Source organism: Daucus carota, chromosome 6 (assembly GCF_001625215.2).
Source record: "Daucus carota subsp. sativus chromosome 6, DH1 v3.0, whole genome shotgun sequence".
NCBI classification, from domain to species: domain Eukaryota; kingdom Viridiplantae; phylum Streptophyta; class Magnoliopsida; order Apiales; family Apiaceae; genus Daucus; species Daucus carota.
In genome coordinates, this window is record NC_030386.2 from 25,211,675 (window position 1) to 25,283,208 (window position 71,534).

Sequence of the window (71,534 nt, forward strand, 5' to 3'; positions counted from 1 at the left end):
ATGGTTCATGATTTTAATTGGATGCTGATTAATGTGCGGGTTTTATTAATGATAATAATAATAAATAATGAAATTAATCAATAATTTTCAACTAAAATTTCACTTTTTTTTTGGACAACTACGTATTTGAAATCTTTGGCATTTAGCAAACCCAGCCGTAGGTTTACATAAAATATCACACACACTTTATATACTCGCTCTGTCATACGTTTTGGCCCGCTTTTTAATGTTCTTTTTAAGTATAATTTCACAATATTTTTTTAAATTTTTTTTTCTGAATAAAAATTTGATGTTTAAATTTTTATTTTAAATTTTTTTTTTGAAAAAACATTATATAACTATACTATATTGGAGTTTCGAAATGCATGCAAACAAAACAGTGAGCGTACGCGTACGTATACAACCCACCGGGACGGAGGGAGTAGCAAACCAGCAACCTCTATGAAACGAGCCAGCATGCGAGAACCTTCGATACCTGCCTAGCTATAGCCTATAAGTGGATTCTCTTCAAACAATTTTTGTATGGGAATGGGAGGAGAATCAAATCATTGGCTTGCGTTATAATATTGTTGACTTTGTGCAACATAAGTAAGACAAGGAAATTATGATTAGTTGAGTTAGAGGGCATTTTTAAGAAACATACGAGGAGTCGAGGACTGAAATACACCGGAAACTAAGACTCTGATAGATGGAGTTAGTCTTATGTTTATACCCACTTATTAAAGTTAGCACGGGAAGTTATCGATAGTTATCACAGGAATACTTTAAAATTTTACAATCTTGTTTAATTTTGTTCCTAACTTTCAACTCAATATGCGGTTTTTTAAGAATTTAATTAAAAATAATGTTGTTTATTACATGGAGAGCCTAGTATAAAAAAAGTGAATATCAGTATATCGTAAAAAGGCTAGGGAATCAGATTTAGTCAATAAAGATAAGTCTAGAGATCAAAAATCAATCGAAATTTATTTAATATTGTTTTCTATTATATATAGTTATTTTGCCATTTAGTACAGATTTATAATTTTATAAAGTTAGAATATCGTAAATTAATATATCATAAAAATCTATCATATATACAATAAATATCATTAGTAAACTAGTAATTATCACACAAAACACTACGACTTTTTATTAATTTTCATTTTAATTTATGTTAATTTAAATTTTAAAAATTTAACTTTTTTCAAATTTTATTTTCTATAAAACTAATGTTTTCAAAAAGTGACCTGCCTAACCCTCAAGCGAGACTAAACGCGTCTGAACAGCAGATGAAAATAGACATACGCCAGGTGATGTAGTTGTACCTTAATTTACATCCACATGTGACATGCATGCAGTAGTAACCAATGAATTACTTCTCCTATAAATACCACACCAGACTGTTGCGAAGTTCTTCATTGAGCACAGCTTAAGCACAAGTAGTAGCTTCTCGACTCAGAGTCTCTGTTCCTTCACTCTTCTTTCTCAAAAGAAAAGAAGACAAGTGAAGCAAAGGGTTGCAGAAATGGCTCTTTTCCACTTTGCCAATCCCGAGCTTTTTGCATTCGGCATCTTAGGTGATTCAAATTTTCTATGCTATACATATATTGCTCTCTTCTTTCTACTTTCTTTCTTATTCTTCATATCATTCAACTCATAAGTGTTTCGTTCAGGTAACTTGGTCTCCTTCTTGGTGTACCTTGCTCCTATGTAAGTTCCCATTTTGCTTATCTTGCATTCTTTGTACCGGTATGTTTCATTATTGTACATATAATTAGTAACGGTATGCATACCTACTTATTGCAGACCGACTTTTTATCGGATTGTCAAGAAAAAATCAACCGAAGGATTTCACTCGATCCCCTACGTGATTGCGCTATACAGTGCGACGCTTATGATCTATTACGCATTGAACAAAAACGACGCAACTCTCCTCATCACTATCAACTCATTCGGCATTGTTATCGAGACCATCTACCTCTCCCTCTTCATTGCTTATGCTCCAAAGAAAATAAGGGTACGTTTTTTTTGCTGTCGGACGGTTTTGTCTTGTTTTTTTAGATATCTTGAAATTTCTAAATTATATATTAACTTGGGCTTTGCTGCAGGTTTCGACTATAAAACTCGTGGTGCTCTTAAATATTGTGTCATATGTGATGATAGTTGCGGTTACATACTTCTTCATCCAACCACCGAAACGAGTACATATTCTGGGAGGGATCAATCTTCTGCTTTCCTTCATTGTATTTGTCGCACCTCTCAGTATCATCGTAAGTATATGCACATAGCTGATAGCCACAAGTTTACATGTTTGTGTAGTCAAATCCTAGTTCACACTTTGTGTGTTTATTTACAATTCTAACACGCATGCAGTATTTACCATAATAATTTACAATAATAATTTCTCAATTGCCAAATCATTTTCATCATGAAACCTTGACGTGATATACACAAATACATACAGTATAATTTACCACAAATATGTGTGAAGGCGGAACCAGGATTATAACGAGTACTTGCAACTAAATATAATTTTAAAATACTAAGCCCTTTGTTATTTAACTACTGATTAAAATTTAAATATTTTTTCTATTAATTTTAAGCCACATACTAATTATGCACATGATTTTGTATGTTGCAGAAAAAAGTTGTACAAACCAGGAGTGTGGAGTTCATGCCATTCTGGCTATCATTTTTCCTTTCATTGAGTGCCGTTATGTGGTTCTTTTACGGGTTACTCTCGAAAGATATATATGTTGCAGTAAGTGCTCCACCCCTTTTATTACCTATATATTAATTTATAGGAATATTTCTATAAATAATAGGAGCATTAATATATTCGATTTTTGTAAATTATAGCTCCCCAATATACTTGGATTTACGTTCGGAATAATCCAAATGGTGTTGTACGGCATTTACAAGAACTGCGAGAGCAAACCAGTGGAAGAGCTCAAACTTCCTGAAATTGTAAAGGGAACTCCGGAGATATATCCGGTGAGCAGCTTCCCTTCAAGTGAAAATGACGACGACGAGGAGAAAAAGAAAGACGAGAATATCAAAGACAAAAATATGGATGCTTCTGACCAAGTTTAGTTTAACTCGCTAACTCATGTTTACAAGTCTTGTATCAGCTCCGGGACATGAGAGTCCTCAGGTGGCTTTGATAATGTTATGTTTGTAATATGTGTGTTTTCTGTTTTTGTAAAGGTAATTTTCGGTAATTGTCAATATATGTTACTCTAGATTTGTATTAATAATGTTTTTAAACTTAAGAGTTAAGATACATATCATCACCGTCCATTACTCTAGCATCCAGCAAGCTCTAAGTTTACTATTCTAATGTTTACATAAAATTTAAAGTACCCTAAAAATAATTAACGTACCTATTCTAAGAAGTATATTTGAGTTACTTATTTTTATTTTTACGACTGAACTTGATAAAAAGTCTATTACATCTATTCTGAAGACAAATCGGACACTTTACTGTTATGTTTATCTTATTTTATTTTGGTCACGTACTGTTATGTTACTTAATTTTGTACATTTTGAGTTAGAAATCACTAAAAAAATAATATAAATCATTAGTAACTTAGAAATCAAAAATTAAGTTAATTATAAATCAATGATTCAGTAAATCTACTAAATATACTGAATGAGCTTGACTGGACCGGTAAACTTGGTTTCATTATTATTGAGTTCAGTTTGGGCCTTTCGTTTCTCAGGAAATTTCCTCCAAAGTGAAAGGATCCCTCAGTTTGCAAATTTGGGGGTGAATTTAACGTGGGCTTCTCCCCACATAGTATAGCCCAGGTACTATTATCAACCTGCAGCTCAAATGCTGAATAATCTAAATTCAACCTGAAATGTTATACCAAAATTATTATATATACTGACATGTTATTAATTAAAAATTATAACTTTCCAAGAGAATCTCAATTCTCGCTACAAAAATGGAAAAGCAAGGGTCACCATGTAATTTTTGTGTTCCATAGCCAACCCAAACCCACTACGATAGGGAAGGAAGAAAAGAAAGAATGACACACCATATATTTATATATTGGTATTTTAGAACGACAAACCTAAATGGGTGCGATAAATCCTTTATTATCTGTTTTCTTTTTATCTTCTTGTGCACTCAACAAAGATAAACCGCTCAACTTTTATATTTATTTATTATTTTCTTTGTTCTCTTCCTTCAAGAATCAAGCCGCCTTCACAATAATTTGTTTGAAAGGTGAACATATGTTTTGTTAAAAAAATTGTAAAAGAAAGTGTACATTTGCAGTGAAAAATTGTTAATCTTGTTCGGACTTTAAATTGTGGAAGGTTTTTTTTCATCCAACTATCTCGTGATGTTAAGCTCAGGTATCGCTTTGATGGACAAACAACCAAACTCTTGGAACATACTACAATCACGGTAAGAAATATGTGATTTATAGATGATTTCTAGTTTTCATAATCTAACATATCATATTTAATTATTATATACTAGCCTTTAACCCGTGCGAAACACGGACTGATATATATAGTTCGTAATTTATTATTTATAATTTAAATATTAACATCATTTTATTAATATTTTTTTTTTGACAATTTAGGCTTATATGCCTTACAAATGCGTATCTATTCTAATACTTCTCGGGATGAGCCAGAGTCGAACCTGGGTGTCCCGGGACAACAGAGGATAAGCCCACCACTGGGCTATCCAATCATGCTCTAATTTTATTGATATTTTAGTATTAATGGATTGAGTTTTAATTAAATTATATTATTCAACTGAATATATTTTCATATCAGGATTTTAGTACATTTAATCCGAATTTAGTACACGTAGATTTAAAAATAAAAAAAATCAGAAAATTCAAATCTTTTCCAAACAAAACCGATCGTGTAATACCTTTGAAAGATTCAGTAATCTAATCAATCGAATTTCAACGTAATTTTGTAATCCTGATTTTTTTTGACAACAATAACTTTTAAAATTAGAGTTAGAAAGGGTTATGTAATGGTTCGTATTTATCTTGAAATTGAACACGTTAAAATTAAAAAGAGTTATATGAAGGTTGTTGTTAAAAAAAGATATTCAAAATTGTATATTTATAATTTTATTTATAACATCATTATAATTTTTTTAATGAAATATTATATGATAATGTATTTTTATGAGTGTTTTTAGTATTTGAAACTGTTTAACAATGTAATACTAATAGACTCCACATTTGTAGACTTGTAGTACCAAAAGTAGAGTACCAAACCAAAAAATATAACTAAAACCTTGGACTACAAATTATACCCATGTTGGCTTAGTATAGTATAGATGCCCATTCATTCATTTATATAAAAGAACAAATAGAGAATCTAGATAATTACATATATTCCCTGATATAAACATACTAACATAGGATCGCTTGACAGAAATGCTTGGTAGAAATGGTTTGGACCAAGTTTATTGGAGAAGAAAATTAGTTTCCGAATTTGAATATATTGCTTTACACTAAAATGAAAATTAATTCGATTCAAATGATTGAGATATCTTATTCATATTATAATTTAAAGATTAACTTTGTGCCAATTTTTTTTTATTTTTAGAAGACACGAAAATAAAATAATGCAAATGTACTAAGAAATGATTTAAGATAGTGTTATCTGACATTGATTTTCATCGCTTTATTTTCATTATTACCTCGCAAAAATAAAAAACAGATTTAGCAAAAGAAAAAGCTGAACTTCAGTTTTATAAAGTAGTAGTACAATTCATCAAAATTACAATCATTTTGCCAAATGTGTTAATTCTACACCAATCTCTTTGGCAAGTAACTCACGACAATTAGAGACTATGCATTGCGCCGATTAAAAGTGTATCAGATATTTTGTCACCACGTCACGAAGACACCTGTACAGAAACAAAACTTTAGATGTACGTCCATGCTACTATTACGTTCATTCATATTATAATATCGCCAAATGATTGTTAGATGATTGGTGCCGGGGTAGACTTCGAAGTCACGATTATCAGTATTTTTGTTGGAAGAGAGTATCTAGATAAAGAGTACTTCCTCCGTCCCTTCATTTGTTTATATTGAAGGACGGTGCCTCGGCACGCATTCTAATTCTCTTGTAAAATGTAGTTCAATAAATTATTTTGAGCTTCTTTCCTTCTGAATAAGCATTTGATGTTTAAACTTTTATAAAAAAAAAATCTAAAAATAAGTTATAGAACTATATTTTATATGCGCGTTAAAATGCGTGTCGAGCAGCGTGAAAAAACTGTAAATAAATGAGAGAGGCAGAGAGAGTAACAGTATATTTTTTTCACACCAAATTAAGCGTTTTAGTCAAAACAATTCTTATTTTGAAGTCGAGGATATATTTACATATAAAAAGATATTTAACATAGCTCAGCACTAAAACTTTAGTCTTTTTCTCCTTTCTCTCCGGTCGCCTCCCTCTTTCTCATTCATACAGGGCTTCCACCGATTTTCCAGTGGAAAGCCCCAAATTCTTCCGTTTAATTGCTTGTTCTTTCGTTGTTCTTCCTTATTTCATTGATTTTCTTAATAAATCACCCTTTTTGGGCAAGTTTTCTTAGATTTATATCACCGAAACTTTCGATTTTTGTTCTTATTCCCTTCCAGAAGACTTTTTGAATCTGTGAGTGTATCGACAGATCTAATCAATTTAGTTTATAGTTGAATTTTCTCTTGTATGTTATTATTATAGTTTGATTTCCCTCCCTGGTGAGAGTGTATGATTTTTCTCTCATTCTTTTGTGAGAGATGGTTTGGATTTATCGATAAAAGCCTTCGGGAATTGCATTTGTGGTTGATAGCTCAAACGGATTTTTTGAAAAAGATGGTGAACATAGAGCAGGGATCCATAAATATATAATCGTCAATTTCAACATCGCTTATTTGTATCATCTTGGATATGAAGATAGTCATGTTAATTTATTCAATATTTGCTCGACTCGATCATTCTCGTAGATGCCGTACGGTTGTCATTTATTGAATTATTTCTTTCTCTTAAAAAAAAAAAGAGAAGATATTTAACATTTATAATACAAAAACAATATAACCTCGGTGAGATAACCTACTAACCGAGCCAATTTTCTCGCAAGTAAAACGTTTCAAATTGTTATTTTATTACGTAACAATTATGCACAAAACGACCGCTATATGTCACGGAGGACCCCGGCCGCGTGTAATGTGATAAGGCATTACTATATCTTCAGTTGCGAATTGCCTAAAATGTAGCTAGGCTTTTCGGGTTTAAAGAAAAAAGAAAGCTAGGCTTTCCTATCCGTAAGTTGGCGAGAAGCTCCATCAATTTATGCGCGTGACTGACTGGGATTAACTGAGCTTTCGAGTCGCAGGTAATTTATTTGTATAGTTTGTGTAACTGATTTTGAATCAAAATTGACTTATTACTCTGAATATAAAAAATTGAAAATCCTAATATTTTAAGTGACTTATTTTTATTTTTAAAATTTGATTTAACAAATAGGTGAAGAATCACCTTAAATAATAATTTATTATTTTTATATCCTGTAAGTTGTAACATCAAAAAACTTATCCAAACACATAAGATAAAAGTTATTTTTCACTTATAATTAACTTATCATTTATAAATAATAACTCTTTTTTTAAATTAGATCAAACGAGCTCAATGTTCAGAAGAATCCTTGTCATTTATTAATCTAAAATCTAGACCAGTTTAATTATATTTGACGGTGATGGAAGATTGGAAGTAGTATGTATTCATTCAACAATACAATTGAATTATGATGTTATTGTTAGGATTCCGTGCGTTTATAATGTTTATAATCGAATCATGATGTTGCGAAGCATTTTGATTATGTAAAATTAATTTTTTGTATGCTAATAGATTTTAGGAAATATTTACTCCCTCTGCCCCAATCATTTTTTAGTGTTTTTTTTAAATGTCTCATCTAATTATTTATATTTCAAAACTTACCAAAAAGTAATCAATGAATCTCACTGCTTGCCCACTTTTCTTCTATTTTCACGCTATTTTTATTCTCCTATCTCTCTTTTATACCACTTTACTCACTTTTTTTTCTCTTTTTCCGTGTTTTATACATATTTTTTAACCTTGTTACTCAAATCATATGTAAACAAAATAACTGTGACAGGAAATAAACCATATAGAGATAAAAGATCCTTGGTTTTCTCGAAGAATTTTGTGGTGTTTTGCATTCTTGACTTTGTTTGATTTTTATACTCTCTTTGCTAAAATATGATAATCGCTTGATTTTTTTCCACATATTTTTAAGAGTTTTGACCTTATACTTGTAAATATTACTTTTAATATTTTCTTTTTATAAATAAAAATATTCAAAATTGTTAAAAGTACATGAAAAAAATCAAAATGAATATTATATCCAAAGAGAGCGAGTATATTCAAATGTCCAAATGCTCAATCACATTCATGATTTTCTAACCGCTTTTAGAAATATCTCTGCAGAATTGACCGAATTTTTTGCTAATAATTATACGGAAAATGATGGAAGAAATTTTGATAATTTTCCATTGATAAAAAAGAAAGCCGCCCATTTTTTTGATGTTTCGAACGTTTAGTTTTTACATCAAATATATTTTAGCAGGAGCAGCTCTTAATATAATTTTAATGGACTGTTCTCCCGATATTTTGTTATCCAACAATATCCGTATAAATAATTTTGATACCAGATTTTGAACACTTTTAACCGGAATTTGTAATAAATCCTATCCTTTTGATATCCTGCTTGGACGGATGCCGAATGTCCACCATCAATTATCTAAACTTACCAACAAGACTGTCGAATTAAGCTAGTGTCACGTCCAATGCCGGCTCAAGGCATTTTGGGGCTTTAGACGAAAATGAAAATGAGGCCTTAATTTTTTATAAATTAAATTTTATATTAATAAAAATATTGGAAACATTACAAAATAAATTTAACTAATAAATACAAGTATATATAAAATGAAAATCAAATCATTATTTAATATATGATAGAACACGTCTTCTTTTCATATATTTTTTCTATTATAAAAATATAAATTATATGTATGGTTTAGTATAAAGATACTAATTATTTTCGGGTAAATAAAATATCTTTCAATAATAGATATTCTAAATTTAATATTAATAATTTACATGGTTTTAATCTATTCTTTATTACCAAATAATATATTATTATTTGAAAATTTTAATGTACAATAGTGTACTATTAATATTGACAATTAGAAATTAAATAATTATAAAAAAGAGTTAGAAATCAAATGAATTCAAATATAAATGAATTGATATAAAAATACATATAACGTTCAATATCTCATTTTATGATAACCGTGGCCTCTTCTTTTGACAATTACAACTTGTATTTAGATTACATTTTCAAAAACAATTATTGATGGACATTTATTAGGTTATAGATATAAGCAGAAGAAACGTTATGTGAGCACAAAAAATACATACAACTAACTATATTTATTTGTTTTTATAAAAACAAAACGATCATATATATAAACTATTATTTATATCACAATCTTTTACAGGAACTATATATTAATTTTCAATTTATATAAATAAGCATAGCATTATATATTTGGGGGCCTCAAAAGTTTGGGGGCTAGGTGAAACCATTACATGCATATGAATTATGATTGACACTCAAAATTCCTAATTAGTATGAACTCGTACTCAGGAGCTTGCATGGCATGGATAGAAGGTCAAGCAACTGCAAGCCAACGATCTTGCCTATCAGGCTATAAAAAAGAAAAAAATAATCTGGTAAGACAGTTAATATAGGTCAGTAAAAATAATTTTATATATATAGACAGTCAAATTTATTAATAAATTTATTGTTGCGCATCTTAAACCAATCATTTTGTTAATCCAGAAACCCTAATTAATTTATTGTGGTGAAGATTACGGTAAGCATCTTTTCAATCTACTGCATGAGTTAACGTTTCTTACTATAAGTAGGAATGAATAAAAGTCGGCCGTTCCCTTTTTTTTTTTTAGGCTAAGGCTCCTTCAAAATAAAGAAAATATCATAGATATGAAATTGAGTACAAAATAACACATGACATGTTTATTTATTTTTATTCTTTTTCAAAATAATATGACATGTTTATTCATTATAATCGTGATTATAATAAATTATGCACTCCTATATCACTCTTCCTAATCGAATCATTTCAAGCCACCGGTATCATGTCATTTTATAAAATGAAAATCCCACGTACCCAAAAAATATTACCAATTTTCTTTTCAAATCTAATTAACAAGGAGCTCTTCTCACAGTAATAATAATGTATATATACACATTAATTATTTAAAATTAATTATCTGTCTATCATGTCATTTAATTAAAAAAAAATTGGGAACAAAATTTGACATACGTCGTAACATTACTCTTTTATAAAAACAACACTACTCAACAAGGAAGTTCGCACTTTATATCCGAAAATCAGTAACTTAAATTAGTTGACCACCAAATTCGGTGCAGATTTTTGAATAAGTTTTCAGGTGTTACACTGCTCTCATATTATTATATAATCGGTAATTAATAGTTTAAGACATATATTTATAGTGAAAAATCTCTATTCAAACCAGAATTTTTTAATAAATACGTGTATTTTTGTAATATGTATAATTAGATTACAAAATATTTTACTGAAATCAAACATACATGAAAATTTTCAAAAGGAACTATGTTTTGTGAAATAAACAAAATCTCACAGTAACATGAATTTTTGATACTTTAGACAAAACGGGCTTACCAAAACTATATGGATAGACCATAGACATATGGGACGCACTCTATCTTTAGAAAAAGGCAGCACGTAGTGTATTCCTGCAATTCAATTAATAATTGGAAGAGCCATAAAGCTTGAAGGAGTATAATTTTTTGGAGTTAAACTTTTTAAAATAAAATAAGATACTTATATTACTGTGAAAGGCAAAAAAAAAAATCATAGCTCGATATTTGATATTAAGTAGGATAAAATAATTACTACTTATTTTAGACACGAAAATAACTGTATTGCACCTTACTTGAAATCGAAGATGATGAGTTGTTGAGCTTAAAAACATGCAATTGGATGAGTGGTGGACACGTCAAAAGAAGCGGGCAGAACTGAAAATAGAGCTAACGAGTTGTATAGGTATGCTTATATGGGATACAAAAACATCTAAATACGTACAAAAGCTTAATGGAGCATCGGCTGATTTGAGAAAGCTAAGTCTCTGGTGTGTATATCAAAAACTAAAGTAAAAGAGTATATCAAATTATTGTGTTTGTATAATTATTTGTTTTCGGAGTAGTATTAAATAAGTGTAACTCAAGCTGATCGATTGGACTTATATCTGGTTCATTCTATAACTCACTTCGAGAATTATTAAAACATGAACGGTGTCACATGCACAAGACCGAATATAAAATTTTATATAAATTAATTATTGAGATTAAATATTTTAATTAATAATATTTATATAAGTAGAAGAGATTATTTTAATCAAAACTTAACCCTACTTTATAAAAAGATTTGCACATTTTATACGTGAACTATTTTACTTGCAACATATATTCATTTATATGAGAAATATTTAAGTGTAAAAGTGTAAGTGCAAGGAATGTCGGAAAGATGTATCTTTGGCCATTAATCGGCACCTCCCTGCTCTTTATTAAAACCCATCACTCTTTCTCTCTCCTCCACATATCCATTTTATTTAAATAAATATTATTTCACTGAAAATGTTAAAGTGCGAACCCTTCCATCATATCCACCCCTATATAAAGGCCTAACTCCACCCTTTAACAAATGTGCTTGCCAGAGTGAAATACATATATAGCTCATAGCTCTTGATATCACTTAAAACACTGCGTATACATCTTTCTTTGTGAATTTTAGTGTGAGAGATAAAGAAAGCGAGATTCAAGTATAAAGTAGCTGCTAGCTAGCTAGTGTTAATCGATTGCAAGTGATATGGCTCCTTTATCCCCCCACTGGACTCTTGCATTTGGCCTTCTTGGTACGTGTTTCTCAATTCTTCTCATAATTATTTCTAATTTATCCTTTGCATGCAAATTATATTTATTTATGCAAAGCTTGTTGTCTTGTTGCATATATGATTCTCTAGCTGTTACCTAATGTATATCTATCTTTATTGGTGTTGCAGGTAATGTGGTCTCCTTCATGGTGTTTCTTGCACCGATGTAAGCATACTATATATTTTTAGTGCACTCCTACATATATAAAATAAATCATTATTTTTAATTTTATAATTGTTAACTGCAGCCCAACATTTTACAAAGTTTACAAGAAGAAATCAACCGAAGGGTTTCAATCAGTTCCCTACGTGGTTGGATTATTCAGTGCCATGCTCTGGATATACTATGCCTTGCTCAAGTCCAACGCCTTCCTTCTCATCACCATCAATTCCGTTGGCTGCGTCATTCAGACCGTTTACATCGTCATCTTCCTCTGCTACGCCCCCAAGACCGCCAAGGTATCGTGTAGTCGTACTCGTACAAGTTATGATATGAATATATTTCTATTATTCGTTTATGATCTTTTATTAATATTATTGAATTTAATTGATTAATGCAGCTTCAGACCATTAAACTACTTGTGGGGATGAATGTGATCGGATTCGGAATGATAATCGGACTGACTCAGTTTGTGGCGAAAGGAAACGCAAGCCGTGTCACTATTGTGGGATGGATTTGTCTTGTATTCTCCTTGTGTGTGTTCGTTGCGCCTTTGTGTGTCGTGGTAATTAATTACATCTCAATCTCATAAATTTCAGTTACATTTATAGTTGCGCGTATGCATGCTAATTGATCATATTGCATGTAACTGAATTTTACGTGCAGAGACAAGTTATTCGAACAAAGAGCGTTGAGTACATGCCGTTTCTCTTATCTCTGTTCCTCACCTTGAGTGCTGTTATGTGGTTTTTTTACGGCCTGCTTCTCAAAGATGTCAATATTGCTGTAAGTGTGTGTTTTTGCCCTCCTCTCAACATCTCGAGATTTGAGGAGAATTGTCGATTAATATATTTAATTTTCTTATTATAGGTTCCCAATGTACTGGGGTTCACCTTCGGTATAATTCAGATGGTACTCTACATGATGTACAAAAATGCAAAGAAAATCCCCACCGAATCTCAAAAACTTCCGGAATTCCAAGACCAAATCATCGTATTAGATGAACACAAGTTCCCGGAGCTGGCCGAACAGATCATTGACGTGATGAAGCTCAGTGCATTAGCTTGTTCAGAGATGAAGCCGATGACAACTCCGAGGGCAACCCCCACGCACCAGGAAAATCAAGTTCCGGTGGTGGTGCCTCCGCCAGTACTTCCAGTGCAGCCGGTGGCTGTGGCATGATTTGCTTCGAGTCCTAAAGTTCAATAATCAAGTGGGATTGTAGTTTTTACTGATTAGCCATGCATGCATATGTGTCATGCACAGTTAAGTATAGTGGCCCTTTGGTAATTTGTTCTGCTGAAGTTCCGAGGGTTTCACTATCATCTATCTCTCCTTTGTAGCTAGTAGTCATGTCTTTGATTTACCAAGTTCAATCATGGTTATCTAATTTTCTCCTGTAATTACGGCTTATGATAATGAATGAAATCTTCAACTTTTATGTAGTTTCTACAATTTCAATTTTATTAATGCGTTTTGGATATTCTTCATGTTCTTAAGCACGCAAACAAAATGTGCGTTATTTATTTAAGTAGCCTTCCTAATTACTTGTTAACTGTAAGTACTTAATTATATAATTGTTTCTCTAGATTAGCATGATCCAGATAATTAAAAAGGTGACCGCACTACTTATGTTTTGATGTAATCAAACATTCAATGTGAAAAGGGTTGAAAAAGTTTACAGAGTAATTTGTTTAAATATTTGTTTGTGTTGTTTGCAAGACAGCTTATAATATACTGTACCCGTTTGTCATGTCCTAGCATTTTCCTTACGTTATTTTTTGTCACGTATTTTAAAATTTTTAATTTTTTTAATGATATTTTTAATTTTTTTCGTCAATAAAAATTCGATATTTAAATTTTTATTGATAAAATATTTAAAAAATGTTATGAAACAAAGCATATAAACAATGAACGTAAACATGAGATGGAGGGTATCTATATCTTGACATACTTGCTTTCATTTACAAATATATTAGAATAAAAAAATAATTTATTGGATAAAAATAATTTAAGACGAACATACAGTGTCGTCTTAAACATACGTTGATCGGTCCTGTATTTTAAACACTCATGAAACTTTCTTGAAAAAGTTAATTATTTCAAAAGTTTTAAACCCTCGTGGACTGGCATAATGTCGCACAAGAGAAGTTTATGACTAAGCTGAACGTGACGCTGACTGGCCGGTTATTTCTGACGTACGTGTCCGATCAGATTTCGAAAGAATATCGATCGATCAATCAATCATTAGTATGACTCGGCCTCTTCTTGGATAAAGCTCAATAGAGTATCTAACTGTGAGATCAAAGCCCTAGCTAGCTAGCTTCCTAGACAATACATACTTGTCCCGTTCAAATTCCCCCGTCGTCAATAAGGAATCTAACATGTACTTGTAGGAAGCCATACATAGCCGTCTGAGATTTCTTCCCTTTGAAAAGAAAATCTGTAATAATATCCTCAACAATTTACTTAGTGGGGGTTTAGCGGTCACTTTTAAGTCGGGTTTCTCGATTTATAAATTAGAATCACTTATTTAATATCATTAATTCTCAAGATAAAATTATATAATATAATAAATATATATTATGTTCATGTGTATGGAGGGGTGGATTGCATCATATTGAAAAAAAATCGAAAAAGATTACTTATTTTGTAAAAAATATTCATGAATCTATCTTATAAGAAGTGACATGCATTGAGAGCAATAGGGGCATATCAAGAGAACAAGTTTAGGTATTATTTTGTGCGAAATGGAAGGAAAAGGTTACTCTCTTCATATCTGTAACACTTTCATTAACATCAGAAAAGACATGCGATAAAAAGATTACAAGCTAGCTTCTAGCTCGGGATGGTACGAAAAAGATAAAGGCCGACGAAAGTTGCCTTTAAACGGCAACAACACATCATATAATCGTGTAAATAACTTGTAAAACTCATATATATCCCATCGCTATTTATTAGCTGTTTGACATTTTCACGAAGAAGGGTCGAGTAAATATTGGTGATCAAGTGGATGTACCTATATATAAATTATATTTGTGATTGGGTTCAACTCGTGTAGCCCATTAGACAAACAAAACTTGCAAATTGTTAGTATCCTGGAGATATGTTGAGATTGTAAATATGGCCAGTGCATGTAAAGTGACAGAAACGATAAACATTCGAACACGGCCCCCACCATATCAGTGTCTTGCGAGTAGCGAGCTACTTGCGCAATACTGATATAATACTAGTACTATGCACACAATACATGACAAGAATTATTTCGCACTATCAAAAAAAATTTAAAATTTATTATCTGCAAATACATCACAAGTCCACTTCAGAGGAGTAACCCGATAAGAAACAGTAATGATTGTTAAAATCATAGTGAACAGCAGCCACACCTAGTCTAGTGCACAACAGCCACGCCTACAGCCACACCTAGTCCATAACAGCAGCCATGACTTTGTTGGCTCAACAGTAAATAGCCGCTCTTTACATTTATTAGCTTCGACTTTTACTACACCATTTCCGTATAAATATGTTCATGTCTTTATGTAATTCTGCAAGCTTCTTATTTGCAATACAAGAGTTTCTTTCTCTTACATTGTCTTTCAGCTTCATCAGTTATATGTACACATAAGTTTCATCATGGTATCAGAGCTTTAAGCTCCTTACCTCGGCTACATCTGCTAGTCCTCTTCCGTATTTCATTGTTTCTGATTTGTCAACTCTTTGAGTCATTTCCACGAACAGTTTGTCCGCAAACTTCTGAATAACACAAACACTCCTTTGAGGAGTTAGAAACACCAGCCAACTTAAATCTCTTGTGCTCCGCTTTAATCTTTAACACCTTCACATTCAATCCGCCCAGTGCGCTTACTCAGCCCACGACACGAGCGAATCCAGAATCAGCGCCGGCGGTCAACTTGACATCGGTGTAAAAACGAGGGCGGCACTGAGAGAACTGTGTGTATATGTGCATAATAGCAGCGACTCAAAGATATCAAGGCGATTGATTGTCTCTGGAGTCACCTTGAATCGCGCTATCTTGGTCCCTGGTGAAGTGGGTAACCTATTTTTACAACATGCATACATATTTGTTACACCTAGTACTGTTTTAAATAGGTTAACATATATCAGTTAGTTACGTTATTCGGTATCCTCACATTTATCGCCTCCAGTACTTTAAACCTTCACATTTTATATTTCGCATTTTAGTCCCTGCACTTATCTTATCTTGATATGGAGAAAGAAAATAGTTCACCAATTCAAACGATTTTGAATGGCTCGAATTATATAATTTGGTCTCAAGCTATGCGAAGTTTTCTCAAAGGAAAAAGACTTTGGCGATATGTGAACGGGGATTTCACTATTCCGACAAAGGAAAACGATGAAGCTGACTCTAAATTCAAGGACCGTATTGAAGAATGGGATGTCAAAAATCACCAAGCTATCACATTTTTTAGAAACTCTTCAGTTTCTAAAATTAATTTACAGTTTGGAAATTATGACACTGCAAAAGAAATTTGGGATTTATTGGCATCAAGATACACTACATCTGATCTTTCTCACCAATATCAGATCATGAGTTCACTAAGCAAGCAAAAACAGGAGCCTGGTCAACCAGTTGCAGATTTTCTCTCTCAGATACAATCACTTTGGGATCAACTAACATTATCTGAACCAAAGTGGTTACATACAGAAGATGTTACACTTTATCATACATATTGTGATCAACAACGACTCATCCAGTTTCATATGGCTCTTACTCAGGATTATGAACCAGTTAGAGCTGCTCTTCTTCATCGAGTTCCACTACCCTCATTAGAAAGTTCTGTTGCTGAACTTATTTCTGAGGAAACTCGACTTGGCCTTGGCAAACTCAAATCTGTGGTTGATAATGTCCTAGCAGTACCTCCAGTACCTACTTTTGACAAATCATTTTGCAGGTTTTGTCGTCAAAGTGGACATGTCACAAAGGATTGCATAACACTGCGTAATCATACATGCCAGCATTGTAATCAGAAAGGTCATTACTCGATACAATTCTGCAAGAGAAAGCCATCATTCCATTCAAACAAATTTACTCCGTCTTCCGCTGCCGCAACTTCTGAATGTCCAACCACATCCACTAGTGAGCTAGAATCCTTGCTCAAACAGGTTTTACTAAAAGCCAACTCTCCCTCCACTGCATTCTCTGTCACTTCAGGTAATTCTTGGTATTTTGATTCTGCATGTTGTAATCATATGACAAATGATTCATCCATATTGACCATGAAAACACAGAGTTCATACCTTCCAAATATTCAAACTGCCGATGGTTCTACCATGAAAGTGACACATATTGGAACCGTATCTACAGAAGATCTTAATCTTCCTGACACATACTTCGTTCCTAATCTTTCACTTAATCTTGTTTCCATCGGGCAATTATGTGATCTTGGTCTTGATATTATCTTTACTTCTTCTAGTTGTCATGTACAGGATCCTCAGACGGGACGAACTCTTGGGACAGGGCGTAGATGCGGAAGGTTGTTTGAGCTCACTTCCCTTCATCTAACGATGCCAAAATCATCATCCAGTCATCCAGTTGGGTCTTTTTCCACTACGACCAACATATGGCATTCTCGGTTAGGTCATCCATCACAATCTCGTTTACGTAGTCTTATTTCTAGTGGTCATCTAGGTAGTGTTAATGTAGACACAATTGACTGTGTTTCATGTAGACTGGCAAAACAACATGTTCTTCCTTTTCCTGTCCATTATGAAAAATCATCAGCAACTTTTGACCTTATTCATTCTGATATTTGGGGTCCCTCTTCTACTCCCACTATGGGAGGATCAAGATACTATGTGATATTTGTTGATGATTTTTCTCGTTACACTTGGATATATATTTTGAAAAGTCGATCAGAATTAGGAGAAACTTATAAAAATTTTGCCACTATGATTCACACTCAATTCAAAAAGAAAATCAAACTTTTTCGTGCCGATAATGCCAAAGAATATAAAGAATCAGAACTTAACAAATTTTTGGCATCTTATGGCACTCTTGCACAAAGCTCTTGTCCTTACACATCACAACAAAATGGTCGTGCTGAACGTAAACACAGACACATTCTTGATACAGTTCGAGCTCTTCTCATTTCCTCTTCTTGTCCAGAAGTATTTTGGGGGGAAGCTGCATTAACTGCTGTTTACACAATCAATATGATTCCTTCTCCTGTTATAAATAACTTGTCTCCTTATGAAAAATTATATGAAGAACCTCCGTCATATGATTCTCCTAAGGTTTTTGGTTCTGCATGTTTTGTCCTTCTTCCTTCACATGAAAGAACAAAATTAGAGCCACGTGCCCGTCTCTGTTGCTTTATTGGTTATGGTAGTGGTCAAAAAGGATATCGTTGTTGGGACCCTATCTCCCAACATCTACGAGTTTCTCGTAATGTGACATTTTGGGAACACAAAATGTTTTCATCCATGTCAGATTTTAAAATTGACACTTCCACTAGCATTTCTCACTTTACAGATCCTTTTGTTGATTTACATCCCACAGATGATCACATGGATTCTTCGACATCATCTAACACATTTTCAGGAGATCCTTCAATTGAGCTCACTCAACCATCTCCAGCTACAAATGTTCCCATGACAGAAGTTCAGTATGAGGATTCTAATATTGAGCCTTTCACTCAACCATCTCTTTCAGAGGAGCCTGTTCGCTCTACTCGAGTAAGAAAACCTTCTGTTCGACTTACTGATTATCATGTTTATTCTGCTATACAATCATTACATGAGCCTCAAACATATAGAGAGGCGAGTGTTAATCCTCTTTGGCAGAAAGCAATGAAAGAGGAACTTCATGCTTTAGACAAGGCTCACACTTGGGATTTGGTAACTTTGCCTCCTGGTAAAACTACAGTGAGTTGCCGATGGATCTACAAAATTAAAACAAAATCTGATGGCACTATTGACAGATATAAAGCTCGTCTAGTTGCTAGAGGCTTTACTCAAGAGTATGGCATTGATTACGAGGAAACTTTTGCACCAGTTGCTCGTCTCACATCTGTTCGAAGTTTATTAGCTGTTGGAGCATCAAAACACTGGAATATGTGGCAAATGGATGTCAAGAACGCTTTTCTTAATGGAGACCTACATGAGGAAGTTTATCTCAAACCACCTCCAGGCTTTTCCCACTCTCCAAGTCAAGTTTTTAAACTTAACAAGGCTCTTTACGGTCTTAAACAGGCACCTCGAGCTTGGTTCGAAAAATTCAGCACAATAATTCAACAAGTGGGATTTTCTTCTAGTCCATATGATCATGCTCTTTTCATTCGACGATCTGAACGAGGAATTGTTTTACTTCTTCTATATGTCGATGACATGATCATTACTGGAGATGATAGTGTGGGAATTTCTGAACTTAAACAATTTCTTAGTCAGCAATTTGAGATGAAGGATCTTGGTTCATTAAGCTACTTCTTGGGTCTTGAGGTTACATCAGTTCCTACTGGTTACTCTCTCTCACAAGTGAAGTATGCATCTGACCTTTTGTTAAAATCTGGAATCAGTGACACTAAGATTGTCTCTACACCTTTGGAATACGAGGTTAAACTTAACGCTGAAGATGGTGAATTACTTTCCAATCCTACGTTGTATCGCCAATTGGTTGGGAGTTTAATTTATCTCACTGTCACTCGTCCAGATATTGCTCATGCTGTGCATATTGTCAGTCAGTTCATGTCAGCTCCTCGCACTCCTCATTTCACAGCCGTCCTTCACATACTTCGTTATGTTAAAGGCACCATATTTCATGGATTACATTATTCATTTGACTCTCCACTTGAGTTACATGCTTACTCGGATGCTGATTGGTGCGGTGATCCTACTACCAGATGTTCCACTACTGGATTTTGTTTCTTTTTTGGTGACTCCCTTATCTCTTGGCGTAGTAAGAAACAATCTCTTGCTTCTCGATCAAGTGCCGAGTCAGAATATCGGGCTCTTGCCGACACCACCCAAGAACTAATTTGGCTACGATGGTTACTTGAAGATATGAGTGTAATTCATCCTCCGGCTACTTCTATCTATTGTGATAGCAAAAGTGCCATTGACATTGCTCACAATGATGTTTTTCATGAACGCACTAAACATATAGAGATCGACTGTCATTTCACCCGTCAACAAGTTGTCAAAGGCACGGTTCGTTTACATGGTGTCTCGAGTGCTGATAACATTGCAGATATATTCACAAAAGCTCAACCTCCTGGCAATTTTCGCAATTACGTTTCCAAACTCAAGTTGGTTCTTCAACCATCTTCAGTTTGAGGGGGGGTGTTAAAATCATAGTGAACAGCAACCACACCTAGTCTAGTGCACAACAGCCACGCCTACAGCCACACCTAGTCCATAACAGCAGCCATGACTTTGTTGGCTCAACAGTAAATAGCCGCTCTTTACATTTATTAGCTTAGACTTTTACTACACCATTTCTGTATAAATATGTTCATGTCTTTATGTAATTTTGCAAGCTTCTTATTTGCAATACAAGAGTTTCTTTCTCTTACATTGTCTTTCAGCTTCATCAGTTATATGTACACATAAATTTCATCAATGATTATGATAAACAAATAAAAAGGAGCCATATATTTTAGACAAGGTAGCTAGAAAGCAATGTGATAACAATTATGCTTTAAGTTTATTTATTTTCTGGTTTATCTAATGCCATTTTTGTACTAAAAAAATTATATATTACTCCCTCCATCTCATTTTTGTACAATTTCAATTTTTTTCTGCATAAAATTTGGATCTTTAATTTTATATATAAAAGAGAAATTTAAAAATATATATAATATATTAATAGATATATCTGTAACATGCAGGGAGTAGTGTGGTTGATATTTGCATTTTCACGTTTTCCTGTGCTAGTAATGCTTGCTGGGGTACGAGGTGACGAAATCTATGTCCCAGTCACTAGATTCGTTTCAATCATTTAGTCATCAATTTGCATGTAGAACTTATTTTCGACACTCTTACTAAATTGTGGTTGGACGATAATCCCTAACGTAGCTATGACGTTAGTGTCAACTAAGAATAATAACTACTCCCTCCGTCCTAGTGAATTATATATATTGGGATTGGATACGGAGACCAGGAAAAAAAATGTAAGAAATGAGTAAAGTTAGATGGAAAATGGGTAAAGTGATGGGACCCACATATTTTTTAATAATAGATTTGAGGTAGTGGAGAAAAGTAGTGGATGTAATAGTGTTTTTATTATTATAGAATGTAGATAGTGGGAGAATGTAGTGGGTGGAGTAGTGTTTTATATTATAAAAAGTTGCTATTTTGGAAATGTATAGAAATGATGGGACATCCCAAAAAGGAAACTGTATAGAATTGATTGGGACGGAGGGAGTACTGTCCTATAGTATCATGATATATCAGGGTATATTTTCAACTTGACCACAATCTATATAAAATTATACATAAGGTAAATTGGTTCACATAATATTAGAGTTCGGGAGTGTATAACGAGAGAAAATTTTGAAATATAACATAAAATTTTAAACAGATGGTTCTCAACTAATATATATGATAATATGTCCTTTCCGGCTTTGTGAATGGATAGAGTTGTGGTGGGAAAGCTGTAGTGCCCTTCCCGATACGGCGATACGAGGTGCATCAGCGGTAGCCAACTTGTATGTATTATATTTTCTTTTCTCCTCTAGTATTTTCATTAAATTTCTTTCACTATTTATATATTTTAAAGGTATATATTAAATATAATTTCATGATTTATATTTAAAATATTATTTGATTGTTAAATTTTTATTCAAAAAAATTGATTTAAAATTATATTTTATAAAAATATTCGGTGCCCAGCCTTATTGTCTCCGAGATAAAGAACGTAAAGAACCGAAAGGTAGCGACACAGGGAGTGCCATCCATGTATTCGGCTCCCATCTCCCTCTTGTCGGTATTGCTCACAAAATTTTGATTGTTATCCCCATTTTCTCAGAAGAATAATTGCGGAATAATGATATACATAACCCGAATGCGCGGCTTTTAAAAATCTCTAGTAGCTATGCACGTAATCGATTGGTATGTCACGTATCTAAGTGGTTGATAATTGATATGTGTTACTGGAACGCTAGCTAAAGAGAAGCAAGAGAACGACATTTCATAATCTCTATCACTTCTGGGTGGCATTCCATGGTTTCGGCACATGTACGAAAAACAAATAATCGCACGTCCGCTTTCGGAGAAGTAAAGCGATTATGATAAACAAATTAAAAACAACCATGGATTTTAGGAAAGGAGGACTCAAAGGTTTTACATTTATGTCTGTGGTTTATAATCTCGAACCCACATGTTTAAAGAGAAAGCTAGACATGTTTTACGTAATACAAGACGTGGTCACATTTAGGTTTGCGAGTATTGCTCGTTGGGGTCCGTCGCTGACCAAATCTATGTCCCATTCGTAAGATTCGTTTCAATCATTGAGTTATCAATTGTCTCTCAAAAACTTAAGGGCCGTTCTCTATTTTTATAAAAGAAATGTTATTTTAGTTTATTTTCATTTGTAATTATATATTTTAAAATTTACTTTTAAAAATACTCCCTTCATCTCAATTTATAGGTCCCTTTTGGAAAAAAAATTCTCCCAAAATACTTGTCCCTTTCTTCTTTCAATACAAATTTATTTCTATATTAATTATGAATTTTTTGAAACTCAACATTATTCACATTTCTCAATGCACCAAAACTCTATATTTATTATGATTTTTTTGAAATTCAACTATATTCTCCATTATCAATGTACTAGATAATGATACATTAGATAAAATTATATCTAACCAACTAGTTTCTTATTATGCGTGTTTATTCTAAAATGGAGCTATAAATTGAGACGGAGAGAGTATGTCTAAATACCATCTTTACTTTAAGAAAGTGTGTTTATAAATTTAAATAGAATGATGATTTTTAAATTACGAAAATAATCAAAAAAAACATGTTATTTGTTATTATTTTCTAATTTCTATTTTTGGAAAATATATTTTTGGATTTTTAGTATTTTATTTCTAAAACTATATTCCTATTATATATTTTCTAAAATCTGTTTTAAAATAAACAAATAATTAATTATATTTTGAAGACTTTTACAATTTTTAAAAAGAAACAACAGTAACTCATTATAAAATCACATAATTAACCTTTCATGAAATCATTTGTTGTATTCTTTGATTGGACGATGATCTTTCAAACGTATGACGTTAGTGTCAACTAAGAATAGCACTTTATTATCCAAAAATATGAGGTGGCAGACCCTTCATATTCAGTACGCATAATCGTTTAAAATGATATACAACAATCAATAAATTATAAAAATGAAATTATATTTCATGATTTCAATGATTTATTTTGTTTCTTGTGCACCATAAACGGATAGTGTTATAGTGGGAAAGGTATAGTGGCATGCACGATATGAGTTGCACACACTAGAGCCAGGAGCTTCCGTGAATGTATCTAATCTAATCTCTTCATCCCTTTCTTTCTTGTCGGCAATAATATATCTGCGTCTTCTATCCGTTTCTGAGAAGCTTTTGTGACAGTTTGGCATAAAAATGATTATGCAAAAATAATCAGTACAATAAAGATTTACCCAAATTTTCGAATGATCAAATCCAAGTAGAAATATAAATCAAATACAAATTTAATTAAGATTTTAGAGGCTTGTACATCTTTTAATAATCAGATCTATCTCGTTACTACCAAGTTTAGTCTCAAAACTGTTATTCATATAAAATCAATATGAAGATAAGTTTTAAAAGTAATACAATATCTATATATGGATAGCTATAAATTATTAAATATACTTAATATGATTGAATGATAGGTTAATTATGAACAGAATAAATGAAGCAGGATATATATTTTGTAACAGCCCTGAAATATTTCGTCCGTTCATTTTTGTTCCCGAGTATGAAAACTCTGTGCAAGAGAGTTGCCTGATTTCAAATATAATTGGAGTATTATATCTAAAAAGTATATTATAAATAACTCTATAATGGAGTCTGATTACTTTGCAAACAAATCTTTAGTTTCGTAAGTAACCACCTTAGGTAGACAATAATAAATGCTTGTTGGTCGAATTTTTTGTTGCTAGCGGACATGTAACACCCCGACTTTTCGGAATATTAAAAACTAATTTCACGACATAAATAATATCATTACTTAAATCAAAATCCACAAATAATATATAAGTCAAAGCAGCGGTCAAACCCAATAATCAGAAGTCATGAACTTAGAGACGCAGCTCCATAAATCCAAAACCAATATCTAATAAACTCATCAAATTATTCTAAATAAACAATAAGTCTTTATTCACTAATGCAAATAATCACGAAGCATAGAATCAAAAAGTCCTCATTCTTATTCCCAAAATTCTTCCACGTGATAGAACCTGAAATATTAGAAAAACGGATGAGCTACACAGCTCAGCAAGTAACAATTTGACTCACAGTTAATTTCGAAATCAGTGGGCGTTTTTATGAAACATTGTTGCTCAAAACAATTATAACTTTAAAACACTTGTAAAAACAAATCCAACCCACAGTTTATATTTTAAAAGCAAACATAACAAAAAACAGAAACAAAAATCTTATAAATACCACAGTCTTGCTCTACGGCCACACTTTCCCAGTGACCAAGATCTTATTCTTATTATTTTGCCACACTTACCCAGTGACCGGGATCTAAAGTTCAATAATCACGCGCCCTTAATAGGTATCTGAAGTTGCACACTTGTGCGCCTACTAAGGGTATCTAAGGCTAGTTCCGGAACTATAGCGTAGACTACGAACGGGTTCGAAACGTAGAGACTGGGTCTTCAAAGATTCTCATGTCTTATATCTTATAAACTTCGAAACAAAATTCTTATATCTTATAACAAAAATCTGAAATTTGCGAAATCAAAATATCCTTTCGAAAATAAAAGTAAGTCAAAAAGTACTTATCTCAAAGTCGACACTTAAAATCCGAAATTAATAACACGAACAAAGCCTATACATTTAATTAATAAACAAAACATAATTAACATGTAGCTTAAACAATCAAGAGCAAGGCACATAACAAGTCTTAACAAATTTCAAACTTTAACAACTAATAACAATTAACACAATTTAATTACCGAATAAGACAAATAACAATGCATGCTGTTACAAATCTCAATATTAACCAAAGATAGCTTCTGAATATGAGAAAATAGTCAACTGGAGAATCAAAGTACATTCAACAAGGATTCCAAAATGACAAGATTCATGGTAAACGGACAGATAACGAATTAGTTATGAATTTTAGAAGTTCAAGTAACACAACAGAATTTTACTCAGGACCAGTTTACATTCAAAGCAGATTTTCACGAAGCAAACAAACTGATATCAATTAGACTATAACTAAACACTTAAAGATCATTCTCAGAGGTTTCATAATTGATAAAGATCACAATTTTACGGCAAATAACGAGGGAGATATGAATTTTTAAACACGGAACAACTCAGCAGAAAAGTATAAACAGCCCTGAATCTTTGTAAATCAGTTTAGACAATTAAATCAATTTAAACAACAAATAGGTATGACTGTTAACGAAATATTATATCTCAAGCTTTCCAGATTGGTATCATGAGTAAATGTTCGACATACGATCAATTTATAGCGAATGTTTGAACATGGGAAGAAAGTTTCACGACTAAGAACGAAAGGGTAACAACTAATGTGATTTTAAGCATAGATGCACTGCTAATTTCGAAATACGTCCTGAGACAAAGGTTGTAGGTATCGAAGAGAGCTTTTCAGAATGTCCAGAATCAACAAAATCCGATTAATTTTCAATTTACTACGATTTTTACAATCCAACTGATTCACAGAAAATACTATATACGAATTTCAGCATAAACAATTAAGCAAACAAGATATATTTACATCAAATACACATGACAAGGAGCGATAAATCAATAACTCAAGTCAACATATACGTGTTAGAATCAAAGAGGAAAAGAGAGCATACCCGTCCACGTAAATTGTTGTATGACTTATTTGGATTCTAAAGAGATTATTATATAGCACATAAAACCTAATCGTAAATAGGAAGTTCCAAACTTGGGTCACAATTTTCTCCACCTCATAAACCAATTTACAAATATAAGGTCTTCTCAAGAAGATTTCGATTTTCGATAATATTTCTACGCTTCTTTCCATGAATAAAGAATTCTCTCTATTTTATTATTCAAATAACTAACACAAAATAAATTGTAGAAGCTTCCAATTAATGCTAATATCTAATTATATAAATACAAACAATTTAAATCTAATATCTAACTCATAATAACAATACTAATTAAATAAAAATATTTAAATAAATAAATAAAATCACAGGATTTTACATTCTACCTTCCTTAGAAAGAATTTGGTCCCCAAATTCTCCCAAATCTATTCTCCAAAACCCATCTAAAAGTCAAGACACACAATTAAAAACTCACTAACCACTGACAAGTCAAACTTGAACCTCGGTACTCGGATCGCACCCTGGGGAATGAGCTAGTCATATACCTAACACACTCCGAAGGACAACCTCGCTCTGATACCAACTGTAACACCCCGACTTTTCGGAATATTAAAAACTAATTTCACGACATAAATAATATCATTACTTAAATCAAAATCCACAAATAATATATAAGTCAAAGCAGCGGTCAAACCCAATAATCAGAAGTCATGAACTTAGAGACGCAGCTCCATAAATCCAAAACCAATATCTAATAAACTCATCAAATTATTCTAAATAAACAATAAGTCTTTATTCACTAATGCAAATAATCACGAAGCATAGAATCAAAAAGTCCTCATTCTTATTCCCAAAATTCTTCCACGTGATAGAACCTGAAATATAGAAAAACGGATGAGCTACACAGCTCAGCAAGTAACAATTTGACTCACAGTTAATTTCGAAATCAGTGGACGTTTTTATGAAACATTGTTGCTCAAAACAATTATAACTTTAAAACACTTGTAAAAACAAATCCAACCCACAGTTTATATTTTAAAAGCAAACATAACAAAAAACAGAAACAAAAATCTTATAAATACCACAGTCTTGCTCTACGGCCACACTTTCCCAGTGACCACGATCTTATTCTTATTATTTTGCCACACTTACCCAGTGACCGAGATCTAAAGTTCAATAATCACGCGCACTTAATAGGTATCTGAAGTTGCACACTTGTGCGCCTACTAAGGGTATCTAAGGCTAGTTCCGGAACTATAGCGTAGACTACGAACGGGTTCGAAACGTAGAGACTGGGTCTTCAAAGATTCTCATGTCTTATATCTTATAAACTTCGAAACAAAATTCTTATGTCTTATAACAAAAATCTGAAATTTGCGAAATCAAAATATCCTTTCGAAAAAGTAAGTCAAAAGGTACTTACCTCAAAGTAGACACTTAAAATCCGAAATTAATAACACGAACAAAGCCTATACATTTAATTAATAAACAAAACATAATTAACATGTAGCTTAAACAATCAAGAGCAAGGCACATAACAAGTCTTAACAAATTTTAAACTTTAACAACTAATAACAATTAACACAATTTAATTACCGAATAAGACAAATAACAATGCATGCTGTTACAAATCTCAATATTAATCAAAGATAGCTTCTGAATATTAGAAAATAGTCAACTGGAGAATCAAAGTACATTCAACAAGGATTCCAAAATGACAAGATTCATGGTAAACGGACAGATAACGAATTAGTTATGAATTTTAGAAGTTCAAGTAACACAACAGAATTTTACTCAGGACCAGTTTACATTCAAAGCAGATTTTCACGAAGCAAACAAACTGATATCAATTAGACTATAACTATACACTTAAAGATCATTCTCAGAGGTTTCATAATTGATAAAGATCACAATTTTACGGCAAATAACGAGGGAGATATGAATTTTTAAACACGGAACAACTCAGCAGAAAAGTATAAACAGCCCTGAATCTTTGTAAATCAGTTTAGACAATTAAATCAATTTAAACAACAAATAGGTATGACTGATAACGAAAGATTATATCTCAAGCTTTCCAGATTGGTATCATGAGTAAATGTTCGACATACGATCAATTTATAGCGAATTTTTGAACATGGGAAAAAAGTTTCACGACTAAGAATTAAAGGGTAACAACTAATGTGATTTTAAGCATAGATGCACTGCTAATTTCGAAATACGTCCTGAGACAAAGGTTGTAGGTATCGAAGAGAGCTTTTCAGAATGTCCAAAATCAACAAAATCCGATTAATTTTCAACTTACTACGATTTTTACAACCCAACTGATTCACAGAAAATACTATATACGAATTTCAACATAAACAATTAAGCAAATAAGATATATTTACATCAAATACACATGACAAGGAGCGATAGATCAATAACTCAAGTCAACATATACGTGTTAGAATCAATGAGGAAAAGAGAGCATACCCGTCCACGTAAATTGATGTACGACTTATTCGGATTCTAAAGGGATTATTATATAGCACATAAAACCTAATCGTAAATAGGAAGTTCCAAACTTGGGTCACAATTTTCTCCACGTCATAAACCAATTTCCAAATATAAGGTCTTCTCAAGAAGATTTCGATTTTCGATAATATTTCTACGCTTCTTTCCATGAATAAAGAATTCTCTCTATTTTATTATTCAAATAACTAACGCAAAATAAATTGTAGAAGCTTCCAATTAATGCTAATATCTAATTATATAAATACAAACAATTTAAATCTAATATCTAACTCATAATAACAATACTAATTAAATAAAAATATTTAAATAAATAAATAAAATCACAGGATTTTACAGGACATCTAGACCAGAGATAACAATAACGAATCCCACACGATAGTTGTCCGAAAATAGAAAGATTTCAGCTGATGTTGCTTAGAACTTCCATCTGTGTGTAGCGGCTTGCGTTACAAAAATCGGGAATGAAACCTATCAATTGAATTACTGATTTACAATTAATTGAAAATATAGGATTAATTGAATTGATTAATTAGATCAAAAATTGAATGAATTTTTATATTAAAGTATTATTTAATATTTAATTATACTACCTTGGTTATCAATTAACAAATATATGTTTTATATATTATAAATTTTGCAATTACTCATGCTTAAAGCAATATATTATTTTAATTTTAATAAATTATTATAAATACTTTGATTAAGAAAAGCTTATAAAGATTAACTGGATTTAAAAATCGAATCAGCCGGTCAAATCGCAAGAAATTGATCGGGATTAAGCAGTTGAATCGGGGATTTTTATAACACTTATCGCCAGAATATTAGGGGTTGCGGAGTCATTTCCGCTGAATTTGAGCTCAGATATAATGTGAAATGACCGTATGATATTTGCAACCTATTTGTCAACAGTAGCAGTAGCAGTCCACAACTCTATTCATCTCTCAGTACTCCGATCCTTGTACAGAGTACCAGAAAGGACCATCTTTTTTTACCTACAATTAGGTCCCTAACTCTGTCAAGTGTTTACATTGTAGTCCTAGACATAAGGTTTCATAATAATCTTGGTCTGTCATCTTACTGGATGAGAATAGATTGGGGAAAGGAAAATTTGGTCCAGCTCTCCATATCATTAAAACAATGAGACCCAAACTTCTTTTTCTTACATCAGACACAGTTACTACGACAGAAATTTCAAATTCCACGTTGATTTCATGGATAAAGACAATGGCCTTGCAGATTTCTGGTCCATACACACCTGCACTTCAGCTTGGTAATGCAAATCTACTTGCATTTTTATAATACTAAAGCTAATCAATTATTAAACTTTACCTATCAGTGTTTGTTACTTGGACAAGTAAACTCTGTTTATTTCTCAGAAATCCAGTCCTTGAACAGAGTAACAGAGAGGGCCATCTTTTGTTACCTACAATTAGCTCCCTAACTTTCTCAAGTGTTTACAATGTTGACATAAGGTGATAAGGTTTCAAAATCCTTGCCCCATTATCTTACTGGATGAGAATAGGTTAGGTAAAAAAAAATTTGGTCCAGCTCTCCATATCATTAAAACAATGAGAGCCAAACTTCTTTTTCTTACATCAGACACAGTTACAAAACCACTAATACGACGACAGAAATTTCAAATATAAAACACTACACGATGTAAACAAGTTCCACGTTGATTACATGGATTAAGACCACGGCCTTGCAGATTTCTGGTCCATACGTACACACTTGCTCTCCAGCTTGGTATTGCAAATCTACTCTGCTATTTTATCATACTAAAGCTAATCAATTATTAAACTTTATCTATCAGTGTTTGTTACTTGCAGAAGTCTTCAAGTGACTCAGGATGTTTACTACAGTAACAATGTAATGTATCTAGTAAACAGTTGATGAATCTCTGATAAGCTGTGGCAGGTCATTTAATAATGGATATTTAAACGGAGATTGTTATATAAAAGAATCTGAGAATCTCAAAAATATCAAATTAACCATACAGTTGGTGCTAAACTAATGAATACATGTAAATATCTTCTGATTTCCAGGAAAGGAAATGAATTAACTACTGATTAGGCCTCCTGCAACCAGGAAGAGTAGGATACGGTTCAGGGCTATCACTTATAGATCATAAGGTTCTCTGACTAGTATTCTTCAATGATACAGAACAGAACCACCTAATTAAATTTAGTTGACATATATTATACTTTTCTGCGTGTTTCCCTGTTCTGATTATGAGTTTCACAGCCAAGTATAAGTTAAGAGACACTTATAAAGAAGTTTACTATCTTTTGTGATAAAACTTATAGCCATCTCTCAATTAACTATAAATATGTATTGTGTACCAGTGAAGCACTTTGCTTGCAAACTACAATCTGGTCATGCTATATATGAAGATTATAAAGTGATCAAGGGCTGATAAAGAACTGATTTCCTTGTCTGCCATATAACTAATCGTGAAGTTCAACATGATACTCAATCCTCTCGACCTATGGATGATACCTTTATATTCCAAACCCGGACTCAAACATCTCTACGTCACTCCTCCAGCAGTCACAGATTGACCAAATGAAGTCCTGGTACAGCAGGCAAAATTTTATTTTAAGTATTCAAAGACTTATCTGTTGTTTGAATCATTGGATTTAATTCATTTATATAAAAGAAATTGCACCAGATAAAAGTACTTAAATATCATTCTCATCTTCATTAACTGGATTGGAATTCCATCATCTAAACGACCCTCAAGTGTTGCTGAAATTTGATTGATCAATTCTTACTAGAACAAACAGCTCAAATATATAACAATTAAAAGTACATAACATCTTAAGTAAATGTATAAACATATGAGTATTTAAGTATCATGCATCTATGTACAAACCGTGTAGCACGATCAGAAGTAGCGTGGTTGAAAAGGCGGAAGCACAGTTGCACAGAGGCCATGCGATGTTAAGTAATCAGAAGAAATAGCTGTGGAGAAAGGAAAAAAGAGCAAAGGGAAGGAACTCAACAATGCTCTTGTCTATTTATAGACACGATAACCACTCCAGCATGTCCACGTCATGCTTGGAAATTCTATTCACAGTCACTCTTTTTTACCACTTCACAATTGATGCTTAAACCAAGTCCACAGATTCCATGAACAAGTAACAGAGTCAATGTATCTGAAACTTTGCTGTACATTGCATTTAGAAATATCATGGAGTATATAGTTATGCAAATTAAATATGTAAGAAAGTTTAAAAACTTGTCAAGTGCATAGTTCTTAAATTCATTTAATTGGTGTCATACTATTTGAAAATTTTGTACTATGATTATATTTCAAGTGTCATATCTCCTAGCTCAGTTCTGTGTTAGATTCCGGGAATCCTGCTGCAGGGACTTCATTCTTGTCCGAGTTAAGAGAATTCAAAACTGACTTATGCCAATATATAAATATACATGTTAAACAGATTTTTATTGTTGAATTGGTTGATTATTTCATATAAAAGATCGACTCAAACTGCAATCTTTATGTGGTTCTGATGATTGGAGCTAGCAAGCCAGCCTACGTATGCTATTCAAGATAATATTGCGAAAAGAATGAGAAAATATGAACCTTGGACTCTGAGAGATCATTCCTGAATCTGAAATTCCTTTTCATCACTTGCTGGCATCTCACAGTTCTGGCACTTGTACGTAAAACAAATAACTCACACATCCACTCCAGAGTTGTAGCGCGATAAGGAACTCTGACCATGACAAGCAAACAAAAAGGCACCATAAGATTTTAGAGTGGCTCGCTAGAAAGCAATGTACATAAGAAAGGTGCGATAATTAGCTGTGTTTTCACATTCAGGTTCGCGAGTAGTGCAATCTGGGGTACACAGGTGACGATATCTACATTCCAATTCCATTCACTAGATTTGTTTCAATCATTCAGTCATCAATCAAATGTCCCGAAAAACTTGAATTCAATGACAATCACTAAAGCCTATGACGTTATCGTCAACTAAGAGCAGTTCTTTATTATCAAAGTCGATGATTTTTATACCCTAAAGATATCAATAATGAAAATGCATGAACATCATGTTCCATTATTTGTTTTGTTTGTTCTGGCCCTCTTAACGGATAGAGTTAAGGTGGGAAAGCTATGTAGTGGCATTCATAAGGTGCGCATACCAGAACCAGTAGCTTCCTGTAATGCATCTTATCTAATCTTTATACATTGCTTTTCTCTTTTTTGTCTGCAAATTATCTGCATGCACCTAAATTCAAATTATTATATCTCCCATTATGTAAATTTTGATAAGTATATAACTGAGGTAGGTGTATATAAGTGTACAGACTCGCTTTTGGTGAATTGGTGTTATTCGTAGAGTTGTGTAATATAAAAATGTAATATAAGAAATGGTTGATAATCAAACGAGTCACTGAAGTGGGCTTAATGTATCAAATTGATCACCAAACTCAAAATGGTATAAAACTCTGCTGCGAAGAAATCACATAGAAGATGACAAGGCTTAATTGACAATTACCTCTGCAAATTCCAGAATAAACTGGCCCTAGTCTAAACAAGAGCACCGATCTGCGGCCCAGTACAAGTGATACCCTGTAAAGTTATTATCCAATGACAACAAATACATGCAAAGAACAAGTGAAGCAGTACATTGATAAAGGCCCATATAAAATGATACGACGATTGCAACTTAAAAAATATAAAACCAAAGCATGCAGCTTGTACTACTGAACCTATAGCAAATGTGCTCTTGTGAAGTGATCCAGTAAGGCACCTGCTAATGAGCCATGCACAAGGGAAGATAAGGATGTGGTTCAGGGCCACCATCAAAAACCCAGGTCAAAGCTTGTTACGGATCATAATCGGGCATGTAAAAGAAATACCTACTTCTATTGGACCTGGGCCGAAAACTGTTGTATTCTTGTAGCTAGGAAAGAATGTTTTTCATTAGTAACATTTATGTAGTATACCGACTCAGCATTCGATTAGCTCTTTCAGTCTGGAAATTCTTATAAGATTCAATCCTCAATTGCCTCTGCAGGCCTCTCTGTATCACCATTTCACATAACCAGGCACGCTAGTTTGTATCAAGCCGATGCTTTATGTCCTCCAAGTGAAGAATGAACTGCATTGAAAAAAAAAACAAAACGATTAAATAAATACTTCCGTGAGACATGAAAGATCAGCTGAAATATATGTGGACATTACCTACATGGCTGCATCTTTAGAATTTTATGCTCAAAATATGTTTTGAATTTCTGTATGGTGGTTAGGAATTTCAGAGACATGTTTAAGATAGAAGCTACAAACAAAACAGTTAAATGTCCTAAGTTATGATGAGTCCATTGGTTTTCCTGAAATATTTTAGTAATGGGCGATACTAAACAGATTAGACATTATTAAGGGAAGAGCATCTCCAGCAGCTTCCCTATATGATGTTTTAAGCTATTAATATAAGGAATATGACATAAAACACACTCCAGCAGAGTCCTAGCCATCCCTTAAAAAGTCAACCCTTAAAAAGTTAGGATGTCCACTTCATTCCTCATTTTTAAGGATTGTGGAACCATTCCTCATACTATTTTGAGATATAAAATATTCACTTCTCTCATTTTCCCCCTCTTTCCCTCCTTTCTCTCTCCTACTTACAAGTTGAATATAATATTATAATAATAATAGGGAATAGAAATAGAGAATGTTGTTGGAGTTCCCATTCAATAAAATGTAGTAATCTCTTAAAAAATGAATATTTTATTATATATTTAGAGAACATGTTAGGACTCTGCTGGAGATGCTCTAAGATAACTACAGCTTGTGTGTTGTGACTTTGTTAGTAATTTTATACTCCCTCTGTCTCATTTTAACTGATGTTTGACTTTTTAACACGTATATTGAGGTGTAAAAAAACAATGTCTACGCTTAATAAAAAATTTCAATTCTTATATCAAAAAAAAATTTAGATTCTAAACTTTTATTTGATATAAATTTTATAAAGAATAATTATATTTAGATGTGATTTTTTTAACACCTTAAAATACGTGTAAAAAAGTCAAAAGCAGTTAAAATGGGACGGAGGGAGTAGAGGATTGACGAGATGGAAACTGAAAAGCATGCACTTGGTATGTTCTCATCCCTGAAATTGTTAAATGATCTGTTTTAACTTGTAACTGCTAAATCTTAAGCCACACTAAACAGCATCATAAGTAATAATTGTCAACTGCAAACATATACAGAGTAAGCCCATGGTTAAAGAACAACATCTTCATTACAAAATTCTGAACTTGCCATCACGAACATTAAACTTGTATTTGCATGGACAATTTGCTGAGGGTATAGTGAAATAATATCGTAAAAGAAAAGACATATTCATGAACATGAAATAATTTGCTGAGAGTGTAGTGACAATTTAAAAAAGATATTTTTGAGTTCCTGAGAGCATCTCCAGCAGTGTCTTAGTGTCTTCCTTATAAATATTATAAAATATTGAATCCTAATGATTTAGGACAAGATTTTGTATTTCAACTCCAACAATGATCCTTATAATTCATTCCTTATTATTATTATAATAATAAATTTGGAAAGAAATTGATAAAAGATGGAAGGAAGAGAGAGAAAATAAGTTACAATAAGAGAGAGAAATGATTTTTTTATTAAAGAAATCAAATAAGGCATGGCTAGTGGTGCCTTATTAATAAGGCATGGAAGGAGAATCCTAGTGATTTAAGGCACCTTTAAGACACTGCTGGAGCACTAATTTATGTCACATTCCTTATAATTGGATTTAGGACATGAAATAGGGAAGCTGCTGGAGAGGTCGTGCAACTCATTTTCTTCAGTCTGAAGCAGAGTAATGAGCTTCAAAAATTATATTCAGAATCTCTCGGAATTTATAGAAAGCTGAGTATTAGTACTAATTTTGAAGCACTCTGGGCAAGATGAGCAGTCCTCAGACCAAGCGATTAAGTCCGGAAATAGTGACAAATAGTGAACACCGGAAAAGAAAATGAATGACACTAGTTATATATTTTTAAAAAAAGTAATAATTAAATACATTCACTCGTGTCCAGATTATTTTTAGCAAATTCTAAACCTCCGCATCTCATAAAGGATTACATACATGTCTCAACTCAGACGTTTCAAATTTCAATTAAATGGAAAATAACAAGTACAGACGACAAACCATCTATCCTGTGTTTACATGCAAGATCAGAACCCCCAAGGAAACTCAACAAAGAAGCGCATAAACCAACCTCATATTTACATGCAACAATCAAGATTTGAATCACGAGGAAACGCAATGAACCAGAGGTGATGTAGCTTTCACTTGTGGTGATGGCTATTAGTAATGATGCTGAGTAGATAATAATACAATACAAGGAAAGATAAGTATAGCGCAAAGTTACAGGAATTTGGAAAGTAGTAGCAATTCCGTTCATCTAAAAATATGTACAGGTAGGATATATCATTGTTAATTAACAAACAAAAGATTGTAATTAAGCTCTCTCCTCAAATGCTTCTATGTAAAAGGATCACTTGGTCATGAAATCAAAAGCAAGCCCAGTCTATATACTAGCTTAAACATATCTCATTACAGTTCCATATCTCAACCCCAATTCTCACAACCTGCAATTTTTTGCCAAGCAATTCTCACCATCCACATTTCCTCCGAAAGTATATCCCCAAAAAATTTAATCCCTTGAACTCATTTACAGTAGTCCGTGTAAATATATAGCTGCTATTTTATACCTCTATATATAAGATAATAATCTGGTCTCTAACATTTCATCCTTTGAACAGATAGAGGATACCTAAAACTATTGGCATATTGAAAGGTAATTACCCTTCCCACTGCCAGAGGCTTTCCACCATTGACAAGGCAATCATCGTATCTGAGACGCTTGAAGACACGCGGGTTGATGAGCCGAGCTGAGCTGAACCAACCGCAACTGAGGTGTATCCCCGAAATGTCACAGCCAGTGGAACACATATTCATAATTTCCACAGTGTAGGTTGGGATGCCACTAGGAAGAGGAGCTGTGGGTCCCTGGTAAATGGTAATATCTGACGTGGAACATTTGTCCCCCCAGACTCTGTCTGGTTCCAGTATTGTAGCTGCAGCATCTGCAGAAAGACACAAACAAGACGCCCTTTACATAAAAATGGCATGGTCTCAGTAGGCTTTAAGTAGCATTGGTTTTCACAGGCTCTGGAATCAGTTTCTTTCTTTATACATGGTCAGCTTAAATTCTGTCTTTCTCTGGACAAATTAACACCATTTTACAAGTTTCTTCACTTACACATATGAAGAAGAGAGTAGGCAGGACCAATGTAGTTCAAAACAACAAAAAGAAAGCTAATGTACTGTACATAATCTGCAGGTGCAGATCAGAATTTGAAAAAATGAGTCTTCTGTTATTATAATACTCCTAATAAGAGTCTATGAGCTGGTGTTACTTTCGAGGCAAAGTCTTGAAATCCCTAGAATACTCCTTAATGAATCCTCGTGTGGTGTGACACTCTTCACTATCCAAATCTAATCATATCTATGTCCATGGGTAGACAGACTTATCAAGAACTAAAAACACAAGTAAAATACATTCTCCTAGTTCAGATTATTTTTTAAATTGTTGAAAAATATCTGATCAATAAAAACGGGCCCCAACAGCATACGTCTTGTAGACAATCTTGTAACATTAATGCAATCAAATACTGGAAACAAACACATGAACGGTCCAAAACAAAATTTGGATTACTCAAGTAAAATGTGGCCTGTAATTATAACTCATATAACAGCAGGAAGATAATAAATATAAACAGCACATTAAAAGGTGCTCCCTCCATCCATTGAGTTATACTCCATAGGTTTGGGTCTTTGGGATTGAGAACTCACCACGCATTACAAACTCTTGTAAAATATAATTTCAAAAAAATTTTAAAATTAAATTATAAAAACCTAAAAAATTTTGCCAAACAAAGAAAAAACTCTGTAGATATGAGTGATATGGAAAGAGTATATTAAATAATTATTTACATAGACAATACATAATTCAAGAAAAATGTTATATAATGAAGGAAGATTCAGAAAAAGCACTAAATAAAAAATATAAACAAACCTGCACCAAATGAAAAACCAGAAAAATTTAAAGAATTTAAAGTATCAGCTGACAAAACAAAAAGAGACGTGCAATATCTGAGGCATGCTGCATGCACAGAGACGGCGAGGCGACAAAAAAACAGTAACAAATACGAATTCACAGATGTGCTTTCGCTGGTCCCAAACTATACATACATCAGAAATATACAGCATAAATTTCAAGGTAATAGCAGAGAGTTAGGGTTTAGACCATACCGGAACGGAGAAGCTTCCGGTGCGGCGAAGGTGAGAAATCAACGGTGGTGGAGAGAGCTCGAGATAAATGATTGAGAGATATGTCGTAATAATAGAGACCTGAAAATGAATTTAATGAGTTTCGAGTTGTTAAAATGAAATAAATGTAGAAAATAACGAGTCAAACGCTTGGAATCGAAATAAATGAGACAAATCGTAAGACCTGTTTGTTTCTCAACTGGCTCAGACATTCAACAACTTAACCAACATTCAACTAAAAGTATTGAAGAACAATTATACCGAGTCAGGAGACCGAGTTGAATCACCTGCGGGAATCGCGAGGAGGAAGACGAGTGTGATGGAGAATGCGGTGGCGATGAGAGCGAATCGTCGGAGAGTGTCCGTCATTTGAGCGAGTCGGAACAGTGAGTCAATGGAGCGTTTGACTCGGAAGGTCTAGATGATGATGAATGTGGTTGTAGAGTGCCTGTTAGATCTAAAGCAGATTAGATGAAGAAATGTGAAATGAAATGACCTAGAAAATGAGGTGCAATATAGATATTAATATATATAAGCGATTACGAAGAGTAGCAGTAGCTAGTCCTAGTAATGACTAATGAGGTAGTGTAGTGTAGTGGAAGAAAACTTGGTAAAATTGAAATAAGCTCTTGAATCAGAGTGTGACTAAACGTCCAATCAGAGTAAAATGTGAGTATATTTAAAAAACAAGTGGTGAAAATTTGACTTGGAAAAAGAGATTTACAGAGCAGTGACCACTAAAAATGGCGACGGGAGAGAGATTGAGAGAGAGAGACTAACGTGAAAAGAGATATGCAGTGGAGAGGAATGCAAAAGAGGAGGAAAAATTCCAGGGACAAAAGGAGTATTGGTTCACTATGTGCGTATAATCTGGAAGGACAGAGGAAGAATGGAGAGAAGAGAAAATCAAGAAAGCCAGAAATGATAAGACAAACGAATCATGGAAAAGGTTAAGTTTGAATGTGTTGCTTAGAGTGGAATGGAGTCGTAGAGAGTCTGTGTGTGTTTTAGCTTTGAATGATGAACAAGATAAATAGGAGTATATGGGAGAGGGAATAATAAAGCAATCAGCTCCGGAATGTGTGTTTTGGAGAGAGAGAGAGTATGTAGGAAGAGATGGAATTGAAGAGTAGTGATACTAGGGAGGTCAGGGTTTTAGCTGTGACTAGTGCACGTGGCTATGGGATTGGATGTTCACTGTTAATTTCTTTCATTCCCTCTCTATTCCTCAAACTTTTTTAAATTACTTGCACGCACACCGTTTATATCCTCCATTCTTCATACAGCAGGGTTAGTGTTATAAAAAAAATGTTAATTAAAAAATTCTTGACTGTATTTTCAATCTATCCATAAATCTCTGACAAATTTTAAAATTGGTATTGTCAAATGATTTTCCTCTCATTTCCTTATTTTTACTTGCTTATAATTTGTAAGGCTGTGATTCTGCAAATAGCGAAAACTCACAATGCATAATTTTATAAACGCGACCAGAACTGACGGGTATGTGTGTAGTTACTGCAAGAACAACAGGGGCGTGGTTGGTTAGTGGGTTTGTTTTTGGATTGGTTGCGGTTATTATCCAGAGTTTGTTACTGTGCCAGTAGTCCTGTACTCTTCCTGTAGTCCACCCTCCAGACACTTCTCCACATATTTATTTTTTAGCGTAACTACAGTACGGTTGTGGACAAATATTCATATTAATATCACCTACTTATAATTCTACTCAGAAATATCTCTGCATGTACAGTTCTCTGTAGTCCTGTAACACTGTTCCTGCAGTCCAGACTCCAGACCCTTCTAATGCATAATCGTTTTATTCATATCCAACACCCCACTGCTTATTTAGTTTAGACTAAATTTCACAGTTTGGGTTCGTTTGGTTCATCCAGTCGAGTGGTATGAGATTAGAATGAACATGCTTAACATGTTTTCTGCCCGGAATTATTGTAATATCTAAGCACTTAAGAAAATTTGTTGTTCACTTAATCTGTTTTCTGGATGCACCTACTTGGTGAATTTAGTTAAATTTTAAATATTCAGAGTGAAAACGGCAATTGTTTTGTTCAATCTTATCTGGAAAAGAATATAACAAGGTTCACTACGGTACTTAATATGTTAACCCAAAAAGGTTAGAAGTGGTTGATCGCTTTGCACCTTTCTGAAAACAGTGGTAGTAAATATAGAAAAGAAGAAATAAAAAAATGTTTCCGTAGTTAAGAATAAAAACAATGTGAAATGCAGGATGAGAATACTCCATCTACATCTACATTCTCTGTATCTGGCACCACAGCCCTCCCCTCGTGTCCATCATCACCGAGTAATGGGTTTGTTTTTGTAGACGATTTTAATGATCACTCTGCCCCTTTAGCACACTCCATTTTCTGCTACATATTCATAAGAGTAAGATATGATATTGATATAGACATCTTTGTGTTTCTATTCATGGATAACTTGATAAATTGAAATGGTCCTTTTTCCTGCACAGTACAAGTTAAATTCTAATTCACATATCAATCTATCAATATCACCGTTCCAACTTGTTCCACACTGAAATTTCTGGGATACAGAGAACCGGCACATTCATAAATATATTGAATGAACGTGAAATACAGATGTGGTTTATAACATCTGTAAATATAACTTCAAACTAAATGTAAATTCAATTACAAGCATCGATACAGATGCATAACAGACCTTTTCTTGTGGTTTATACCTGGCATCTATGATACACCGCCAGTATTTATTTCTCAGCAAACAAGCTACAATACTCCGCATGTTTCAGAATCAAAACGAACTAAATCCTTAAGAACCGTCTACAGAAATTCTAGTTTGATCAGAATTCCCGAAAACAATCACTGTCACACAAACAAATATTGTGACTTACACATGGCACCATATCAGACACATATAAGATTGTAGGTTGTAAATCTAATTTTAAGTAACTGCAAGTTCCTCGGGAAACAAACAAACCAAGTACACAAATTGTGTCCAGGATATAATGACTAGAAAACTTACAAATTTCAGTTTCCCTCCCACGGTAGAAGCAAACATTCTGCAAAATATTAAACAAGGAGAAAATTGCATTGATATTTAATAGTAAAGTTACAACTACACAGACAAAATAAACCCAACAGCCTAGGATTATAGAAAACCTAGGATTAAAACCAATATGCCTGCAGAAAGAAACTCATTACTTTTTTTTTTTTTGAAACAAAAAGAAACTCATTACTTAAACATACAGAAACCAACACACTAGAGTTGTCTTAAAACTTTATCAGCAGCTGCTATCGTCCTCTGAATATCTTCTGAACTATGTGCTAGGCTAGTGAACCCAGCCTCAAATTGTGAAGGTGCAAAGTATACTCCTTCCTCTAGCATCCCTCTGTAAAATTTTGCAAACTTGGCTGTATCGCTTTTCTTAGCATCATCAAAGTTATATACAGGCCCTTCTGTGAAAAAAAAACCGAACATTCCACTAATATAACCTCCACACATTGCATGTCCAGCATTCTTTCCGGCTTCCAAAATCCCATTGATAAGCTCACTGGTGATTTTATCCAAGTATTCGTAATTTCCTGCCTGTTTTAACCTCTTAAGAGTGTGGATTCCTGCAGTCATTGCTAATGGGTTACCGCTAAGTGTCCCAGCTTGGTACATTGGTCCGGCTGGTGCAACCATCTCCATAATCTCCCTCCTTCCACCATATGCCCCAACAGGCAGCCCACCCCCAATAATCTTCCCCAGGGTTGTTAAGTCAGGAGTGATCCCAAAGTATTCTTGAGCACCACCATAAGACAACCGAAACCCAGTCATGACTTCATCAAAAATTAGAAGAGTATCATTTTCTTTTGTGATCTTGCGGAGGGCATTCAAGAAATCAACTGTAGGGGTGATGAAACCGGAGTTTCCTACCACAGGCTCAAGGATGATTGCAGCTATTTCCCCTTTGTGCTCCTCAAACAGACTTATGACAGTTTGAATGTCATTGTATGGAGATGTTAGTGTATCATAGGTAGCTGCCTTTGGGACACCAGGAGAGTCCGGGAGTCCTAGAGTAGCAACACCGCTTCCAGCCTTAACTAAGAATGGATCTGCATGACCATGGTAACAACCCTCAAACTTGATGATTTTCTGTCTGCCAGTGAATGCACGAGCCAGACGAAGTACTCCCATACATGCTTCTGTGCCAGAGTTGACAAATCTCACCATTTCTATACTTGGTACAGCTGAGATGACCATCTCAGCCAGAACATTCTCTAGAAGACATGGAGCACCAAAGCTCGTACCCTTCTTCATTGTTTCAGCCAAGGCTTTGAGTACCTGCAGGTGTATGTTAGTTCAGGATGGTGGACTTAAAGAACAGTAAAAAAACCCAATTATTCACATATTCACAGAAGAAAAGGGGAAGAACTGTGGAAGTATCAACAGAGCAGTGTAACTTTTAAAAGGCTACAGATGTTGGTATATAAATGCGGCAATGAACAGTTTAGTTTTGCCATTTCTACATCTGCTTGTGGAACTATTATATCACAGGGTATCCAGCATTCTAATATGCCCCATTCTCAAGAGATGTCAAGAAGTTAAGGGGGCCTTTCTTAGCAAACAACAACCAGAATAACCGAATAAGATGCAGTAAAATTGAAATGTTTGCACTGACAGAACAAGAACAAAATGTTCATCCACTTATGTTATAAGGGGCGGAGAAGAACAACCACAACAATCAGGCTAGTAAAAAAAATGAAGATATCTGGCAAATTAATGGTACCTAAACATAATGTACTAGCATTCATAATTAGGAAACGGAAGCCATAAGAACGTGATAAACCTCATCGTCGGCATGACCAATGATTGCAGGCCCCCATGAACCAACATAGTCGATGTACTCATTCCCATCAATGTCCCACATGTGAGATCCCTTGACCGAGTCAATTACAATAGGCTGTCCGCCTACTGATTTGAATGCTCGTACCGGCGAATTCACACCTCCGGGCATCAATTCCTGCCCAAATTTCACCAAAGTAAATACATAAACTCGACAAACAAGACTCCTTCCAAAAAGTAAAATACTACAGTTAGCAAAAGCAACATATCCATTCATCAAACACGCAATTATATGAAGAAAACAATACAATTAGCGATGGGTATTGTATATAAGAGAAAAGGGGAACCTTAGCGGCCTCGAAGGCTTGTTTAGATTTGTCAAGAGTAAAGGTCTTCTTGTCCTGATCCACAGAAACAGACATCATTTTGACGGAGGAAGAAGAATGGCGAGTCAATGATGGAGAATAGCGAGGCTTCTGGCTCAGCTTCACCGGACACACTAAACCCAGGCTTGCTACTCCCGCCATTTCAAGAGGCAGGGGTTTGGGTTTTGGTTGAAGAAGATAAGAAACTGCGGATGAGATTTTAGATGAGATGTGATGACTGCCTTTGCAAGTCTATTTTGACAACTTCTGTACATCTACTGTATATTCACTATTTTCTCCTTTCCTAAAAATAAAACTAATTAAAATAGGGAAATGAAACAAATTAGTCACGGGCAACTTTCGAGGACCATGTTCGTTATTTATAATACATTTATTTGAATTAAAATTGGGTTATAACAAAAAAAACACCATCCCAACTATTCCTTTTTGAGGTTTTTTCATATATACACATATTAAAAAGAATTTTTGCAAAAATACTGTTATTTTTTTAAACAAATTGTAAATATACTATCTTCCAAAAAAAATTGCAAAAATACGATGGTTGCATCTGCAACCATATCCGCAACTCCTAGCAACCTTATATGCAACCACAAATACAATTTTTAAAAAAATTGCTAAAAATTATATTTAATTGCAAAATAGGTTGCAAGTAGTTGCAAGTAGAGTGCCCCTGCGGGGCCATACTAATATAACAAAAGCAACTCCAAAAGCGAACTCAAAAGAAACATTATCCCTAATTTTACATACTTGTATAACCTCCTCCTTATGTTTGAAATGCCCAAAGACCAAGATCAGGGCCAATCAAAACAAACCCTCTATACTTAGTCGCCTCCGGTTTATACTCCCATTTTCCGTCAGGGGTTAAAAGTCGATGGTGATTTTGCCGCTAGGAGAAGAAGTCGCTTTAATGGTGCGTTGTTCGATTGATGACAGGATTAGGGTTGGGTGTTGAAAAAAAGCGAAGAAGAGAGCGGCAATGATTGATGGATTTTGACATGAGAAAATAGAGATGAGAATGATAGGAGGTGGAGGAAAGAACACTAGAGAGGTGAAGTAGCGATCGTGTTCGTATTTATGCAAATATTTTGTGCAAATGTATTAATATAACGTATTTGTGCAATAATTTGAGGCAGCCGGTAGTTTTGCAAATTTTATGGCCACATGTGGGCATTTTTATGAAATTCCCTTCCTTTTTTACTAACATTTTAAACTGAATAAAATATAGGAAAAAAACCCTATATATCATAATTTTTATAAATAGTATCCAAACTATGAGAGTTGTAAGAAATGGTTTAAATATCATCTTTTTTTTATCACAAAAATATCACTTATTAATATCGAATAATCTAGCATTTTTATTAACGCCGAATAAATATTTTTAGTTTTGGAAGAATTAGGCCTAAAATCATTACAAAACGAAACTACAATCTTAGCCATATACACATAACCCCATTTTAATTCATTGCATTTATATTATTAGGGGTAACAGAGAAATCAAATACTCTAACTAATTTTTTTTTAAGATAATGGAACTTTTTTAAAATGGACATGAGACAAAGGGATTAATGTATTGCCAAAATTATAGTGTATTGTCCAAAAAAACTAGATACAATATCCAGATCAGCTCAACCTGAATGTATTAATTACACGTTAACTTGTGTCTAATCAGCTAGCCCCATTGATCATTGCCAAGCACTGCTTGAGAAAAGAACCAGTATCTTCTGGAGTAAGCTCTAACAGTGCAACTGTTGATTCAAATCACGGGATTGACTAATACAGATTCTCACATCACATGTTCAATCAGATGCTGGGAAAGCGTGTTCAGGCAATAACTTCAAAGCAAATTTCCTTACATTATATATCTTTATTATGGACCACACGGGTTAGAACATGGAGACATTCAAACCAGTGTCAAGATCTAACCCCCTTGACCTGATTGACTATACTAACCAGAGAGATATGAGAGAGATGTGAGAGAGATTTAGAGGAAGAGAGACAGAGAAAGACAAGCCAATGTTGTATTAGAAATTCGATAGCGTTACAATCACAACTCAATCCGTTATATATCTAACTACTCGTCTCCTTTCTGTTTAGATGTAACTAACTTTTAACTAATTCACATCTTTAACTCCGGTTCATGACAAATGCTCCCTCATCTGCTCAAGCTTGTCCTCAAGCTTGAAATTGAGGAAATTGGTTAGTAATGAAACTAACATCTTCCCAAGATGCTTCGTAGCTTTCCAAACCCTTCCACTGCACCAACCATTGAGTTATGTTCTGTCCCTGCCTCTGCACTTGTCTCCTTTGCAACACCCTGGATGGTTCCAGAGTTACAATGTCAGCCTCGTTTGTCTGAGGTAACTCTCCCTCCATAATGGGAGCTGGACCAACATGCTTCTTAAGTAAAGAAACATGAAAAACTGGATGCACCCTCGAGTGACTGGGTAGCTTCAAGCGATAAGCTACTGTTCCCACTTTGTCTAGCACTTTGAATGGTCCATAGAATTTTGCACTTAACTTCAGTGAAGTCCTTATGGCTATTGACTGTTGTCTATACGGCTGGAGTTTCAAATATACCCATTCCCCCACTTCAAAACTCCTCTCTGTCCTTTTCTGATCAGCATAAAACTTCATTCTATGCTGAGCTTTTGTTAGACTTTCCTTGGCAACCTGTAACACCACTTGCCTCTGTTGCAGCATGTCTTGAGCCACTGGAATTACCATATCATGTAATTCCCCCAGATTAAGAGGAACTGGCTTGTCTCCATACAGAACCTCAAATGGAGTACTTCCCAGACTAGTGTGATATGTCGTATTGTACCAATACTCTGCTAAGGACAGCCACTGTTTCCAACTGTGAGGCCTATCTCCTGTAAAGCATCTGAGATATGATTCCAGACATTGGTTCACTCGTTCCGTCTGTCCGTCTGACTGCGGATGATATGCAGTACTGAAGTGCATACTGATTCCTAGTTTTTCGAACAAGCTTCCCCAAAATACACTTGTAAAAATCTTATCCCTGTCACATACTATCGAATCTGGCATGCCATGTAGCTTGAATATGTTGTCTAAAAACAGCTCAGCCACTTCTACAGCTGTAAAAGGGTGATGTAAAGCCATGAAATGTCCAAATTTAGAAAACCTATCCACCACCACCAGAATTGTATCCATTCCCCCTGACATAGGTAATTGCTCAATGAAATCCATGGAAATGTGTTTCCAGGACTGCTGAGGAATTGGCAAAGGCTGTAACAAGCCCGGAGATGCCACATGTTCACTCTTATTTCTTTGACACACCTCACATTTCCTGATTGTTTCTACTACATCCTTCTTCATTCCTGGCCAATGAAAAATCATTTTAAGCCTCTGTAAACAAGCATTTTGGCCTGAGTGCCCCCCCCAACGCCGTCTGATGTAATGAATCTATTAAGTTTTGTCTAACCCCTCCCTTATTCCCCACACACAATTTGTTCCCTTTCTTTAATATTCCCTGTTCATACTGATACTCAGACACACTGTCATCCTGAAGTAGCACCTTCCCAATTGTCATTTTAATATCATCATCCTCCTCATAACTGTCCTTAAGTTGTTGAATCCATCGTGGCTGTACATGAGTTACTGCTGTTAACATCTCAACATTCCCCTCCCACTCTTTAATTCTAGACAATGAATCTGCAGCAGTGTTTTCCACCCCCTTCTTATACTGGATCTCGTAATCCATTCCTAGCAATTTCGACAGCCATTTATACTGCAGTGATGTGTGTAGCTGCTGCTCTAAGAGATATTTTAAGGCTTGGTGATCCGTTCTAATAATAAAATGGTTGCCCACCAAGTAATGTCGCCACCTCGTCACAGCCATTACCAATGCTAGCAACTCCTTTTCATATACTGAAAACCCTTTATTCTTGCTGTTAAATGACTTACTCAGATATGATATAGGATTTCCATTCTGCATCAAAACAGCCCCCATACCCGAGTCACACGCATCTGTTTCCAACACGAATGGTTTCTGAAAGTCTGGCATTGCCAACACTGGTTTAGTGCAGAGTGCCTCCTTCAATTTACTAAAGGCTTTTGAAGTCTCCTCATTCCATACAAACCCATCCTTTCTTAGCAGATTGGTTAATGGTCTTGCTATAATCCCGTAATTCTTTATAAAACGCCTATAGTACCCTGAAAGTCCAAGAAACCCTCTTAATTCTTTCACATTCCCAGGCACTGGCCAGTTCCTAATGCTTTCAACCTTACTGTGATCCATACTAACTCCGTCAGCCGATATCATATGCCCCAAGTACTCCACTGATGTGGCAGCAAAGCTACACTTGGATTTTTTGACATATAACTGATTATCCTGTAGCTTTTTAAGTACCAATTCCAAATGCTCCACATGCTTACTCAAATCCGGACTATAGATTAGTATGTCGTCAAAAAAAACAAGTACAAACTTCCTCATGTAAGGTTGAAATACTTGGTTCATCAATGCTTGAAAAGTAGCCGGTGCATTAGTTAACCCAAACGGCATTACTACGAACTCGAAATGCCCGTGATGCGTTTGGAATGCAGTTTTTGGTGTGTCCACAGCCTTAACCAGAATCTGATGATACCCTGCTCGAAGATCCAACTTAGAAAATAGCTTGGCCCCATGCAACTCATCTAACAACTCATCTATGTTAGGAATAGGAAACTTATCCTTAATGGTGATCTTATTTAAGTGTCTATAATCAACACAAAATCGCCAAGAATTGTCTTTCTTCCTAACAAGAATAACTGGTGAAGCAAACGGACTATTACTTGGCTTAATAATTCCACTCCTCAACATCTCCTGAACTTGATTTTCAATCTCCGTTTTCTGAGAATGTGGGTATCTATATGGCTTAAGTTTAAATGGTTGGGCATCTTGTTGCAAAGGAATTTCATGGTCAACATTCCGAATAGGAGGCAGAGTAGTAGGAATAGAGAATACCTCAGGAAATTTGTTCAACAAAACTCTGATTTCTTCTGGTACTTCAGCTTCATCTGCTTGCTGTTGTCCAGTCCCCTCTATTGTTGCTGATACTTCCTGTTTTATCTGATTTGCCACCAAACCCTGATTGTATTTCTTTAACTTGTGTCCCCTGATCAGACTTATCGAAGCATTCTTCACTGTCCCTTGTAACGTCATTTGCTCATCTTTGTTTCCTTCTGCATTCAATTTAAGATAGAGCTTCTTAAAATCAAACAACAATGGACTATATTGCTCCATCCAGTCTACCCCTACTATCATATCCCATCCTCCAATGTCCAAGACTCTCATATCAAAACAGAATGAATAATCTTGAATTTTCCATTTTACTTTAGGCACCCACTCGCTGCTAACAACCATTCTCCCATCAGCCAATCTCACTTGAATAGGCTCTCCTTTTGTCACCTCCAATCCCAATTGTTTTACTACCTCAACATTAAGATATGTCAATGTACTCCCAGTATCTACCAAAATTGTTATGGTTTTCTCCTTCAGCTTACCCTCCAACGTAATAGTCTTCCTTGCCATCTGACTAGATAATGAATTTAAAGAAACCTCTGTAACTGCCCCTTCTCTTTCATCTTCATCCACTTCTTCACACGCACTTAATATATCTTCATCTTTTGCCTCATCAAACAGCATAAAAGTATACTGTGAATTTTTACACTGATGACCTTGTCCATACTTCTCACCACACTTATAACACAAGTGGTTATTCTTTCGGTACTGAAACTCTTCCGGTGATATTTTCTTGAACATACTAGTGGTACTAATCGGCTTCTTATCCCCACCATTACTCAAGTTTTTGACCTCCTGCTGATTTGTTTCTGGCTTCTTTGTATTACCCCATTTCTCTTTACTTCCATGCTTCTTTACAATCAAATCCACAGTTTGTTCTTGTAACTGAGCAATGTCAATGGCATCACTCAAAGAGGTTGGTTTCATAAGACGAACCATGGGTTTCAATTCCCCTTTTAATCCTGAAATGAAACTGGACACAAAGTAAGACTCATCCAAATTTGCATTTCTACACAACAACACAGCCTTAAGTTCTTCAAATCTATCTATGTACTCCATTACTGATCCTTCTTGAACCAGCTTATTAAACTCTTCTTGCTCATCTACCCCTCCTTTTTTACCAAAACGTTTAACTATCGCTTCCCCAAACTCCTTCCAAGAAACTGTTTCTTTAACAAATTTATAACTCTGAAACCATGTGTCTGCTTTACCATCAAGATACATTTCAACCAAATCACACTTGAAAGAGTCTTTTACCTGATGAAACAAGAAAAACTTGTTGCACTTCCGAAGCCACACCCGCGGATCCTCTTCCCCTTTGAAATGTGTGAGTTCCACTTTGGGATGGCTGAAAGTCATTCTTCCTTGATTTTCCTTATCATCCCCTTTTTGTCTAAAATGATTCACCAAGGGTGACTGCAGAATTGGAGACTTATTCACATACACTTCTCCATCTCTTGTCGTTGTCTTCTCGATGTTGAGAGCTTTAAGAATCCCAGTCATTTTATCCTCAATCTTTCCATCAATTGCAGCACTGTACTGTTCCAATCGTGAATCACACCCAGTAACCACCGTCATCATCTGATCCATTTTCGCAATGATTTTCTCTTCCAAAGCTGAATGACTGGTCTCGATGTGTTTGTAACAAGAAACACTCACTTCGTGAATTCTGGATTCCAGTTCACGCCAATGATCATCAGTTGACTTGGATCGCGTCGTCGACGCCATCTTCGATTTCGAGAATCGACTGCGCTGATACCACTTGTCAAGATCTAACCCCCTTGACCTGATTGACTATACTAACCAGAGAGATATGAGAGAGATGTGAGAGAGATTTAGAGGAAGAGAGACAGAGAAAGACAAGCCAATGTTGTATTAGAAATTCGATAGCGTTACAATCACAACTCAATCCGTTATATATCTAACTACTCGTCTCCTTTCTGTTTAGATGTAACTAACTTTTAACTAATTCACATCTTTAACTCCGGTTCATGACAACCAGGAGATTTCACATTACAGAGAAGTGTAAGATATTCTTAAATTCTAAACCACACATAAATAAGAGAGATTTTTCCGGCATCAACAAAAACCTTAATCAGTTTCTTCTTGCTTGTCACAGGCTTGGATTATATAACGATGCAAATGAACCATTTAGTTTTATTTTCCACCATTTTGTTGATCTCCGTCTTTACAAATTCATCCCCTGTTGATGTTTTAAGAGGAGAACAAATAATAAAAGATGGCAGCACAATTGTGTCAGCAGAAGGTGAATTTGAGCTTGGATTTTTCAGCCCCGGGAGTAGTACAAAACGCTACGTGGGTATATGGTTCAAGAAAATATCGTCCGGGACGCGGACGACTGTATGGGTGGCCAACAGGGATGCACCACTGAATAACACTTCTGGTGTACTAAAGATTGATTCCAAGGCAATTTCACTTTTTAGTAATGCTAGTAGTACTGTTATATGGTCATCGAGTTATTCAAGGCCTGTCGACAGTCCAGTGGCTCAGCTGTTGGACAGCGGAAATCTTGTTATCAGGGACGAAGATGATGGCGGCCTAGAGAATTCTGTATGGCAGAGTTTTGACTACCCTGCAGATACCATTTTGCCTGGTATGAAATTTGGAACTGATTTAGTGAGGGGCTTAAGGTGGGAACATTCGTCGTATAAAAGTGCTGACGATCCATCTGCAGGAAGTTTTGTACATCGAATTGATATCCATGGTTTTCCTCAGTTTCTGTTGTGGAAAGGTTCAGAACTACATGCTAGGAATGGACCGTGGGTTGGGAATCGGTTTAGTGGTGATCCAGAACCAAAGACGAACAATATTTACATGAATGAATTTGTTATTGAGGCAATGGAGATATATTATGCATTTCATCTTCTTAATAAAAGTTCTACTACACCTATCACAAGGTTAACATTGACTCCAAATGGTAAATATACAGCGTCTGGTATGGAATGATCAGAACAAAGAATGGGTGACTTATTTCACTTTACTAATAAGTGACTGTGATCAATTTGGTTTATGTGGTCCATATAGTACTTGTGACATTAGCCGCTCTCCTAGATGCTCGTGTTTGAAAGGGTTTAATCCAAAGATGCCAGAAAAATGGGAAGCAGCTGATTAGAGAGACGGGTGTGTTCGGGTAACTCCACTAGATTGTGGTCATGGAGACGGTTTTAAGAAGTTTTCTGGATTGAAATTGCCAGACACACGACAATCATGGTACAACTTAAGCATGAGTCTCGAGGAATGCAGAAGCAGATGCTTAAAGAATTGCACTTGCACAGCTTATTCAAATACAAACTTCATGAAAGGTGGAAGTGGATGTTTGTTGTGGTTTGAGGAATTGATGGATATTAGTAGCTACACAGATGAAGGGCAGGATATTTATGTGAGAATGCCAGCTTCTGAGTTAGGTAAGGCTATGATTTCACACAGTTACACATATATTTAACTGTGAGCCAAACAGAAATACAAATGTCAAAAATATACTAGTTCTAATTTATTTTTTTCTGTAGATGAAAGCAAAAGATCCCAAGTGAACCGAGTGCTGTTCATATCAATTCCTACAATATTAACAGCGATATCAGTTTTGATCATCATGCATTTGCTTAAGAAAAGAAGGCTGAACAGAGAAAGTAAGTGCTGAGTAAATTTCTTTACTAAATTAACCGGCTGTGAGCTACTTTATAAGTATTTAGGAGAAGTATATTGTCAAGAACATTACAATACTAGTGTACCATTTGTATTTATTGCATCTCATTTCGCAGGAAGGCTAAATATAAATGAAAACCATAATCTGGATTTGCCATTTGTTGAGTTCAGAAGAATTACTCGTGCCACCAGTAACTTCTCCGATGACAACAAGATTGGAGAGGGAGGCTTTGGACCTGTTTACAAGGTTAGTATCAATTTCACAACACAGGAATGAGCTCAGTAGATTTGAAATATAAGCTGCATAATTTGTGGAAAATTTATAAATATAAATGATGAGGTAGCATTATAAAGGTGACGAAGAACTAAAGAACAATCTCAGACTAATAAAAAAAATAGAAATAGAAGTATCAAAAGAATTAATTTGCACTTGAAGGGATTGCTAGAGGACGGGCAACAAATAGCGTGAAGAGGCTGTCGGAGAATTCAAATCAAGGAATGGATGAGTTCAAGAATGAACTTTCACTGATTGCTAAACTTCAGCATCGAAATCTTGTCTCCCTTCTTGGCTATTGTATTAAGGAAAAGGAAAGGATATTGATCTATGAATACATGCCCAACAAGAGTCTTGATTACTTTATTTTCGGTACATCCCTCTTCTTGATCTTTTCTCATTTTCCAAAAACAATACTTGCAAGACATAATATTTGTGTTATCCTGATAAATTTTAAGAAAAAAAACTGCTGGTTACATCATTTAATAGGACAGCAATCTGAGCAACTACAACTGAAATATGAACAGATAAAGATTTACGCAGATTAGTGGATTGGCCAAAACTCTACAATATCATAACTGGAGTTGCCAGGGGACTTTCGTATCTTCATCACGACTCCAAACTAAGGATCATTCACAGAGATCTTAAAGCAAGCAATGTGTTGCTTGACCACGAAATGAATCCAAAAATTTCAGACTTTGGCATGGCCAGAAGCTTTGGAGGCAGCCAAACCGAAGCGAATACAACAAGGGTTGTGGGGACATAGTATGAATTTTACAACATTTCAGAGAATTTTTGTTTTCACCATGAAACTAACATGTTTCTTATGTGTCTGGCAGTGGTTACATGCCCCCGGAGTACGTGATTGATGGCATATTTTCAATGAAATCTGATATTTATAGTTTTGGTGTCATAGTAATAGAAACAATAAGTGGGATGAGAAACAGATGTTTTGAACATCCTGATCACAATCTCAACCTTCTGGGACATGTAAGCAGACTCACATATTTACGCGATAATTGTTATTTTTTCCTAAGGTAAACTGGAGACATGATTACTTATAAGGTCTGAAAATTTTGTTTTAGGCATGGAGATGTTTTGATGAAGAGAAGCTTGATGCATTAATCGACCGTGTTGGAGCCAAGTAGTCGATATGAAGTGATTCGGGTGATTCATATCGGATTACTTTGCGTTCAAGAATATCCAGAAGACAGACCAGACATGACATCTGTTGTTCTGATGTTGAATAGCAGCATTGCACTGCCCCGACCCAAGAAACCTGGATTTTTCACCGAGAGAAAACAACATGAAAATAATTGGTCTCAATACAAGCCTGGATTATCTTCATCAAATGACTTCAGTATTACGAGCATCGCTCCGCGATAGGGCTGTATATTATTATAAAAGAAATTTTGTCTGATATTCAAATTAATGCAACTGACTGTTTACTGCATTTTTATGCAATCGATTAGTTTTGATTCTCGATCGCAAGTCATTTTCGAAACAGATTTAGTTGCTATAAAATATTTCGCCTATATCAACTTGAACGCGGTGAGGCATGCCATTACAGAGTGAAGTCATTGTCTAGCCCAACGGAAACCGGTTTACTTGACTAAATTTTAAGTACTAATCTAATTAGATTAAATTAATATGTCACTAGCTAGAAAACCAAGAATCATGCATGTAATGCTCCAGTATATTAGAAGTCGATTATTTATGATAAGTAATACATTAGCAACTTGTTATTACAACATAGCCGAGGCCATTCGAAGAATACCTGGTATGTTTGGTTTGATTTGATTTATCACGAAAACATATTTATGGACACTGAGTGCGTAAAAGGTCGTAGCAACCGAAAGACGAATCTCATCACCAAGACATGGCAACGCTGTCGATCCTTCCCTGGAAAAGAGAGGAGCGAGCCTAAGCTTAAAGTAGCTCCGCAAGGATGTTTTTCAGTCTACGTGGGAGCAGAGAAGCAAAGATTTGTGATCAAGACCGTGTGCGCGAATCATCCACTATTTAAAATGTTGCTTGAAGATGCCGAAATGGAATACGGTTTCATCAGCGACGGTCCTATTTTGCTTCCATGCGATGTTGATCTCTTTTACAAAGTGCTGGCAGAGATGGATGATGCAGAAAGTGCTAATGGAAGTCATTTGTCGAGATCGAAATCGTGCGGGTTTGCGTACGGCTCATTCGGTTCGTTTAGTCCGAATCGTGGTAAAAGAGAAGGTGTGAGTAAAGGTTTTGGTTCATATGGGTTGCTCACTCCATCCAGGCTGATCAGAATGAATTAGCTTCAACTATATGGTGCAGCTCTGTTCAGTTACATAGAATAATACTTGTTCGACTCCTGACCTCCCGCAAGGGGTACTAGGGTACAACCACCGCACCAACACCTTGTTGGATATCAATCTGAACTTCAAATATATTCGCAAATAATTCTCTTTATTGATTAATAAAGTTATAAGTTAACTTCTGAATGATAGGTCGAATAGTAGTTGAGGAAAGTCGTTGGAATCTTCGATCTTCACCATATCTTCTATGTGACGAAGTGTATAATGGAAAATATAAACAAAAACGTGAGTTACAGTTGAACTTGAGCAAGTAGGTTATCTGTTTTTTCTAGTTTTGTGCTAGAACTCAAATACGGTACGTTTATTTAAATGTCCCGTGATACATGTTCCTAGTTCGGTATTTCCTACACAAAGTTCATCAGTCTCTGTGCTCTTATTCAACAAACTAAACCTAATGGAGTATTTAAGTAAGAGATCTTCTGTGTCTAAAATTGCAAAACCCGAATGCTAAGTTGATCCCGTCATTTCGCACACAAAAATACAGCAAAATGATGCAATAGATACAAATGATTTATATTTGTACTGTTTTTTTATCTCTACTTTATCAATATTTGAACCGCTGCTGTAGCAGCTCTAGGATAATATTTTGATATTTTCTGTTTTTCTGATAAATTTTAAAGTTCTGTGACCGGACTTCGTTCATGTAGTTAGGGTTAAAAATGGGGTGGGGAAAATGGGGAACCCGCCCCAACCCGTCCCGAATGGGGCTGATCCGCCCCGCTAATATGGGGAATGGGGCAGTGACGGGGAATGATTTTCTGCCCCGCCAAAATATGGGGCAAGTATGGTATTTGTTAAATCCCCGCGGGGATTCCCCGCCCCGCACCGCATATATTTAATATAAATAAATAATTATATTTAATATAATATATTTATTATATTTAATATAATATATTTATTATATTTAATATTATTATTTTATAATACACAAAACTATACTTTTACAATGTATAACATGTCTCTTTGATTTCTATTATATTTAGTTTTTTGCTTTTAATATACATGTTTAATATATTTTTATTAAATTCTGAAGAAAAAATTACTAAATTTTAAAGTAATTATTTAATGTGTAATATTATAGCAGCGGGGTGGGGCGGGGCGAAATTATATTAAATCCCCGGTGGGGCAGGGATGGGGATTAAAAATAAATCCCCGTGGGGAATGGGGCGGGGACGGGGCAGGAAAAATATATATGGGGCGGGGTTGGGAAATGAAGTCCCCGCCCCGAACCCGCCCCATTTTTAACCCTACATGTAGTATTGCTGTTACAAACACCTAACAACAGTTTTTTACTGAAAACGGGTAAAAAACTGTTTGATAAATCTAAAAACAGTTTTTCGTGCAATGGTTTATAACGCAAAAGTTGCTTTTAGCAGATCTTCCCATACTTTTGAGAGAAAAAAACTCATTTTCGACTTTTGCGGGAAGCTGTCATATATTTTACTATCAAATCTTATCAAAAATATTATGACTCAAAATATGCAAATATCAAAATAAAAAAATTACCAAATAATTATTTGATTTCTATAACAACAATTTTTTTATCAACACTTTTTCTAACGGTACTAACATTTTTTAACAGCACTCCCAAATAGACTATAAGTATTGAGACCATTTTCTTTAAAATTACATAGCATAAAATGCTCAATCGTCCATGAAACAAATTGCAGTAACAAAATATATAATACATAAAGACCGTGCAGCAACTCTCTCCCAACATTATAACATTTAAATGTTCATTGATTCTTCAAAACTCTTCATTGCAGAAGCAGGCAAACCAAGAAGCACATTGATGCTTTTACGTTCTTTTCCGTGTGACAGAAACAGGGTCACTTCTTTCTCCGGCAATGCAACAGGCACTGATAGAATAGGCTCGCCCCATCCGAAATCCGTGGTGTGGAAAGATAGCCTGGACCAAGTAGTGATCAAAAGAGTTGCAGCCAGAGAAGGCCTTTCTCTGGTTACTTCAAAATAGTCTATTGCTGATTTCATGTAACTGTCCGTGACCAAATTCACCGCTTCCTGGACTAACTTCACTGCAAATGACAACGGCTTCTCCACGAGCTCTCCTGAAGTACAGATGGAGTTTGTTAACACAATGCCATTGCCAAAATAGCCTTGTGGCAGAGGCGGATTGAATCTGGACCTTCCATCGACAGCAAAGAGGAGTTTTGTTTGTTGATCAGGATTTAATTTCAGGGCCTGGCTTCTAGCTCTCCAGACAAATGCTGAGAGTGCTTCAAAGGTAGTGCACTTTTTGAGTGTTCCGTCTTCTAGTGCTTTCCTTTTCAGATAATCAAGCATTTCAGGACTGAAACAGAAGGACTTGTAAAGCATTTCTTCTTTGTAGAGCTCAGCAGTGTTTGAGATGTCGTCGATTTGTGCAAATTCATGATGAGGAAACTCAATTTTTGGTTCGTCTCTAGCTTTGAGTATGCTTCTGTCAAGAAACGGAGGCACTTTGAGGGATAAGCCTCGTGCAGTTTCACCCCACGAATTCACGAAGTCCATAGCACCAAGCCCATCAAACATGCAATGGTTCATGCATAATCCAAGAACAAATCCTCCACATTTGAATTTTGTAACCTGAATCATATTAGCAATATTAAAATCACTCTCCCACTGTCTGAAGTCATTACTTTAGAGTTTTGACACTGAGTATGAGACAACTAATAGTGTTTGATAATAAATATGGAACAGATTACAAAATACTTTTAAAAAAAATACTAATATGGAACAGATTACAAAATAATTTAAACTAAAAAAAAGAACTGACCTGGGCTACAAGAGGAGGAATCTCTAGTATGTTTTTGGCCCCTGGAACATCATAAACCAACTTCCCAAGAGTGACAGGATCCGGCTTTGTATTATCACCAATCTCTTCCAAACCACAATTAGCCTCTGCCTCGACAAAGACAGCACCTTCTCCACTACAATTTACAATCAACTTGCCCTCAGGGCTTATTGTTAACCGCCCTGCAAGCGGGTAATAATGAACAAGAACCTTTGCCAAGGCATCCTTAATCACCTCCACAGCATTCTCATTCCCTTTCTCCTCGGACTTGAAGCAGTAAATAGTACGTACAATCACCGCAATGTTCTGATCAAGGTTGGACAAAAAGTACAGACCCTTCTCAATATCATCAGCAGGAGGAACCAGCGTTGGCTCGCCTTGCTTGACCACTAGCTCAAACTCATCAACGCCAAAGTTTCCCATGAGAAGTTGCTTACAAACCTGTAATGAGCAAATGTCTTTGAGTGTAGTATTGAAAGTAAACAAGAGTGATATACTAATGAAAGAGTTTGCAGCAGCTTATATAGGAATGCATGGGTTAGAAGATATCAAAGTTTGTTAGTTTTGGTTAACAAAGATTTAATCAAGAAAGGGACAGGGTATGCTACAAATTTGGAGGTATTCATTATTCACAAAGCTGTTTTAAATGTGGGGGGCCATTTTCAAAAATTTGCTCTGGTGAGGTCATACTGTTTATTAATAGAGGTAGGCTACTGGCTACAAACCAAACAATGCGAGTCATAACTCATAAGATGGCTCATGGGGTGTTTGGTGAGGTTGGCATCCAAATTTGGGTAATCAACCTAGACAATACAAATTATTCAAACAAGCACCATCATGCACAGGCTTTCGTTAATTAAATAAAGCAAAGCACGGCTTTATATGCCAGCTTGTAACGCATAACACAATTAGTATAAGCTAACCGGGTTTAAAGCATTGCCGACAGTATAAACGAATAATATAAAAACCTCTGTGACGTTGGTTATATTTGTCGAATTAGCGTCTTTTGCTACTTGCAAGAAGATTTCATGTCATTTGGTATCATATGCAAGTGATTTGTAGGTGGAACAAATTTAACATAATAAGCACTATTTTCTATCATTTTAAGTTTTTAACCAATTCTAACATAGATGCTCTATCATTTTAGCCGATCCCATCTATGATGCTCTATATTTTTAGCCGGTCATTTTAACCAATCCTAGATGTAAAGACGATCTTAATTACCGGCACCATAATTAAAATTTTATATATTGCTCCTTTAAATAAGATAGTATGTTTTTCTTGCAGCTAAATGATAAAAATTCTGAGCTGATAAGTATTGCAGCACCAAATATATATATATATATATATATATATATATATATATATATGTTCTCTAGTTGTAGCTGCATATGAACGTACCGAGACATTACAATTCAGTTAAAACCAAGCTTGGTAAAAAAAATAAGCTAGGAGGTACAGTATTTTCTAACCATAGCGACCTGCAAAGTTGCTGAAGCCTGAAACTAAGCATGGGGTTGCATTTATATACTGAGAAACAGCTCGAAGGCCATTCCTGGAAAAATAAGTAGTGTAAACTGAAAACTACATGCTGAAACACTTTATGCTCCTTGCTATAAATCATTATTTCCCTGGTGAAGATCATGGGCACAAACAGACCTCAGAAGTGTTATCAAGCATGGCCCCAGTCTTAACCAGAGGATCACCGCCAGAAAATCCAAGTTACATTGCAACCTTCACTATAAACATTCATATGAGGAAGCAGAGACAAAGTAACATTTAGTAGGCAATTTTAATTACACAAGACCTGCAATTATACACAAGCCTCACCTTGAACATGAAAAATTACCATTGGAAGGTTTTGATACAAGAGATCCTTGTTCCAGACATAATTGTGACCAAAAGTAATAAACAAAGCATGAAAATGTGCCTTTCAAAGTAATTTGTTAATATCTGATACTAAGTATAGCTTACAAAAACACAATATCAAGGGTTAAAAAACTGAGATCACTGCTACTTCTTAATCCCAACTTCAGTCAATATTTTCTAAGACAGAATACCAAAGGAGTGCCACATTTATGAAATATCAGCTAAACCAAATTAAGTACAGCTACCAAAAGGGAGAGCTAGCTATCAAGACACAAAAGAACTCCTTAACATCTACAATAAGTTACCTAAAATAAACTAATATCTATTGATACAAACAGACCTATTCTGGGGTCTTCATCTAGCAGGGAAGATGAAAATTGGAAGGCCAACACATCATTCACACCAACAAAAAACCCTGTACAGTTAGGACCTGCCCTATTGACTCGTTACACAACCTTATTAGCGGCACATGGACTCAAAAGTTCTTTCTTACACTATGCCGCACTGCCACCTAAGCATTATTATCATCTTCCCCATCCCCTTCGCCATCTTCTGCAGTATCTTCCTCCCCGTCATCATCTTCATCAGTCATGTTGTTTATAACATCAGTAATAATCGCCTTCACCTCGGCTTTTCTGTGCATGAGATCTACATCGAAGTGGGCACCTAATAGAATCAAGATTTTTATATTAGCCACTGAAAAGTAAAAAAAAAAAAAAGGAACTTGCATAACTTTAGCTTACCGAGCTGTTTAAGTATATCAGATAAGGTTGCCTGCATGATCATAAACGCAATGATATCACTGTCAGTAGAAAATTTACGAGACCTCATAGTTTTGTCGACAAAAAAAAAGTCATTACACAGCTGAAAACAAGAGTACATACAGTGTTGAAGTCAACTTCCTTCAAAATGTCTGCTACAACTGCATGCATCTCCTCTTTGCTGGGTTCAGGTTTGGCCTTTTTGCTCGGCTTTTCATTTCCTAATGCCAACAAATTCATATACAAAATCATCACATACAAGAAAACATTGCATATCCAAACAGTGATCTATGGAAAATCACTTTAGATAAAAACTGAGAAACTAGGCCTTTCTTAGATATATTCTTAGATATAAAAATGTTTCTGGTTCTCAGTCTTTTAGGTCTCTCCAATATTGGGGGTTATCAATACATCATCTCAGGAGAAATCCGGAACATGCAAATTACATGGTGCAGCATTTAATTAGTAATATCATGTAGTGAAAAAGAATGAAATGTAAGATAGCATTCTTTGTTTGCCAATCACATAATTATAGACTTATAGTTCAGCTAATTTTGTGAAACACTCTTTTTTTTTTTTTTTTTGGGGGGGGGGGGGGGGGGGGGGGGGGGGGGTAAGTCTTAACCATTCTCTTAATATATAAAAAGCTACAATTAAAAAATTAAAATTCTATGAGATATTGGAAAGAGCTAATCAATTATTAGTTCCCTCTCCATCAACAAATAAGTTGTAATTTTTCCCCCAACTTTGAAGTCAAAGTGGGAGGAGGATTGAACAAAACTTAAGAGAAGAGATGGCTATCAAGAGAACAAGAATACTTTCTTAATAAACTGAAGTGCTGAAAATAAACTGTGCTATATTGGTTCACAACCTCCAAATATTTTTGAAAATATGAGAACATAGCATGGTTGTCACAACGCCGAAGTCAAGTCGAGTCGATAGAGGTCCGGCAACTAGTTGTCAGCTAGTAGACAAATTAATAATTAATAATAATAATAATAATAATATATTATTATTATACATCTCATATATGTTGTTTCTCACAACAGAAGTTCAACATTCACTTGCATATTATTTACAAATTTGATATATTCATTACAAACATTTTATTTTCTTCGTTTCTATATACATCTATACATACATACATGCATACACACACACACACACACACACTCTCGTTATATATACATATCTGCACACACACACACACACACACACATTATACATATACAAGTTTTTATCAAGCCTGCTCACACACATGTATAAATATATATTTATCAGTTTCAAGTTGTTAAGGTTATAGAAAAAAGCTCTTTACATCATTGTAAATAATTTGGGCTGGTTTTTTTACTGGGTTTTGCATTAAACCAACTAGTCGATAAATTGACCTGCCTAGTTACAACTCAGCCGACTAGTCATCCAAATCAACCAGTTATTCAACAATTAGAAAGTCGAGCTCCTTAGTCTAACTTCTTTCCACGACTAGGCATCAACTAGTTAGAACTAGTCGAGCTCCGTGGCAACAATGGAATATAGTGGTGGCAGTGATCTTATTATACAAAATCATGGCTGTCAGACCTCCAAGTTCTTTTTGTTCCATGACATAAAGAATTTAAATGGAGATATCAATGAAGCAACTAAATAAGCTTGTGTAGCAAAAGACAATACTGAATAGGAAGGATAAAGTATATATCCACAAAAATATACCTTTATTTTTTGAATGAGCCTTTGTGGAAGACTTGTTTTTGCTGGAGGTTTTCTCTTTTGCAGATAAAGATTGGTCTTTCTCATGTTCCTTTTCCAGCTTTTGTTTCTTAGTAGAAGGCGCCTTGGATTTACGAGATGAGCCAGATGCTGCATTGGTGTTAGCCTTGTCAGCTTTTTCCTTGGCAGATGACATGGAAGATTTCTTAGTCGACTTTGGAGTTGTTTTGGATGATTTTATAGGGGTGGCTTTTTTAACAGATTTGGATTTGTCAACAGTTTTACCCCCAGAATTGCCCTTACTAGCTGCCTTGGAAGAACTTGTTTTACTTGTCAATTGCAGTTTTGGTTCAACTTCCTTATCATCTTCCTCTTCTTCAGACTTGCTCTCCTGCTCACTGTCTTCCTTTGAAGCAGCATCACTGTTATTGTCATTTTCATCATCTTGAGAAGCATCTTTGCTTTCTGAGTCTTGACCTTCCTCATCATCTTCGTCAGCATTCTTGGAAGGGAGCTTGCTCTTCTCAGATTCAGACTTAAGCTTTTGTTTCTGTCAAACAATTAGGAGAACATTTCAGTGCCTAGACACATATAATACACATAGAAATAAACGATCAACAGAAAGGCTTCAGAAGCATCTAGTAAAATCTGAATGTCTTGCTAATTACACACTAGGGAAGTCACACAAGAACTCCATTTAAAATTCCCAATTATTATTTGTTTCTATAATTAGAAATGTTACAATATCGAATAAAAAAAATTATGTACAGCCATACGTTTAGGAACACCAACATCTAGCAGAAATTACTAACACATAGAGTTTATGTTGTAGTAAAATAAGCGTCATTGCGCCGCCTAGGCGCCACTTATATGTGTGCACTGTGCATATTGGTGATATTTATATACACACATTTTTACATTGTAGTAAGATAGAATAACCGTAATTATATTTAATTTTATATGTGAGAATGTATTATATTACAATATTTGTGTGTCAGCGTGTGTATATCTAGAAAGAGAACTTCAAATATAACTATCATCCTGTAAGCAGCAGAGCTGCAGAGCAGAACAGCAAACGCTTCTTTCATATTACTCCCTCCGTCCCCCTCATTTGTTTACATTGGGGGACGGGGTTTCAGCACACATTCTAATGCTCTCATAAAACGTAGTTAGATAAATTATTTTGAACTTTTTTTCTTCTGAAAAAAAATTTGATGTTCATATTTTTATACAAAAACAAAAAAATTCAAAAATAAGTTATAAAACTATGTTTTATATGCGCGTTAAAATGCGTGTCGAACAATGCAAAAAAAACTGTAAAGAAATGAGAGGGACAGAGGGAGTATATTTTTTCGTAGCAAAAAATACAATCGCTCATTACCATTAAAACATATGGACTTATTAATGTATAAATTTTTATAGAAGTAAAATAATAGGAAAATTCAAAACAAGTTATCCAGAGCCTTGCATATTAAGCACAATTAAAAAAGGATCAAGTATCCACTTTCAACATGAAGGATCTGACTCAAATCCACCCATGTCAAGTCATGTTCAACAAGGGTATAACAAAAATTCTGAACAGTGCGAAAAAACAAAGGAAGCTTTATAAGAAACAAGATTAATTTCAATCTATCTAAGTGTGACTCATTATAAAGTTTGATTATACACACACACACATATTACTAGATATATTCCAATATTACAATAGAAGAATAAAATCATTTGATTCCTTCCTTACTAGTTCCCTTAATATTAGACTTTTACTTGTGGCAAATGGCAAGCTATGTTGGACTCGGGCACTCAAATCGGACACTTATATGTTAGATGCAAACTTATATAATTTTCAAAATGTCGCAGAGTCCAACATTTGGACACGTATCCATGTTGGACGCTTCAAGCTGAGTAACAAAGTTGACGAGTACTGGGGTTTCACACAATATAAGGATATGTAATCTTCTATTTCATTATTAGAAGACGTTGATTGACTACTAAATGGAGGTCTCTCGATTGTTATGAGTTGCAATCTATACAAACTCTTTCTTCTTTGGTTGAGAAATTTTAAAGGGTATTGGTTCTGTGGTTGGGTAACCTTGAGGCTTGAGCCTAGTATGTTTTTGCGGTTAATCTACATAAATCTATCATTTTCCTTGCTTTAATTGTTGTCCCTCCATCATTATGACTGTCTTGTTCATATTGCAGCTATAAGGTAATTAGCATATTACCACAAATGGCCAATAACTAAATTAAGATTAGGAACAATGCATTGACATGCTTATCCCAAAGAGGAAAAATCATTAGACATTTGACATGTTGATAACTTGATATAATAGCCTAAATGTATGTGCCTGCCCAAGTTGTTGCAAAGTCAGAACTACCAAAGGAGGTCATAACTTGTAACACTTAATTTTGTAAACAGCTTCCAATTATTACAATTCACTACAAACAAGGCAGCATAAATTTTTCTTTAGAACGTCAGCATAAACTACAAACCAAGCATGGAACACACCTTGGATAATGTTCCTGAAGCTTCCTCGACAGATCTTGGCGACTTGCTAGATTTAGCCTTCCTCTTCCGCTGTTTACCTTTCTGATTCATCGATAGGCATGAACAACAAATAATAAGCAATGAGAAACCAAACAAACTCAGAGGGAAAAGGTCTTGCTCTGTGTGTGTGTGTGTGTGTGTGTGTGTGTGTGTGAGAGAGAGAGAGAGAGACCATTTCTTTATCAGCAAGCAATTCTTCAGTTGTAACATGTGGAGATTCCAAAAACTCTAATAGTTTTGCAGACAGATCTTCCTGAACCACAGTTGGCAACTTGTCAGAATTGCAAATAAGGCAAAGTTCAGATGACAATTTTTTTTTGCTAGCAGTTCAGATGACAATTTCTAACCACCTTATTCGCATAGTCTCAATCCCACTCACCTTCTTTGTAGAGGCTTTATTAACTGGTATGTTAAGGATATCACAAAACAACAGTAGTTTTTCTTTGACACACTTATCGATTCTCTCCTTAATTTTTGTCCTCTGCTTTTCCTGGTTAATGTAGACAAGATATTAAATAAGCAGCAATGTGTACCTACATAATTGAAATGGCCCAAACCAGGCCAAAAAAAATAGACCGACTCCACCCGTCTATCTGATGCTATGAAGAGTAGGCAAAAAGAAAAACTTGGCAAGTTAAGATATAATTCTCCGGCTCATACCTCATTCTCAGCCCACACGAAGCCCGAAAACAACCCGATGTTCTTTTTTAGTGTATGCACCTGCAATATAATCCCATGATTAATGCCTGGCAGCCTTATAATTCATTAACTAAATCTCCAAATAATTTTATTAGTAGGAAGAAACACATGCACATAATGACCATCAACAGAAATTTTGAAATTCAGCATCTATGAAAATGATATACTTCCAAAAATGAATAACAGTGAAGTCCATAAAATATAACCTTCATCCTCTTTCCAAAAAGGATGTTATGAAGTAGCTGCAGGTTATCATCAGGTTTTATCTTGGACAGCTTGAAGGCCACTGCAAAAATTAAAAATATCAAATTAAACGATACCAAGTCTTCTCACAAAATGTCAGAGAATTTTATACCCAATATAAACGACGATAAAAGCTTCAGAACAGAAGTTAATAGACAAATTATTTGGACACGTGTCTTGCATAAGTAGAAGACAGCAAATAACATACATACATGCATGCATGCAATTTATCAGAACTAGACAACTAGTAATCTACATCATTAGAAAAACAAGATGTGCAAATTGTGCCATTGTGTATAACCACGATAGCAAAAACATGATACTGTTTTGGCACTACGGATACACTTTCTATCTAGCCTGATACCTGGAATAGACATCAATCAAGTTATACAAAACATTTACAGAACTCAAGAAGAAACAATCAGCTTACATAAATCATCAATCAAACTCAAGGTCAAGCAATCAGAAAATGAGATAGCAGAGTTGAAACAAAGAAAATAAGATACAAAGCCATGCATAAAGATTCTAATATACATTTAGCAAGAAAAAGAGATTGTGATATACAATATGTAACACGCGGACATAATACAATATGTTTACATGCACATTGACACTTATTTTATGTTGCTTATGTAAAGTGATATGTGCATAAAACACATTAAGAGCCTATTTAAGTAATTAATTGGCAAAATTAAATCGGATATATTAATTGGTCGGTTTATTAAATCACAAATTATTACACTCACCACAATATCCACTCAAACTAAACAACAAATAACTTTAAACTTATAACTTTAACTAGCAAGTAATTACAATGCAAGTAAACCGGTCGGTCATTCATGCCATGCCTGATGAACTAAAATGAAAGTGTATCAAATCATCAATGCATACCATTTGGAATGTCCTTGAGCATCGTCCCTTTCCCCTGCATTTACCAAATTTCAAAGATCCACTTTTGATCATATTCAATTAATAACGAACAACCTGTAAAATGTCGAAAGTAAGTAGTAAATTACCTTTTCAATCGAAAAGGGCTTAGTCGCAGAACCCCTAGCTAAAGAAGTTTCAGTATATCTCTCAACTGTCTTTCTTTCCCTGGAAGGCCTTTCAATTGTCGACTCTTTCACTTCGCCTCTCCGCTTTTTCGACACCGGTGTCTTCATTCCACTTCCCTTCTTGCTTGTCTCCTCCTCCTCCTTTTCCTCTTCCGCCTCTTCAGTCTCCTTCTCTTCCTCCTTTTCAACATCTTGTTCCTCCTGGTCCTTTTCAACATCTTGTTCCGCCTTGTCGCCGCCTTCCCCTTGCTCTGCCTCCTCCTTATCCGCCATTACAGAATCATGTTGAGTATGATTAGGGTTAGGGTTTGATTCGGCTTCTTTTTCAGCTTCAATTTCAGGATTCTCCACTTGCATATCAGCTACTTTCGTGTCCTCTTCCCCAGATCCGTCCTCAGACGCCATTGAAACGCGAATTCAGTCGAGAATTGAGTGAGATTTGGGGAATCGAGAAAACCCTAAAGTGGGCAATTGAGAAACCCTAGAAATTGGGGGAGAATTTGGGGCGAGAGTGACGGGGTGGGTTTGCTAGTAAGAGTAATTGATGAGAGAGCAGAGAATTGTGTGTAGATAGATATGTACGGGGGACTGGGGAGTAGTGATTGCCGGTGGTTATATTTGATGTAAGAGAGAGAGAGAGAGAGAGAGAGAGAGTGTGTTTGACCGCAGCCGGTTCCAGATTTCAGTGGTGTGGGCGGGGGTTTAATTTTGGGTCTTTCAAATATTTCATTCCCTGGTATCACTGGGAATTCTCTAGTTACCTATTCTAATTTAACTCATCGTAATTCGAACATTACCATCTAGGCGCCTTGATTATCCGAAACCGGTCTAAATCGGCCGATCCAAACCGTTCAAACAGAATATTTCGACTCGTTAACGGTTTGATTTTGATTTTAATAATTAAAAATCAAATTTTTTTGATTTGATTTCGATTTTCACTTTCAAACCGACCAAAATACCTTAACCAGACCGTTATCACATATGTTATGTGATTAATATTTTCATAAATTTAATTTTAGGTATTTAAGTGTTCAGGTGTTGATCAATATTATAGATATTTCTTATTTTTAAAAATTATTTTTTCCTTTTTTTTCTCCATTCTTATTTTATATACTCTTCATTATTAATCAACCTTTCTTCTTTTTTCTCTTTTAAATAAAATATTTTTTTAGCTTTTAAAATAAATTGAATTGTTTCTTTTCATAACAACGTGTAAGGGTAGTACCCAAAATTTATTTATATCGAAAAGTTATGCAAATTTCACCTTAATCTTTTATTAAGTATTTTGTTAAGTGACAAAAAAAAGAGCATCGATAATTATTTTAAATAAATAAGTGTACGATTGTTTTAATATTCTGGTATTAAACCGAAACCAAACCAAACCAAATCGTTAAGAATCGGTTTGGTTTGTATTGATTTTTATAACATTCGGTTTGGAAATAGTCTGTAAATATTCTAAACTGAAAAATTCGGTTTGAACCTCCAAAACTAGAACCGTGCTGACCCCTAGTCCCATTCACACAAACAAGTGCCTTGTTATTTTTATTTCATATTCTTTTTTCTTCTTTTTTTTAATGTTTTTTCATAAAATTTTAATTTTTATTAAATCATGTGCAAATATGACTGCACACACTTTAGCTCGTGGGTCATATTCTTATCCAAATCGTGTATTTGATAGGAGGGATGTTGCTGTCGATTTGTTGAATAGCTTGTTTGCGTGAAGATTCTATAAAATATTTTTTCATAAAAAATAATAATTTTATATTTACAAATATGATTAAAAAAAATAAGGGGTTTCACAAATACCGAAGTCTACAACGTTTTTTTGTAAAAATACTATAATTTCTTTAAAAAAATTGTAAAAATAAAATTTTTCTGAAACATTCATGCAAAAACACAGAATTTACACACACACACACATATATATATGCAATCATAAATACAACTTTAAAAAATATGTTAAAATTATATTTAATTGCATACAAAGTTTCTACTGGTTGCAAAGATGAGTGTCCTTTCAGGTTGGTACTAATATCACAAAAATAACCAAAAAAATTATAAAAAAACAAATTAGAAGACAAAAATTGCATTAAGTTGCACTACTTGAAAAGATATTTTTAGTATATAGGAAAATTTCAAAGAACTTACAAAAAATTATTTTATAAACATTTTAAAAACAAATATTTCATAAAATTAGAATTAAAATATTAAAAAATAAGATAAACAAATTGCTTTCAAAAAAAAAAATAAGATAAACAAATACTTATAAATGACGGCCATGTGTCTCGCACGGGCATCTATGCTCCTTTTATATCAAACTTCCTCCAATCCTTAATCAATATAAATTTTCAGTATAAAGATAAAATAATTATATATTATGATGACTTAGATTGCATATTTTTCAAGTGACCTGACTGCAAATTTGGTTCGAGTTGAATAATAGTTTGAATATAAAAAAAATTACATAACTAAAACACGTTATCTTTTTTAGATTTCTAACTGAAAAATCGAATGCTATTAAAACCGAGACATTTAAACTTTGGTCGGTCAGTACTTGAGCCGAATTATGAGCCTTTTTATATAATCAACTATCCTTTTTAACTAAAACAGTTATTTATTTTTTTATATTTTGTAACTAAAAAAACTCGAAATTCTAAAAATAATATTAGACAACATAGCAACTACCCTTTTTAACTAAAACACGTTATCTTTTTCAGATATGTAACTAAAAAACCGATTTTCTAAAAAAATAACACATGCAACATACATGTAAAAAGAAAATATTATTATAATCTATACTCTACTATTAAAGTCGGAAATCAGAAATTTGATCGGTCGGTATTGGGCCTAAATATGCGCCTATTTATATAACTAATTTTTCTTTTTAACTAAAATATATTATCTTTTTTATGTTTTATACTAAAAAAACTTAATATTCTAAAATAACATCAAGCAACATAGTAATTACCTTTTCAACTAAAACACGCTATATCTATTAGATTTTCAAATTAAAAAAACCGATCTTCTACAATTAACACGGGTGACCAGTGTTGTAAAAAGCGGGAATCAAATTTAATCGGTAAAGACAATGAACAACGATTAATCGAGGATTAATTTTATTGATTGGGGATTAATAGAATGATTAATAGAATAATCAGATATTTAATCAGTTCGGCGAGCTACGGAATAAGGATTAATCAGTCATTAATCGTTATTAATCACCGAGTGTTAGAACAGAGAGGGCGACATATTTATAAAAATATAATAAATATAATATTATTATATCTAATTAATAATAAACCGGTGATACTTTTCCACTAAAATACATTAGCATTATTTTTAAATACTCCAATGGCCTAAGTTTAAAAATAATATTATAAATCTATACTATACTGTATATTATTATAATACTATTAAAGCTCGGCCGAGTTCAGTGATCCGGTTGATATTCGACCCACAGACCTCCTTAATTAACAACATGTTAGGATATACTTTTCATTATCTATTAAACCAAACTAATAAAAATTAGGTTATTATTATGATGTGTCGGTATTTGGGTTTTCGTGTCTCTTTAACTTATAATATGTTCTATATTAAATTACTAATTTTTAACATTTTCATTAAAGTTTAAATTTTTGAACTAATTTTTAATTAGTCATTTGACGGACCTAATTATTAAGAATTCATTCTGTCCAAAAAAAAACTATTAAGAATTCATTCAGCCGTTAAGTAAAAAATTTATTTAACCACATTATTTTATTATAATTATAATTTTATTTTCACAATAAAAGTAGTTAAATTTAAATATATACGGTAAAATAACAAATATTATACCCGCCCGTTTTTTGCACGGTTATAATGCTATGTATATTTGGTATTAACAAAACCTCCTGGCTCTACTGGTCTTGTCCTTTTCTCACTCCGCCGCAACTCAACCGCAATGTCAGGTATCGACGGAGACAACCCTCTCTTGAAGGACTTCTATTTCCCGCCCTTCGATTCCATGCAAGCCCATCACGTCCGTCCCGGTGTTGCTGCCTTGCTCAACAAACTCGTCAGTATTTTATTATATATTTTTAGGGTTAATTATCAACTAGGTCACTTATTACAATAGAAAATATCAAGTGGATCACTCGAAAATTTTTGGTCTCATTTGAATCACTAAAGTCATAAAAAATATCAAATAGATACCTTTAATATCTTTTCGAGAAGTAAAATTTATTTTTCATTGAGTTCCACACATTTTTCTTGGCTGTTAGTACAATCAAATTAAAGGATATGAATTTCAGTATTTATGATAATATATTTAGATTTTAAGAAATTTATTTATTATTTATTTGATATAAATCAAACAAAATAATTGTAAAATTAAAAATAAATAGTAAATAAATTTCTTAAAATCTCAAGATATTATCATAAATATTAGAATTCATAACCTTTCATTTGATTATAATAACAGCCAAGAAAAATGTATGAAACTCAATGAAAAATAAAGTTTACTTCTCGAAAAGATATTAGAGGTATCTATTTGATATTTTTTATGAATTTAGTGATTCAAATGAGACCAAAAATTTTCGAGTGATCCACTTGATATTTTCTGATGTAATAAGTGACCTAGTTGATAATTAACCCTATATTTTTACGTATCCATGAACCCACTCTAAGCACTAACATTAGGCTTATTTTTTTACTCAAAAAAAAAAAAACATTAGGCTTATTTTTAGTGATACTTATTTTTGTGCATAAGTCCGTGATTATTATATATGTAAGTATTTGTGGTGTGTTCATAGACACTCTAAACACTAACATTAAGCTTATTTTTATTGATACGTATTTTTGTGCATGCGTCCATCATTATTAACGATACAAAGACCAATGGACACACCACAGAAAATTCCATACAGGTGGATTTTGGAGTGTATATATAACAGAAGAGGGTTTTAATACTGTCTGATTAGGAAAATGAATTGGCTGAATTGGAGAGCAGTGTGGAACCGTCATGGCCGAAGCTGGTGGAGTCATTGGAGAAGCTAGTTGATCGGTTGGAAGTGATTTGGGGAGCTGTTAATCATCTCAAGGCCGTCAAAGATAATCCTCAACTCCGTACTGCCATTGAAGAGATTCAGGTATGATTGGGCTCTTTAATTGTTTTTTGTATCTTTCGAGTTTTCGTTGCCTTTGAATATCTTAAAATTGGGATATCTTATGACATTACTCA

At 34.3% G+C, this 71,534-nt stretch overlaps 8 protein-coding genes, 1 long non-coding RNA gene and 2 pseudogenes across 10 annotated transcripts; 6 read left to right on the forward strand and 5 right to left on the reverse strand.

Annotated features, from left to right (window-relative positions):
* The first annotated feature begins 1,344 nt into the window (after positions 1-1,344).
* LOC108225540 (bidirectional sugar transporter SWEET11) lies at positions 1,345-3,282 on the forward strand. Its single transcript, XM_017400430.2, has 6 exons — positions 1,345-1,559; positions 1,656-1,692; positions 1,789-1,999; positions 2,091-2,252; positions 2,624-2,743; positions 2,842-3,282. Exons 1-6 carry the CDS (start codon positions 1,508-1,510, stop codon positions 3,073-3,075), a joined length of 816 nt encoding a protein of 271 aa, XP_017255919.1. The 5' UTR covers positions 1,345-1,507; the 3' UTR covers positions 3,076-3,282.
* An 8,528-nt stretch (positions 3,283-11,810) lies between these two features.
* On the forward strand, positions 11,811-13,644 carry LOC108226474 (bidirectional sugar transporter N3). The gene is made up of 6 exons (XM_017401439.2): positions 11,811-12,021; positions 12,169-12,205; positions 12,288-12,498; positions 12,600-12,764; positions 12,866-12,985; positions 13,070-13,644. The coding sequence occupies exons 1-6, from the start codon at positions 11,976-11,978 to the stop codon at positions 13,379-13,381; spliced, it is 891 nt and encodes a 296-aa protein (XP_017256928.1). The 5' UTR covers positions 11,811-11,975; the 3' UTR covers positions 13,382-13,644.
* A 17,012-nt stretch (positions 13,645-30,656) lies between these two features.
* Positions 30,657-32,978, reverse strand: LOC108225066 (uncharacterized). Its single transcript, XR_010284880.1, has 2 exons — positions 32,356-32,978; positions 30,657-31,932 (listed from the first exon to the last, which is right to left on the reverse strand). It is a non-coding gene; the product is annotated as an uncharacterized LOC108225066 (long non-coding RNA).
* Positions 32,979-36,091: 3,113 nt separating this feature from the next.
* Positions 36,092-39,249, reverse strand: LOC108226791 (TPD1 protein homolog 1). Its single transcript, XM_017401786.2, has 4 exons — positions 38,903-39,249; positions 38,410-38,570; positions 38,105-38,203; positions 36,092-36,876 (listed from the first exon to the last, which is right to left on the reverse strand). Exons 2-4 carry the CDS (start codon positions 38,489-38,491, stop codon positions 36,530-36,532), a joined length of 528 nt encoding a protein of 175 aa, XP_017257275.1. The 5' UTR covers positions 38,492-38,570; positions 38,903-39,249; the 3' UTR covers positions 36,092-36,529.
* A 1,933-nt stretch (positions 39,250-41,182) lies between these two features.
* Positions 41,183-43,587, reverse strand: LOC108228023 (glutamate-1-semialdehyde 2,1-aminomutase, chloroplastic). Of its 2 annotated transcripts, XM_017403482.2 has the most exons (3): positions 43,291-43,587; positions 42,948-43,121; positions 41,183-42,442 (listed from the first exon to the last, which is right to left on the reverse strand). In XM_017403482.2, exons 1-3 carry the CDS (start codon positions 43,468-43,470, stop codon positions 41,375-41,377), a joined length of 1,422 nt encoding a protein of 473 aa, XP_017258971.1. In that variant the 5' UTR covers positions 43,471-43,587; the 3' UTR covers positions 41,183-41,374. The 2 variants fall into 2 exon arrangements, with proteins under 2 accessions (XP_017258971.1, XP_063935616.1); XM_064079546.1 differs by lacking the exon at positions 42,948-43,121 and having other exon boundaries at positions 43,291-43,574.
* Positions 43,588-50,485: 6,898 nt separating this feature from the next.
* Positions 50,486-51,316, forward strand: LOC108225009 (G-type lectin S-receptor-like serine/threonine-protein kinase At4g27290). The gene has a single exon (XM_017399802.2). The coding sequence runs from the start codon at positions 50,486-50,488 to the stop codon at positions 51,314-51,316; it is 831 nt and encodes a 276-aa protein (XP_017255291.1).
* Positions 51,317-51,593: 277 nt separating this feature from the next.
* On the forward strand, positions 51,594-53,847 carry LOC108226128 (G-type lectin S-receptor-like serine/threonine-protein kinase At4g27290; annotated as a pseudogene).
* A 259-nt stretch (positions 53,848-54,106) lies between these two features.
* Positions 54,107-54,586, forward strand: LOC108226129 (auxin-responsive protein SAUR32). The gene has a single exon (XM_017401076.1). The coding sequence runs from the start codon at positions 54,107-54,109 to the stop codon at positions 54,584-54,586; it is 480 nt and encodes a 159-aa protein (XP_017256565.1).
* A 1,562-nt stretch (positions 54,587-56,148) lies between these two features.
* Positions 56,149-57,991, reverse strand: LOC108227611 (omega-hydroxypalmitate O-feruloyl transferase). Its single transcript, XM_017402855.2, has 2 exons — positions 57,423-57,991; positions 56,149-57,232 (listed from the first exon to the last, which is right to left on the reverse strand). Exons 1-2 carry the CDS (start codon positions 57,861-57,863, stop codon positions 56,375-56,377), a joined length of 1,299 nt encoding a protein of 432 aa, XP_017258344.2. The 5' UTR covers positions 57,864-57,991; the 3' UTR covers positions 56,149-56,374.
* Positions 57,992-59,433: 1,442 nt separating this feature from the next.
* LOC108227610 (DEK domain-containing chromatin-associated protein 1) lies at positions 59,434-67,060 on the reverse strand. The gene is made up of 11 exons (XM_017402854.2): positions 66,278-67,060; positions 66,153-66,186; positions 65,225-65,304; positions 64,980-65,039; positions 64,699-64,809; positions 64,492-64,572; positions 64,281-64,361; positions 61,778-62,324; positions 60,194-60,291; positions 60,053-60,083; positions 59,434-59,975 (listed from the first exon to the last, which is right to left on the reverse strand). Exons 1-11 carry the CDS (start codon positions 66,719-66,721, stop codon positions 59,821-59,823), a joined length of 1,722 nt encoding a protein of 573 aa, XP_017258343.2. The 5' UTR covers positions 66,722-67,060; the 3' UTR covers positions 59,434-59,820.
* Positions 67,061-70,256: 3,196 nt separating this feature from the next.
* Positions 70,257-71,534, forward strand: part of LOC108226130 (organellar oligopeptidase A, chloroplastic/mitochondrial-like) — an 8,077-nt pseudogene continuing 6,799 nt past the window's right edge.

Coding starts and splice junctions, on each gene's coding strand:
- LOC108225540 (XM_017400430.2), top strand. CDS start 1,508: ATGGCTCTTTTCCACTTTGCCAATCCCGAGCTTTTTGCATTCGGCATC. Junction 1,560..1,655: donor TTTTGCATTCGGCATCTTAG/GTGATTCAAATT, acceptor TGTTTCGTTCAG/GTAACTTGGTCTCCTTCTTG. Junction 2,253..2,623: donor TCGCACCTCTCAGTATCATC/GTAAGTATATGC, acceptor TGTATGTTGCAG/AAAAAAGTTGTACAAACCAG.
- LOC108226474 (XM_017401439.2), top strand. CDS start 11,976: ATGGCTCCTTTATCCCCCCACTGGACTCTTGCATTTGGCCTTCTTG. Junction 12,022..12,168: donor TCTTGCATTTGGCCTTCTTG/GTACGTGTTTCT, acceptor TTGGTGTTGCAG/GTAATGTGGTCTCCTTCATG. Junction 12,986..13,069: donor TCAAAGATGTCAATATTGCT/GTAAGTGTGTGT, acceptor TTCTTATTATAG/GTTCCCAATGTACTGGGGTT.
- LOC108226791 (XM_017401786.2), bottom strand. CDS start 38,491: ATGACGGACACTCTCCGACGATTCGCTCTCATCGCCACCGCATTCTCC. Junction 38,204..38,409: donor CCTCCTCGCGATTCCCGCAG/GTGATTCAACTC, acceptor ATTCATTTTCAG/GTCTCTATTATTACGACATA. Junction 36,877..38,104: donor CCGGAAGCTTCTCCGTTCCG/GTATGGTCTAAA, acceptor GTCTTTCTGCAG/ATGCTGCAGCTACAATACTG.
- LOC108228023 (XM_017403482.2), bottom strand. CDS start 43,470: ATGGCGGGAGTAGCAAGCCTGGGTTTAGTGTGTCCGGTGAAGCTGAGC. Junction 43,122..43,290: donor AAGCCTTCGAGGCCGCTAAG/GTTCCCCTTTTC, acceptor AAATTTGGGCAG/GAATTGATGCCCGGAGGTGT. Junction 42,443..42,947: donor TTGGTCATGCCGACGATGAG/GTTTATCACGTT, acceptor ATACACCTGCAG/GTACTCAAAGCCTTGGCTGA.
- LOC108225009 (XM_017399802.2), top strand. CDS start 50,486: ATGCAAATGAACCATTTAGTTTTATTTTCCACCATTTTGTTGATCTCC.
- LOC108226129 (XM_017401076.1), top strand. CDS start 54,107: ATGGACACTGAGTGCGTAAAAGGTCGTAGCAACCGAAAGACGAATCTC.
- LOC108227611 (XM_017402855.2), bottom strand. CDS start 57,863: ATGGGAAACTTTGGCGTTGATGAGTTTGAGCTAGTGGTCAAGCAAGGC. Junction 57,233..57,422: donor TTCCTCCTCTTGTAGCCCAG/GTCAGTTCTTTT, acceptor AATATGATTCAG/GTTACAAAATTCAAATGTGG.
- LOC108227610 (XM_017402854.2), bottom strand. CDS start 66,721: ATGGCGTCTGAGGACGGATCTGGGGAAGAGGACACGAAAGTAGCTGAT. Junction 64,573..64,698: donor ATAAAGCCTCTACAAAGAAG/GTGAGTGGGATT, acceptor ACTGTGGTTCAG/GAAGATCTGTCTGCAAAACT. Junction 62,325..64,280: donor CTTCAGGAACATTATCCAAG/GTGTGTTCCATG, acceptor ATTGTTTGACAG/AAACAAAAGCTTAAGTCTGA.